General features: G+C 48.3%; 1 protein-coding gene across 5 annotated transcripts; it reads right to left on the reverse strand.

The window, feature by feature from the left end:
• Positions 1-4,402: 4,402 nt before the first annotated feature.
• LOC139416976 (ubiquitin-like modifier-activating enzyme 1) lies at positions 4,403-55,662 on the reverse strand. Of its 5 annotated transcripts, none has more exons than XR_011635150.1 (25): positions 52,151-52,358; positions 46,824-46,940; positions 46,666-46,724; positions 45,139-45,307; positions 43,570-43,704; positions 40,257-40,454; positions 39,853-39,985; positions 37,022-37,119; positions 36,516-36,662; positions 34,258-34,434; positions 32,080-32,190; positions 31,592-31,809; positions 31,128-31,309; positions 27,116-27,312; positions 23,754-23,818; positions 23,217-23,412; positions 22,458-22,532; positions 20,962-21,151; positions 17,465-17,553; positions 16,625-16,717; positions 14,724-14,915; positions 10,811-10,912; positions 9,009-9,109; positions 8,293-8,785; positions 4,403-4,973 (listed from the first exon to the last, which is right to left on the reverse strand). XR_011635150.1 is itself a non-coding variant. In XM_071166203.1 (24 exons), the coding sequence occupies exons 2-24, from the start codon at positions 46,938-46,940 to the stop codon at positions 8,650-8,652; spliced, it is 3,180 nt and encodes a 1,059-aa protein (XP_071022304.1). In that variant the 5' UTR covers positions 55,389-55,662; the 3' UTR covers positions 6,502-8,649. The 5 variants fall into 5 exon arrangements, 2 of the variants coding, with proteins under 2 accessions (XP_071022304.1, XP_071022303.1); XR_011635151.1 differs by lacking the exons at positions 4,403-4,973; positions 52,151-52,358 and adding exons at positions 5,493-7,509; positions 55,389-55,662 and having other exon boundaries at positions 7,688-8,785; XR_011635149.1 differs by lacking the exon at positions 4,403-4,973 and adding an exon at positions 5,493-7,509 and having other exon boundaries at positions 7,688-8,785; positions 52,151-52,357.
• Positions 55,663-72,089: the final 16,427 nt, after the last annotated feature.

A 72,089-nucleotide genomic window follows, 5' to 3' on the forward strand; every position in this document is an offset into this window, starting at 1 on the left:
ACCCTACATCACTAGCCCTGTGTGAACCATTAATACCCTACATCACAAGCCCTGGGTGGACCATTAATACAAATAACTAGCCATTGGGTGGACCATGAATACCCGCCATCACTAGCCCTGGGTGGACCATGAATACCCTACATCACTAGCCCTGGGTGGACCATTAAAACCCTACATCACTAGCCCTGGGTGGACCATTAAAATCCTACATCACTAGCCCTTCGTGGACAATTAATACCCATTACTAGCCCTGGGTGAACCATGAAAACCCTACATCACGAGCCCTGGGTGAACCATTAATACCCTACATCACTAGCCCTGGGTGGACCAATAATACAAATAACTAGCCATTGGGTGGACCATGAATACCCGCCATCACTAGCCCTGGGTGGACCATGAATACCCTACATCACTAGCCCTGGGTGGACCAATAAAACTCTACATCACTAGCCCTGGGTGAACCATTAAAACCCTACATCACTAGCCCTGGGTGAACCATTAAAACCCCACATCACGAGCCCTGGGTGGACCATTAATACAGATCACTAGCCCTGGGTGAACCATTAAAACCCTACATCACTAGCCCGGGGTGGACCATTAAAACCGTACATCACTAGCCCTGGGTGAACCATAAATACCCTACATCACTAGCCCTGGGTGTACCATGAAAACCCTACATCACAAGCCCTGGGTGGACCATTAATACAGATCACTAGCCCTGGGTGAACCATTAAAACCCTACATCACTAGCCCTGGGTGAACCATTAAAACCCTACATCACTAGCCCTGGGTGGACCATTAATACCCTACATCACTAGCCCTGGGTGGACCAATAATACTCTACATGACTAGTCCTTGGTGAACCATTAATACCCTACATAACTAGCCCTGGGTGGACCATTAATACAGATCACTAGCCCTGGGTGAACCATTATTACCCTACATAACTAGCCCTGGGTGGAAAAATAATACAGATCACTAGCCCTGGGTGAACCATTAATACCCTACATCACTAGCCCTGGGTGGACCATTAATACCCTACATCACTAGCCATGGTTGGACCATTAATACAGATCACTAGCCCTGGGTGAACCATTATTACCCTACATAACTAGCCCTGGGTGGACCAATAATACAGATCACTAGCCCTGGGAGAACCATTAAAACCCTACATCACTAGCCCTGGGTGGACCATTAATACCCTACATCACTAGCCCTGGGTGAACCATGAAACCCCTACATCACGAGCCCTGGGTGGACCATTAAGAAAGATCACTAGCCCTGGGTGAACCATTACTACCCTACATCACTAGCCCTGGGTGAACCATTAATACCCTACATCACAAGCCCTGGGTGGACCATTAATACAAATAACTAGCCATTGGGTGGACCATGAATACCCGCCATCACTAGCCCTGGGTGGACCATGAATACCCTACATCACTAGCCCTGGGTGGACCAATAATACTCTACATCACTAGCCCTGGGTGAACCAATAATACCCTACATCACTAGCCCTGGGTGAACCATGAAAACCCCACATCACGAGCCCTGGGTGGACCATTATTACAGATCACTAGCCCTGGGTGAACCATTAAAACCGTACATCACTAGCCCTGGGTGAACCATAAATACCCTACATCACTAGCCCTGGGTGTACCATGAAAACCCTACATCACAAGCCCTGGGTGGACCATTAATACAGATCACTAGCCCTGGGTGAACCATTAAAACCCTACATCACTAGCCCTGGGTGAACCATTAAAACCCTACATCACTAGCCCTGTGTGAACCATTAATACCCTACATCACAAGCCCTGGGTGGACCATTAATACAAATAACTAGCCATTGGGTGGACCATGAATACCCGCCATCACTAGCCCTGGGTGGACCATGAATACCCTACATCACTAGCCCTGGGTGGACCATTAAAACCCTACATCACTAGCCCTGGGTGGACCATTAAAATCCTACATCACTAGCCCTTCGTGGACAATTAATACCCATTACTAGCCCTGGGTGAACCATGAAAACCCTACATCACGAGCCCTGGGTGAACCATTAATACCCTACATCACTAGCCCTGGGTGGACCAATAATACAAATAACTAGCCATTGGGTGGACCATGAATACCCGCCATCACTAGCCCTGGGTGGACCATGAATACCCTACATCACTAGCCCTGGGTGGACCAATAATACTCTACATCACTAGCCCTGGGTGAACCAATAATACCCTACATCACTAGCCCTGGGTGAACCATGAAAACCCCACATCACGAGCCCTGGGTGGACCATTAATACAGATCACTAGCCCTGGGTGAACCATTAAAACCCTACATCACTAGCCCGGGGTGGACCATTAAAACCGTACATCACTAGCCCTGGGTGAACCATAAATACCCTACATCACTAGCCCTGGGTGTACCATGAAAACCCTACATCACAAGCCCTGGGTGGACCATTAATACAGATCACTAGCCCTGGGTGAACCATTAAAACCCTACATCACTAGCCCTGGGTGAACCATTAAAACCCTACATCACTAGCCCTGGGTGGACCATTAATACCCTACATCACTAGCCCTGGGTGGACCAATAATACTCTACATGACTAGTCCTTGGTGAACCATTAATACCCTACATAACTAGCCCTGGGTGGACCATTAATACAGATCACTAGCCCTGGGTGAACCATTATTACCCTACATAACTAGCCCTGGGTGGAAAAATAATACAGATCACTAGCCCTGGGTGAACCATTAATACCCTACATCACTAGCCCTGGGTGGACCATTAATACCCTACATCACTAGCCATGGTTGGACCATTAATACAGATCACTAGCCCTGGGTGAACCATTATTACCCTACATAACTAGCCCTGGGTGGACCAATAATACAGATCACTAGCCCTGGGAGAACCATTAAAACCCTACATCACTAGCCCTGGGTGGACCATTAATACCCTACATCACTAGCCCTGGGTGAACCATGAAACCCCTACATCACGAGCCCTGGGTGGACCATTAAGAAAGATCACTAGCCCTGGGTGAACCATTACTACCCTACATCACTAGCCCTGGGTGAACCATTAATACCCTACATCACAAGCCCTGGGTGGACCATTAATACAAATAACTAGCCATTGGGTGGACCATGAATACCCGCCATCACTAGCCCTGGGTGGACCATGAATACCCTACATCACTAGCCCTGGGTGGACCAATAATACTCTACATAACTAGCCCTGGGTGAACCATTAATACCCTACATCACTAGCCCTGGGTGGACCATTAATACCCTACATCACTAGCCCTGGGTGGACCATTAATACCCTACATCACTAGTCCTGGGTGGACCACTAATACCCTACATCACTAGCCCTGGGTGGACCATTAATACCCTACATCACTAGTCCTGGGTGGACCACTAATACCCTACATTACTAGCACTGGGTGGACCACTAAAACCCTACATCACTAGCCCTGGGTGGACCATTAATACCCCAAACCCCTAGCACTAGGTGGACCATTAAAACCCTACATCACTAGCACTGGGGGGACCACTAAAACCCTACATCACTAACCCTGGGTGGACCGTTAATACACATCACTAGCCCTGGGTGGACCGTTAATACAGATCACTAGCCCTGGGTGGACCATTAATACCCTTCATCACTAGCACTGGGTGGACCACTAAAACCCTACATCACTAGCCCTGGGTGGACCATTAATACCCTACATCACAAGCACTGGGTGGACCACTAATACCCTACATCACTAGCCCTGGGTGGACCATTAATACCCTACATCACTAGCCCTGGATGAACCATTAATGCCCTACATCACTAGCCCTGGGTGGACCATTAATACCCTACATCACTAGCCCTGGGTGGACCATTAATACCCTACATCACTAGCCCTGGGTCGACCATTAATACAGATCACTAGCCCTGGGTGAACCATTAATACCCTACATCACTAGCCCTGGGTGGACCATTAATACCCTACATCACTAGCCCTGGGTGGACCATTAATACCCTACATCACTAGCCGTGGGTGAACAATTAATACCCTACATCACTACAAGACAAACAGATCTGGGAACAGGCTAGAGGATGAAGACAGGACAGACAGATCTGGGAACAGGCTAGAGGATGAAGACAGGACAAACAGATCTGGGAACAGGCTAGAGGATGAAGACAGGACAGACAGATCTGGGACCAGGCTAGAGGATGAAGACAGGACAGACAGATCTGGGACCAGGCTAGAGGATGAAGACAGGACAAACAGATCTGGGAACAGGCTAGCGCTGCAATAGAAACCCAGGGCAGGAAGTCCCATATTTGTAGAAGTTGTGTGTGTGTCTGTGTGTTAACGAACAGAACAGAGGAGACACACCATGTTTTACATCTTTATTCATCACTACTCATCACACAAAGTGCTCCCATGACAACTATACCAGAACTACTACACCTCCCACTCTGCCACCACTCTAATGGGTCACTGGAGTTCACAAACAAATCAGGAAACAGCGCTGATGATCCTAAAAGGTGCAGACTAGTCCGTCCCGAAAGGAAACAGGAAACAAATGGGAAAAGAAGCTCAAGTGATGTGACCCCTTTCCCTTAAAGCCCGATAGAAGGCAGTAGAGTCACATAGACCTGTTACAGGACCAACCCTGGGGGAGGGGGGGGGGTCCATCTCAGGGGTCAGAGGCTAGGACTGGCAGGGGTTCATTCACCACAGATCTGTATTTACAGTCAAACTACAATGCAAGGCAGTGATTTTGATTTGGGAGAAAAATGGTGGTCTTTCTTGTTATACAAATTTGATCATGAAGACCCTGAAATACTTTTTTTTTGGCGTTACTGGGTCATGTCATGACTTGTGTTTTAAAATGCAAAAAGCAACCGGGGAGAAGAGAGAGAGCGGTAGGGTACAGGGAACAAGAGCGGTAGTGTACAGGGAACTAGAGTGGTAGGGTACAGGAAACAAGAGTGGTAGGGTACAGGGAACAAGAGCGGTAGGGTACAGGGAACAAGAGAGGTAGGGTACAGGGAACCAGAGCGGTAGGGTACAGGGAACCAGAGCGGTAGGGTACAGGGAACCAGAGCGGTAGGGTACAGGGAACCAGAGCAGTAGGGTACAGGGAACAAGAGTGGTAGTGTACAGGGAACAAGAGTGGTAGTGTACAGGGAACCAGAGCGGTAGGGTACAGGGAACAAGAGCGGTAGGGTACAGGGAACCAGAGCGGTAGGGTACAGGGAACAAGAGCGGTAGGGTATAGGGAACCAGAGCGGTAGGGTACAGGGAACTAGAGCGGTAGGGTACAGGGAACTAGAGCGGTAGTGTACAGGGAACAAGAGCGGTAGGGTAAAGGGAACAAGAGCGGTAGGGTACAGGGAACCAGAGCGGTAGGGTACAGGTGGAGGGAACTAGAGCGGTAGGGTACAGGTGGAGGGAACTAGAGCGGTAGGGTACAGGGAACCAGAGCGGTAGGGTACAGGGAAATAGAGCGGTAGGGTACAGGTGGAGGGAACTAGAGCGGTAGGGTACAGGTGGAGGGAACTAGAGCGGTAGGGTACAGGTTGAGGGAACAAGAGCGGTAGGGTACAGGGAACTAGAGCGGTAGGGTACAGGGAACTAGAGCGGTAGTGTACAGGGAACTAGAGCGGTAGGGTAAAGGGAACAAGAGCGGTAGGGTACAGGGAACCAGAGCGGTAGGGTACAGGGAACTAGAGCGGTAGGGTACAGGGAACTAGAGCGGTAGTGTACAGGGAACAAGAGCGGTAGGGTAAAGGGAACAAGAGCGGTAGGGTACAGGGAACCAGAGCGGTAGGGTACAGGTGGAGGGAACTAGAGCGGTAGGGTACAGGTGGAGGGAACTAGAGCGGTAGGGTACAGGGAACCAGAGCGGTAGGGTACAGGGAAATAGAGCGGTAGGGTACAGGGAAATAGAGCGGTAGGGTACAGGTGGAGGGAACTAGAGCGGTAGGGTACAGGTTGAGGGAACAAGAGCGGTAGGGTACAGGGAACTAGAGCGGTAGGGTACAGGGAACTAGAGCGGTAGGGTACAGGGAACAAGAGCGGTAGGGTACAGGGAACAAGAGCGGTAGGGTATAGGGAACCAGAGCGGTAGGGTACAGGGAACCAGAGCGGTAGGGTACAGGTGGAGGGAACTAGAGCGGTAGGGTACAGGTGGAGGGAACTAGAGCGGTAGGGTACAGGGAAATAGAGCGGTAGGGTACAGGTGGAGGGAACTAGAGCGGTAGGGTACAGGTGGAGGGAACTAGAGCGGTAGGGTACAGGGAACAAGAGCGGTAGGGTACAGGGAACAAGAGCGGTAGGGTACAGGGAACAAGAGCGGTAGGGTACAGGGAACAAGAGCAGTAGGGTACAGGGAGAGGGAACTAGAGCGGTAGGGTACAGGGAGAGGGAACTAGAACGGTAGGGTACGGGTACAGGGAACCAGAGCGGTAGGGTACGGGTACAGGAATCCAGAGCGGTAGGGTACAGGGAACCAGAGCGGTAGGGTACAGGGAACCAGAGCGGTAGGGTACAGGGAACCAAAGCGGTAGGGTACAGGGAACCAGAGCGGTAGGGTAGAGGGAACCAGAGCGGTAGGGTAGAGGGAACCAGAGCGGTAGGGTACAAGGAACTAGAGCGGTAGGGTACAGGGAACCAGAGCGGTAGGGTACAGGGAACCAGAGTGGTAGGGTACAGGGAACCAGAGTGGTAGGGTACAGGGAACCAGAGTGGTAGGGTACAGGGAACCAGAGTGGTAGGGTACAGGGAACCAGAGTGGTAGGGTACAGGGAACCAGAGTGGTAGGGTACAGGGAACCAGAGTGGTAGGGTACAGGGAACCAGAGCGGTAGGGTACAGGGAACCAGAGCGGTAGGGTACAGGGAACCAGAGCGGTAGGGTACAGGGAACTAGAGCGGTAGGGTACAGGGAACTAGAGCGGTAGGGTACAGGGAACTAGAGCGGTAGGGTACAGGGAACCAGAGTGCTGGGTACAGGGAGAGGGAACTAGAGCGGTAGGGTACAGGGAACTAGAGCGGTAGGGTACAGGAAACCAGAGCGGTAGGGTACAGGGAACCAGAGCGACAGGGAACCAGAGTGGTAGGGTACAGGGAACCAGAGTGGTAGGGTACAGGGAACCAGAGCGGTAGGGTACAGGGAACCAGAGCGGTAGGGTACAGGGAACTAGAGCGGTAGGGTACAGGGAACTAGAGCGGTAGGGTACAGGGAACTAGAGCGGTAGGGTACAGGGAACCAGAGTGCTGGGTACAGGGAGAGGGAACTAGAGCGGTAGGGTACAGGGAACTAGAGCGGTAGGGTACAGGAAACCAGAGCGGTAGGGTACAGGGAACCAGAGCGACAGGGAACCAGAGTGGTAGGGTACAGGGAACCAGAGTGGTAGGGTACAGGGAACCAGAGTGGTAGGGTACAGGGAACTAGAGCGGTAGGGTACAGGGAACTAGAGCGGTAGGGTACAGGGAACTAGAGCGGTAGGGTACAGGAAACCAGAGCGGTAGGGTACAGGAAACCAGAGTGGTAGGGTACAGGGAACCAGAGCGGTAGGGTAAAGGGAACCAGAGTGGTAGGGTACAGGAAACCAGAGTGGTAGGGTACAGGAAACCAGAGTGGTAGGGTACAGGGAACCAGAGCGGTAGGGTACAGGGAACCAGAGTGGTAGGGTACAGGGAACCAGAGCGGTAGGGTACAGGGAACCAGAGTGGTAGGGTACAGGAAACCAGAGTGGTAGGGTACAGGAAACCAGAGTGGTAGGGTACAGGGAACCAGAGCGGTAGGGTACAGGGAACCAGAGCGGTAGGGTACAGGGAACCAGAGCGGTAGGGTACAGGGAACTAGAGCGGTAGGGTACAGGGAACCAGAGTGGTAGGGTACAGGAAACCAGAGTGGTAGGGTACAGGAAACCAGAGTGGTAGGGTACAGGAAACCAGAGTGGTAGGGTACAGGAAACCAGAGCGGTAGGGTACAGGGAACCAGAGCGGTAGGGTACAGGGAACCAGAGCGGTAGGGTACAGGGAAGCAGAGCGGTAGGGTACAGGGAACCAGAGCGGTAGGGTACAGGGAACCAGAGCGGTAGGGTACAGGGAACCAGAGCGGTAGGGTACAGGGAACCAGAGCGGTAGGGTACAGGGAACCAGAGCGGTAGGGTACAGGGAACTAGAGTGGTAGGGTACAGGGAACCAGAGTGGTAGGGTACAGGGAACCAGAGCGGTAGGGTACAGGGAACCAGAGCGGTAGGGTACAGGGAACCAGAGCGGTAGGGTACAGGGAACTAGAGTGGTAGGGTACAGGGAGAGGGTAGAGACACTAAACCCTTAATAGCATTAAAATAAGCAGATACACAGAAAGTCTAAAAAGTCCAATATACAAACTCCTTCATCCCTCAACACAACACATCACAGCGCCTGGTAACACCAGCCCCAATGACACGCTATACAATACAACACTTTGAGTGGTCAAAAGTCATGTACTATATAGGGAATAGGGTGCCATTTTGGACTCATCCTCTCAACCAATCAGTGCTCCAATAACCATTTAAACCAAGTGACTTATCCAAAGCCTTCTCTCCTCGGTGATTCCCCGGTGTGTGTGTGTGTGTGTGTTGGTTCAGCGGATGGTGTATCTGACGTAGGGAACCTCCACATCTTCGTCAGTCAGGTCGTTGCAGCACAGCTCGAAAACCAGGGCTTTAACATGCTTCCCCAGCTTCTTCTTAGAAACCTTGGTCACAATCTCTGTCATCCTGGAGAGGAGAGAGGAGAGGAGGTGGGAGCAAGGGAGAGAACAGACTCAACATTTTAAACAAGCCATCTCCAGTAAATGGAGAAACTTCAGATTCTCATGTTTTAAGTTCTGCTCCTTCCTGTTGTCAACCGTCAATAAAACATTTGATTCTTCCATTTCAGACATTCATCTCAATCAGGGCAGGAAGTCCCATATTTCTGAACACAAACCACGGAACTCACGGTAACAGCAGCCTCTCCTTGAGTTTAGCTGCAGGCATGAAGAAGGAGTAGAGCATGGAGACTCCCTGAGACAGCATGGTGATCTCCAACTGATGCTCATTCTACAGGGGAGACAGAGAGGAGGAAGAGCACCGAGACAGCAGGGTGAGAGGAGGAAGGGCACCGAGACAGCAGGGTGAGAGGAGGAAGAGCACCGAGACAGCAGGGTGAGAGGAGGAAGGGCACCGAGACAGCAGGGTGAGAGGAGGAAGGGCACCGAGACAGCAGGGTGAGAGGAGGAAGGGCATCGAGACAGCAGGGTGAGAGGAGGAAGAGCATCGAGACAGCAGGGTGAGAGGAGGAAGGGCATCGAGACAGCAGGGTGACAGGAGGAAGAGCATCGAGACAGCAGGGTGACAGGAGGAAGGGCACCGAGACAGCAGGGTGAGAGGAGGAAGGGCACCGAGACAGCAGGGTGAGAGGAGGAAGGGCACCGAGACAGCAGGTTGAGAGGAGGAAGGGCACCGAGACAGCAGGGTGAGAGGAGGAAGAGCATCGAGACAACAGGGTGACAGGAGGAAGGGCATCGAGACAGCAGGGTGAGAGGAGGAAGAGCATCGAGACAGCAGGGTGACAGGAGGAAGGGCACCGAGACAGCAGGGTGAGAGGAGGAAGAGCATCGAGACAGCAGGGTGACAGGAGGAAGGGCACCGAGACAGCAGGGTGAGAGGAGGAAGAGCACCGAGACAGCAGGGTGACAGGAGGAAGGGCACCGAGACAGCAGGGTGAGAGGAGGAATAGCATCGAGACAGCAGGGTGACAGGAGGAAGGGCACCGAGACAGCAGGGTGAGAGGAGGAAGAGCATCGAGACAGCAGGGTGAGAGGAGGAAGGGCACAGAGACAGCAGGGTGACAGGAGGAAGGGCACCGAGACAGCAGGGTGAGAGGAGGAAGGGCACCGAGACAGCAGGGTGAGAGGAGGAAGGGCACCGAGACAGCAGGGTGAGAGGAGGAAGAGCATCGAGACAGCAGGTTAACAGGAGGAAGAGCACCGAGACAGCAGGGTGAGAGGAGGAAGGGCACCGAGACAGCAGGGTGAGAGGAGGAAGAGCATCGAGACAGCAGGTTAACAGGAGGAAGAGCACCGAGACAGCAGGTTAACAGGAGGAAGAGCCCCGAGACAGCAGGGTGAGAGGAGGAAGAGCACCGAGACAGCAGGGTGAGAGGAGGAAGGGCACCGAGACAGCAGGGTGAGAGGAGGAAGGGCACCGAGACAGCAGGGTGAGAGGAGGAAGGGCACCGAGACAGCAGGGTGAGAGGAGGAAGAGCACCGAGACAGCAGGGTGAGAGGAGGAAGAGCATCGAGACAGCAGGGTGAGAGGAAGAGCACCGAGACAGCAGGGTGAGAGGAGGAAGAGCACCGAGACAGCAGGGTGAGAGGAGGAAGAGCACCGAGACAGCAGGGTGAGAGGAGGAAGAGCACCGAGACAGCAGGGTGAGAGGAGGAAGAGCACCGAGACAGCAGGGTGAGAGGAGGAAGGGCACCGAGACAGCAGGGTGAGAGGAGGAAGGGCATCGAGACAGCAGGGTGAGAGGAGGAAGAGCATCGAGACAGCAGGGTGAGAGGAGGAAGAGCATCGAGACAGCAGGGTGAGAGGAGGAAGAGCACCGAGACAGCAGGGTGAGAGGAGGAAGAGCACCGAGACAGCAGGGTGAGAGGAGGAAGAGCACCGAGACAGCAGGGTGAGAGGAGGAAGAGCATCGAGACAGCAGGGTAACAGGAGGAAGAGAAAGTCCACCTAAGCACAGAAAGTCAGGGGTACCTTGAAGTAGTCAAGGAACTGTCGGAGGGTCATCTCCTCTCCATTGGCCTGCAGACCCTTCACCTCAAAACGATCCCACAGAGACCAGTCAATCTCATAGTACTATGGAGGGAGAGGAGAGATGGAGAGGGGAGAGATGGGGGGAGAGATGGAGAGGGGAGAGATGGGGGGAGAGGTGGAGGGAGGGGAGAGATGGGGGGAGACATGGAGAGGGGAGAGATGGAGAGGGGAGAGATGGAGAGGGGAGAGATGGAGGGGGGAGAGATGGAGGGGGGAGAGATGGAGGGGGGAGAGATGGAGAGGGGAGAGATGGAGAGGGGAGAGATGGAGAGGGGAGAGATGGAGGGGGGAGAGATGGAGGGGGGAGAGATGGAGGGGGGAGAGATGGAGGGGGGAGAGATGGAGGGGGGAGAGATGGAGAGGGGAGAGATGGGGGGAGAGAGATGGAGAGGGGAGAGATGGGGGGAGAGATGGAGAGGGGAGAGATGGGGGGAGAGGTGGAGGGAGGGGAGAGATGGGGGGAGACATGGAGAGGGGAGAGATGGAGAGGGGAGAGATGGAGGGGGGAGAGATGGAGAGGGGAGAGGTGGAGGGAGGGGAGAGATGGAGAGGGGAGAGGTGGAGGGAGGGGAGAGGTGGAGGGAGGGGAGAGATGGGGGGAGAGGTGGAGGGAGGGGAGAGATGGAGGGGGGAGAGATGGAGGGGGGAGAGATGGAGGGAGAGATGGAGAGGGGAGAGATGGAGAGGGGAGAGATGGAGAGGGGAGAGATGGAGAGGGGAGAGATGGAGAGGGGAGAGATGGAGAGGGGAGAGATGGAGTGGGGAGAGATGGAGAGGGGAGAGATGGAGAGGGGAGAGATGGAGAGGGGAGAGATGGAGAGGGGAGAGATGGAGGGGGGAGAGATGGAGGGGGGAGAGATGGAGAGGGGAGAGATGGAGAGGGGAGAGATGGAGAGGGGAGAGATGGAGAGGGGAGAGATGGAGGGAGAGATGGAGAGGGGAGAGATGGAGAGGGGAGAGATGGGGGGAGAGGTGGAGGGAGGGGAGAGATGGAGAGGGGAGAGGTGGAGGGAGGGGAGAGATGGGGGGAGAGGTGGAGGGAGGGGAGAGATGGGGGGAGACATGGAGAGGGGAGAGATGGAGAGGGGAGAGATGGAGAGGGGAGAGATGGAGAGGGGAGAGATGGAGAGGGGAGAGATGGGGAGAGGGAGAGAGAGAGATGGGGGAGGGAGAGAGAGGGGAGAATATCTGTTAGTGCTTCAACACTAAATGATTGGCCTGTCTACTACAGCACTACACAGAGAACCATCTACTACAGCGCTACACAGAGAACCATCTACTACAGCGCTACACAGAGAACCATCTACTACAGCACTACACAGAGAACCATCTACTACAGCACTACACAGAGAACCATCTACTACAGCACTACACAGAGAACCATCTACTACAGCACTACACAGAGAACCATCTACTACAGCACTACACAGAGAACCGTCTACTACAGCACTACACAGAGAACCATCTACTACAGCACTACACAGAGAACCGTCTACTACAGCACTACACAGAGAACCGTCTACTACAGCACTACACAGAGAACCATCTACTACAGCACTACACAGAGAACCATCTACTACAGCACTACACAGAGAACCGTCTACTACAGCACTACACAGAGAACCGTCTACTACAGCACTACACAGAGAACCATCTACTACAGCACTACACAGAGAACCATCTACTACAGCGCTACACAGAGAACCATCTACTACAGCGCTACACAGAGAACCATCTACTACAGCGCTACACAGAGAACCATCTACTACAGCGCTACACAGAGAACCATCTACTACAGCGCTACACAGAGAACCATCTACTACAGCGCTACACAGAGAACCATCTACTACAGCGCTACACAGAGAACCATCTACTACAGCACTACACAGAGAACCATCTACTACAGCACTACACAGAGAACCATCTACTACAGCACTACACAGAGAACCATCTACTACAGCACTACACAGAGAACCATCTACTACAGCACCACACAGAGAACCATCTACTACAGCACCACACAGAGAACCATCTACTACAGCACCACACAGAGAACCATCTACTACAGCACTACACAGAGAACCATCTACTACAGCACTACACAGAGAACCATCTACTACAGCACTACACAGAGAACCATCTACTACAGCACTACACAGAGAACCATCTACTACAGCACTACACAGAGAACCATCTACTACAGCACTACACAGAGAACCATCTACTACAGCACTACACAGAGAACCGTCTACTACAGCACTACACAGAGAACCATCTACTACAGCACTACACAGAGAACCATCTACTACAGCACTACACAGAGAACCATCTAGATATTGATGAAACAGTAGATACCGTCTAGGTATTGATGACACTGTGGATCCTGTCTAGGTATTGATGAAACAGTAGATACTGTCTAGGTATTGATGATACTGTCTAGGTATTGATGATACTGTCTAGGTATTGATGATCCTGTCTAGGTATTGATGAAACAGTGGATCCTGTCTAGGTATTGATGATCCTGTCTAGGTATTGATGATCCTGTCTAGGTATTGATGAAACAGTGGATCCTGTCTAGGTATTGATGATCCTGTCTAGGTATTGATGATCCTGTCTAGGTATTGATGAAACAGTGGATCCTGTCTAGGTATTGATGAAACAGTGGATCCTGTCTAGGTATTGATGATCCTGTCTAGGTATTGATGATCCTGTTTAGGTATTGAAACAGTAGATACCGTCTAGGTATTGATACTGTCTAGGTATTGATGAAACGGTAGATACCGTCTAGGTATTGATGATCCTGTCTAGGTATTGATGAAACGGTAGATCCTGTCTAGGTATTGATGAAACAGTGGATCCTGTCTAGGTATTGATGACACAGTGGATCCTGTTTAGGAATTGATGACACAGTGGATCCTGTCTAGGTATTGATGACACTGTGGATCCTGTCTAGGAATTGATGACACAGTGGATCCTGTTTAGGAATTGATGACACAGTGGATCCTGTCTAGGTATTGATGACACAGTGGATCCTGTCTAGGTATTGATGAAACGGTAGATTCTGTCTAGGTATTGATGATCCTGTCTAGGTATTGATGAAACGGTAGATTCTGTCTAGGTATTGATGAAACAGTAGATCCTGTCTAGGAATTGATGAAACAGTGGATCCTGTCTAGGAATTGATAAAACAAGAGATCCTGTCTAGGTATTGATGATACTGTCTAGGTATTGATGAAACAGTGGATCCTGTCTAGGAATTGATAAAACAAGAGATCCTGTCTAGGTATTGATGATACTGTCTAGGTATTGATGAAGTGGTGGATCCTGTCTAGGAATTGATGAAGTGGTGGAACCTGTCTAGGAATTGACGAAGTGGTGGATCCTGTCTAGGAATTGATGAAACAGTGGATCCTGTCTAGGAATTGATGATCCTGTCTAGGTATTGATGAAACGGTAGATCCTGTCTAGGTATTGATGAAACAGTACATCCTGTCTAGGTATTGATACTGTCTAGCTATTGATGAAACAGTAGATCCTGTCTAGGTATTGATACTGTCTAGGTATTGATGAAACAGTGGATCCTGTCTAGATATTGATGATCCTGTCTAGGTATTGATTAACACTCATCCAACAGTAACCCATGGACTAGAAGGTTCTAGACCATGCCGAGTTTCCACTTTGCAGCACAGGAAAGGTTTTAATTCCCCCTCCCTCCCTAAAGCCCCAGTCTGGAGGATTGTACAGGTCTTATGCCACCGTGTTGCAGTCCAAGACCAAACGTTCACACAGAGGGAAAATGATTGGGTCGTCTGGTCTTGTTCAGGGGGGTGGGAAGGCCTCGCCGGTCCTGTACCTTGTGGCTGGGAGCAGAGATGGGTTCTGAGAAGGTGAAGAACGGCAGCGCCAGATTCATGAAGCCGTTCTTAAAAGACTCCACCTTCTTGTGTCCCTGAACGATCTTGATGAGCTCCAGACAGACCAGACCTACGACCGCCGACGTGGTGGTCGCTATCGCAGGAATGATCTTCCCAGCTATCAGCTTACTCTGGAGAGAGGGGGAGAGAAGAGAGAGAGATGAGAGAGAGAGGGAGGAGAGGGATAGGGAGAGAGAGAGATAGAGGGAGGAGAGAGATAGAGGAGAGAAGAGATAAGAGAGAGGGAGGAGAGAGAAGAGAGAGGGAGGAGAGAGAAGAGAGAAGGAGGAGAGAGAAGAGAGAAGGAGGAGAGAGAAGGAGGAGAGAGAAGAGAGAGGGAGGAGAGAGGGAGGAGAGAGAAGAGAGAAGAGAGAGGGAGGAGAAGAGAGAGGGAGGAGAGAGAGAAGAGAGAGGGAGGAGAGAGAGAAGAGAGAGGGAGGAGAGAGAGAAGAGAGAGGGAGGAGAGAGAGAAGAGAGAGGGAGGAGAGAGAAGAGAGGGGGAGGAGAGAGAAGAGAGGGAGGAGAGAGAGAGGAGAGGGAGAAGAGAGAGAGAGGAGAGGGAGAAGAGAGAGAGAGGAGAGAGAGAAGAGAGAGAGAAGAGAGGGAGGAGAGAGAGAGAGAAGGAGGAGAGATAAGAGAGAAGGAGGAGAGAGAAGGAGGAGAGAGAAGGAGGAGAGAGAAGAGAGAGGGAGGAGAGAGGGAGGAGAGAGAAGAGAGAAGAGAGAGGGAGGAGAAGAGAGAGGGAGGAGAAGAGAGAGGGAGGAGAGAGAGAAGAGAGAGGGAGGAGAGAGAGAAGAGAGAGGGAGGAGAGAGAGAAGAGAGAGGGAGGAGAGAGAGAAGAGAGAGGGAGGAGAGAGAAGAGAGGGGAGGAGAGAGAAGAGAGGGAGGAGAGAGAGAGGAGAGGGAGAAGAGAGAGAGAGGAGAGGGAGAAGAGAGAGAGAGGAGAGGGAGGAGAGAGAGAAGAGAGAGAGAAGAGAGGGAGGAGAGAGAGAGAAGAGAGGGAGGAGAGAGAGAGAGAAGAGAGAAGAGAGGGAAGAGAGAGAGAAGAGAGATAGAGGGAGGAGAGAGAGAGAAGAGAGATAGAGGGAGGAGAGAGGGAGGAGAGAGGGAGGAGAGAGGGAGGAGAGAGGGAGGAGAGAGGGAGGAGAGAGAGAAGAGAGAGGGAGGAGAGAGAGAAGAGAGAGGGAGGAGAGAGAGAAGAGAGGGGGAGGAGAGAGAAAGGAGAGGGAGAAGAGAGAGAGAGGAGAGGGAGAAGAGAGAGAGAGGAGAGGGAGGAGAGAGAGAGAGAAGAGAGGGAGGAGAGAGAGAGAGAAGAGAGGGAGGAGAGAGAGAGAGAAGAGAGAAGAGGGAGGAGAGAGAGAGAAGAGAGAGGAGAGAGGGAGGAGAGAGGGAGGAGAGAGGGAGGAGAGAGGGAGGAGAGAGGGAGGAGAGAGGGAGGAGAGAGGGAGGAGAGAGGGAGGAGAGAGAGAAGAGAGGGAGGAGAGAGAGAAGAGAGGGAGGAGAGAGAGAAGAGAGGGAGGAGAGAGAGAAGAGAGGGAGGAGAGAGAGAAGAGAGGGAGGAGAGAGAGAAGAGGAGAGAGAGAAGAGGAGAGAGAGAAGAGGAGAGAGAGGAGAGGAGAGAGAGGAGAGAGAAGAGACAGACAGTATATGGTGGTTGCCATGGCAGAATTATCTTTCTGGAGAGGAGTCAGATAGACATCTGAACAGCCTTCTTGGGGCTTGTTTTGCTCCAGGCCTTCGGAGGAAACAGAAAAGCCTGCATCTGAAGTCAAAAGTCTGGTGGAAATGTGACATCAATGGCTGTGTGGAGGGACTTGTCAGTGTGTGAGTGTTCACCCACCTTGTGTCTGTCGGCAGGGGGAATGTGATAGTTCTCTGCTCGTAGGTTGGACGCCGCCACGATGAAGTCCATGTGGAAATTAGAGTCATCATCCTGGAACACAGTCACACAGTTAATCAAACACACAAATGGAAAGGGTTGAGGATGTAAGTATGACAGGACTCGAAAGGTGTTGTAGGTGAGAGTAGAGAGAGTAGAGTAAAGGAGAGAGATTAGAGTAGAGAGTTGAGTAAAGGGAGAGAGATTAGAGTAGAGAGGGTAGAGTAAAGGAGAGAGATTAGAGTAAAGGGAGAGAGATGAGAGTAGAGAGGGTAGAGTAAAGAGAGAGAGAAGAGTAAAGAGAGAGAGTTGAGAGTAGAGAGGGTAGAGTAAAGGAGAGAGAGTTGAGTAAAGAGAGAGAGTTGAGTAAAGAGAGAGAGTTGAGTAAAGAGAGAGAGTTGAGTAAAGAGAGAGAGTTGAGTAAAGAGAGAGAGTTGAGTAAAGAGAGAGAGTTGAGTAAAGAGAGAGAGTTGAGTAAAGAGAGAGAGTTGAGTAAAGAGAGAGAGTTGAGTAAAGAGAGAGAGTTGAGTAAAGAGAGAGAGTTGAGTAAAGAGAGAGAGTTGAGTAAAGAGAGAGAGTTGAGTAAAGAGAGAGAGTTGAGTAAAGAGAGAGAGTTGAGTAAAGAGAGAGAGTTGAGTAAAGAGAGAGAGTTGAGTAAAGAGAGAGAGTTGAGTAAAGAGAGAGAGTTGAGTAAAGAGAGAGAGTTGAGTAAAGAGAGAGAGTTGAGTAAAGAGAGAGAGTTGAGTAGAGGGAGAGAGATGAGGGTAGAGTAAAGGGAGGGGGGTAGAGAGAGATCTGTACCTTCTCAAAGTCGATGGCAGTGAGTTTAAAGTGAGAAGAAGCTTCAGGTCCAGGCAGCAGAGTCTTCAGTTCCTCCAGCCTGTTGTCATCTACACACACACCACGCAGACAGACAGACACACCACGCAGGCAGACACACACACCACGCAGACAGACACACACACCACGCAGACAGACACACACACACACACCACGCAGACACCCCCCCCCCAGACCCAGACACACACCACACACCACGCAGACAGACACACACACCACGCAGACAGACACACACACACACACCACGCAGACAGACACACACACACACACCACGCAGACAGACACACACCACGCAGACAGACACACACACACACCACGCAGACAGACACACACACACACCACGCAGACAGACAGACACACACCACGCAGACAGACAGACACACACCACGCAGACAGACACACACACACCACGCAGACAGACACACACACACACACACACACACACCACGCAGACAGACACACACACACACCACGCAGACAGACACACACACACACCACGCAGACAGACACACACACACCACGCAGACAGACACACACACCACGCAGACAGACACACACACACACCACGCAGACAGACACACACACACCACGCAGACAGACACACACACACCACGCAGACAGACACACCACGCAGACAGACACAAACATAGGAAGGTTAGGCCTACACAGACCGTGTCGATTGGTTTACAGACGAGGAAAGTGACCAATGAGATATGTAGTAGGGTCATCTCAGATGGGAGCTGTCTTCCTAACACATAACAGTCAGTGGTTATTATTCCCTCTTAGGAAGACACTTTAAACAACCGTCTTCAGTCAGAAAGTAACCTGGACGTTTCTCATTCAAGCGTTGGGACACAACTTAATTCAGCAGCAAACACATCGACACCTCACGCCTGCGCTCCAACGGGCTCCTACCGGTTCCTACCGGCTCCTACCGGTCCCCTTTCAACTACTGTTTATACATCCCTACAGGGAGAAGGTTGACTGTCACTAGACCCTATTGTGTTTATACATCACTAGACCTCATTGTGTTTATGCATCCCTACAGGGAGAAGGTTGACTATCACTAGACCCCATTGTGTTTATACATCACTAGACCTCATTGTGTTTATGCATCCCTACAGGGAGAAGGTTGACTGTCACTAGACCCCATTGTGTTTATACATCCCTACAGGGAGAAGGTTGACCGTCACTAGACCCCATTGTGTTTATACATCCCTACAGGGAGAAGGTTGACTATCACTAGACCTCATTGTGTTTATACATCCCTACAGGGAGAAGGTTGACTGTCACTAGACCTCATTGTGTTTATACATCCCTACAGGGAGAAGGTTGACTGTCACTAGACCCCATTGTGTTTATACATCCCTACAGGGAGAAGGTTGACTGTCACTAGACCCCATTGTGTTTATACATCCCTAGACCTCATTGTGTTTATACATCCCTACAGGGAGAAGGTTGACTGTCACTAGACCCCATTGTGTTTATACATCACTAGACCCCATTGTGTTTATACATCACTAGACCCCATTGTGTTTATACATCCCTACAGGGAGAAGGTTGACTGTCACTAGACCCCATTGTGTTTATACATCACTAGACCCCATTGTGTTTATACATCCCTACAGGGAGAAGGTTGACTGTCACTAGACCCCATTGTGTTTATACATCCCTACAGGGAGAAGGTTGACTGTCACTAGACCCTATTGTGTTTATACATCACTAGACCTCATGAGTTTATACATAACTAGACCCCATTGTGTTTATACATCACTAGACCTCATTGTGTTTATACATCCCTACAGGGAGAAGGTTGACCGTCACTAGACCCCATTGTGTTTATACATCACTAGACCTCATTGTGTTTATGCATCCCTACAGGGAGAAGGTTGACTGTCACTAGACCCCATTGTGTTTATACATCACTAGACCCCATTGTGTTTATACATCACTAGACCCCATTGTGTTTATACATCACTAGACCTCATTGTGTTTATACATCCCTACAGGGAGAAGGTTGACTGTCACTAGACCCCATTGTGTTTATACATCACTAGACCCTATTGTGTTTATACATCACTAGACCTCATTGTGTTTATACATCACTAGACCTCATTGAGGTTATACATCCCTACAGGGAGAAGGTTGACTATCACTAGACCCTATTGTGTTTATACATCCCTACAGGGAGAAGGTTGACCGTCACTAGACCCCATTGTGTTTATACATCACTAGACCTCATTGTGTTTATACATCCCTACAGGGAGAAGGTTGACTATCACTAGACCCTATTGTGTTTATACATCCCTACACGGAGAAGGTTGACTGTCACTAGACCCTATTGTGTTTATACATCCCTACAGGGAGAAGGTTGACCGTCACTAGACCCCATTGTGTTTATACATCCCTACAGGGAGAAGGTTGACCGTCACTAGACCCCATTGTGTTTATACATCACTAGACCTCATTGTGTTTATACATCCCTACAGGGAGAAGGTTGACTGTCACTAGACCCCATTGTGTTTATACATCCCTACAGGGAGAAGGTTGACTGTCACTAGACCCCATTGTGTTTATACATCACTAGACCCTATTGTGTTTATACATCACTAGACCTCATTGTGTTTATACATCACTAGACCTCATTGTGTTTATACATCACTAGACCTCATTGAGGTTATACATCCCTACAGGGAGAAGGTTGACTGTCACTAGACCCTATTGTGTTTATACATCACTAGACCCCATTGTGTTTATACATCCCTACAGGGAGAAGGTTGACCGTCACTAGACCCCATTGTGTTTATACATCCCTACAGGGAGAAGGTTGACCGTCACTAGACCCCATTGTGTTTATACATCACTAGACCCCATTGTGTTTATACATCACTAGACCTCATGAGTTTATACATCACTACAGGGAGAAGGTTGACTGTCACTAGACCCCATTGTGTTTATACATCACTAGACCCCATTGTGTTTATACATCACTAGACCTCATGAGTTTATACATCACTACAGGGAGAAGGTTGACTGTCACTAGACCCCATTGTGTTTATACATCACTAGACCCCATTGTGTTTATGCATCCCTACAGGGAGAAGGTTCACTATAACTAGACCCCATTGTGTTTATACATCACTAGACCCCATTGTGTTTATACATCCCTACAGGGAGAAGGTTGACTGTCACTAGACCCCATTGTGTTTATACATCCCTACAGGGAGAAGGTTCACTATAACTAGACCCCATTGTGTTTATACATCACTAGACCCCATTGTGTTTATACATCCCTACACGGAGAAGGTTCACTATAACTAGACCCCATTGTGTTTATACATCACTAGACCCCATTGTGTTTATACATCACTACAGGTAGAAGGTTGACTATCACTAGACCCCATTGTCTGGAGCAGCCTAGACGTTTCCTTTTCAAATAAAATCAATCCCATCCTCACCGACGTTGGCGTTAGCGCTCTGCAGCTCCTGGTCAGAGACGTGGATCTTGACCCCTGACCTGGGGACGAAGGTGGGCACCGATAGGCTGTCCAGGATCTTAGCCACGCCGACACGGTCGGTAGAGCCCTGCATGCCGTACGACTGGGCAAACAAGTTGGCTCCTGACATCACATAGTCCATATGGAGGTGCTAGAGAGAGAGAGAGAGAGGAGACGGTCTCCAACCAGGGACAGGGCGGACGACGGGGACGGGGGGAGACGGGGACGGGGACAGGGGGGGGGGGGGGAGACGGGGACAGGGGGGGAGACGGGGACAGGGGGGGAGACGGGGACAGGGGGGGAGACGGGGACAGGGGGGGAGACGGGGACAGGGGGGAGACTGGGACAGGGGGGAGACTGGGACTGGGGGGGGGACACTGGGACAGGGGGGGAGACGGGGACAGGGGGGGGGGGGGGGGACGGGGACAGGGCGGACGACGGGGACAGGGAGGAGACGGGGACAGGGACGGGGGGGAGACGGGGACAGGGACGGGGGGGAGACGGGGACGGGGACGAGACGGGGACGGGGGGGAGACGGGGACGGGGGGACGGAGACGGGGGGACGGAGACGGGGACGGGGGGGGGAGACGGGGACGGGGGGACGGAGACGGGGACAGAGACAGGGGACGGGGGGACGGAGACAGGGGACGGGGACAGGGGACGGAGACGGGGGACAGAGACGGGGACGGGGACAGGGGACGGGGACAGGGGACGGGGACAGGGGGACGGGGACAGGGGGACGGGGACAGGGGGACGGAGACGGGGACGGAGACAGGGGACGGAGACGGGGACAGGGGACGGAGACGGAGACGGGGACAGGGGACGGGGACAGGGGACGGAGACGGGGACAGGAGACGGGGACAGGGGACGGAGACGGGGACAGGGACAGGGGGGAGACGGGGACAGGGGGGGGGAGACGGGGACAGGGGGGGGGAGACGGGGACAGGGGGGGGGAGACGGGGACAGGGGGGGGGAGACGGGGACAGGGGGGGGGAGACGGGGACAGGGGGGGGGAGACGGGGACAGGGGGGGGGAGACGGGGACAGGGGGGGGGAGACGGGGACAGGGGGGGGGAGACGGGGACAGGGGGGGGGAGACGGGGACAGGGGGGGGGAGACGGGGACAGGGGGGGGGAGACGGGGACAGGGGGGGGGAGACGGGGACAGGGGGGGGGAGACGGGGACAGGGGGGGGAGACGGGGACAGGGGGGGGAGACGGGGACAGGGGGGGGAGACGGGGACAGGGGGGGGAGACGGGGACAGGGGGGGGAGACGGGGACAGGGGGGGGAGACGGGGACAGGGGGGGAGACGGGGACAGGGGGGGGAGACGGGGACAGGGGGGGGGAGACGGGGACAGGGGGGGGAGACGGGGACAGGGGGGGGAGACGGGGACAGGGGGGGAGACGGGGACAGGGGGGGGAGACGGGGACAGGGCGGAGACGGGGTAAAGGACTCACGTTGCTGGTACTGAACTCTAGAGGGTGAGGACATCTCTTTGGACCGGACCAGAAGGGGGCGCCAGAGCTGGTCAGCTGAGAGAAGAGCATTGATATCCGTACAACAAAACCACATTCAAACAGTGTGTGTGTGTGTAACAGTGTGTGTGTGTGTAACAGTGTGTGTGTAACAGTGTGTGTGTAACAGTGTGTGTGTAACAGTGTGTGTGTGTGTGTGTGTGTAACAGTGTGTGTGTGTAACAGTGTGTGTGTGTAACAGTGTGTGTGTGTAACAGTGTGTGTGTGTGTGTGTAACAGTGTGTGTAACAGTGTGTGTGTGTAACAGTGTGTGTGTGTAACAGTGTGTGTGTGTGTGTGTGTAACAGTGTGTGTGTGTGTGTGTGTAACAGTGTGTGTGTGTGTGTGTGTGTGTGTGTAACAGTGTGTGTGTGTGTAACAGTGTGTGTGTGTGTAACAGTGTGTGTGTAACAGTGTGTGTGTAACAGTGTGTGTGTAACAGTGTGTGTGTAACAGTGTGTGTGTGTGTGTGTGTGTAACAGTGTGTGTGTGTAACAGTGTGTGTGTGTAACAGTGTGTGTGTGTAACAGTGTGTGTGTGTGTGTGTGTAACAGTGTGTGTAACAGTGTGTGTGTGTAACAGTGTGTGTGTGTGTGTGTGTGTAACAGTGTGTGTGTGTGTGTGTGTGTAACAGTGTGTGTGTGTATGTGTGTAACAGTGTGTGTGTGTGTGTGTGTGTGTGTGTAACAGTGCTCCATGTACCTGTTCTGGGGGGAAGTTGTGCAGTAGTTGACAGATGTTGTTGCTGTACTGACACTGCCAGTGGTGGCGAGCCCAGATGACACAGTCGGCCCAGCTGTGAGGGCAGTCCGTCACCAAGCTCTTATAGACGGCCTCCAACACCTCTAGCGGCTGGGCTCCAGGCAGCTTCAGGGTCCTCTCCAGGAACTTAGCATCACTAGGTCAGGAAACATCAACACAGCCGATACTAAACTGGTCCAGACGACCTCCAACACCTCATATCTGGGTCGAGTATCAGAACCACGAGACTACGACAACAGAAATAGTTTCAGACGCCACAGAGAGAAGGAGTTCATTGAAAAACCGTATTTGTAACTGATGCATTTCTCTTTGCGGTGGCTCCACACAGAAGACCGGAATAATTATCACCGTGAGCAACTACTGTTCATGTCTCAATCGATCCCCAAAAGGCAATGGGGTTGTCAACTAGTGATTTGACATGAAGATAACATCAGAGATAACACAAACACACGACACAACCACAGCAGGTGGACTTACGTGAGGTACTGCATGGCATTCTCCGAAGGCTGTTTAAACAGACCCTCAAACTCATCACGGGCCCACTGTAGACGAGAGAGAGACGAGAGAGTTACCACACACACTGCATATAGAGGACGTTAGTCCCCCAGGGCCCACTGGAGACGAGGGAGAGAGAGAGACGAGAGAGTTACCACACACACTGCATATAGAGGACGTCAGTCCCCCAGGGCCCACTGGAGACGAGGGAGAGAGAGAGAGACGAGAGTTACCACACACACTGCATATAGAGGACGTCAGTCCCCCAGGGCCCACTGGAGACGAGGGAGAGAGAGAGACGAGAGAGTTACCACACACACTGCATATAGAGGACGTCAGTCCCCCAGGGCCCACTGGAGACGAGGGAGAGAGAGAGACGAGAGTTACCACACACACTGCATATAGAGGACGTCAGTCCCCCAGGGCCCACTGGAGACGAGGGAGAGAGAGAGAGACGAGAGAGTTACCACACACACTGCATATAGAGGACGTCAGTCCCCCAGGGCCCACTGGAGACGAGGGAGAGAGAGACGAGAGAGTTACCACACACACTGCATATAGAGGACGTCAGTCCCCCAGGGCCCACTGGAGACGAGGGAGAGAGAGAGACGAGAGAGTTACCACACACACTGCATATAGAGGACGTCAGTCCCCCAGGGCCCACTGGAGACGAGGGAGAGAGAGAGACGAGAGTTACCACACACACTGCATATAGAGGACGTCAGTCCCCCAGGGCCCACTGGAGACGAGGGAGAGAGAGAGACGAGAGTTACCACACACACTGCATATAGAGGACGTCAGTCCCCCAGGGCCCACTGGAGACGAGGGAGAGAGAGAGACGAGAGAGATACCACACACACTGCATATAGAGGACGTCAGTCCCCCAGGGCCCACTGGAGACGAGGGAGAGAGAGAGACGAGAGAGTTACCACACACACTGCATATAGAGGACGTCAGTCCCCCAGGGCCCACTGGAGACGAGGGAGAGAGAGAGAGACGAGAGTTACCACACACACTGCATATAGAGGACGTCAGTCCCCCAGGGCCCACTGGAGACGAGGGAGAGAGAGAGACGAGAGAGTTACCACACACACTGCATATAGAGGACGTCAGTCCCCCAGGGCCCACTGGAGACGAGGGAGAGAGAGAGACGAGAGTTACCACACACACTGCATATAGAGGACGTCAGTCCCCCAGGGCCCACTGGAGACGAGGGAGAGAGAGAGACGAGAGTTACCACACACACTGCATATAGAGGACGTCAGTCCCCCAGGGCCCACTGGAGACGAGGGAGAGAGAGAGACGAGAGAGTTACCACACACACTGCATATAGAGGACGTCAGTCCCCCAGGGCCCACTGGAGACGAGGGAGAGAGAGACGAGAGAGTTACCACACACACTGCATATAGAGGACGTCAGTCCCCCAGGGCCCACTGGAGACGAGGGAGAGAGAGAGAGACGAGAGTTACCACACACACTGCATATAGAGGACGTCAGTCCCCCAGGGCCCACTGGAGACGAGGGAGAGAGAGAGACGAGAGAGTTACCACACACACTGCATATAGAGGACGTCAGTCCCCCAGGGCCCACTGGAGACGAGGGAGAGAGAGAGACGAGAGAGTTACCACACACACTGCATATAGAGGACGTCAGTCCCCCAGGGCCCACTGGAGACGAGGGAGAGAGAGAGACGAGAGAGTTACCACACACACTGCATATAGAGGACGTCAGTCCCCCAGGGCCCACTGGAGACGAGGGAGAGAGAGAGACGAGAGAGTTACCACACACACTGCATATAGAGGACGTCAGTCCCCCAGGGCCCACTGGAGACGAGGGAGAGAGAGAGACGAGAGTTACCACACACACTGCATATAGAGGACGTCAGTCCCCCAGGGCCCACTGGAGACGAGGGAGAGAGAGAGACGAGAGTTACCACACACACTGCATATAGAGGACGTCAGTCCCCCAGGGCCCACTGGAGACGAGGGAGAGAGAGAGACGAGAGAGTTACCACACACACTGCATATAGAGGACGTCAGTCCCCCAGGGCCCACTGGAGACGAGGGAGAGAGAGAGAGACGAGAGAGTTACCACACACACTGCATATAGAGGACGTCAGTCCCCCAGGGCCCACTGGAGACGAGGGAGAGAGAGAGAGACGAGAGTTACCACACACACTGCATATAGAGGACGTCAGTCCCCCAGGGCCCACTGGAGACGAGGGAGAGAGAGAGACGAGAGAGTTACCACACACACTGCATATAGAGGACGTCAGTCCCCCAGGGCCCACTGGAGACGAGGGAGAGAGAGAGACGAGAGAGTTACCACACACACTGCATATAGAGGACGTCAGTCCCCCAGGGCCCACTGGAGACGAGGGAGAGAGAGAGACGAGAGAGTTACCACACACACTGCATATAGAGGACGTCAGTCCCCCAGGGCCCACTGGAGACGAGGGAGAGAGAGAGACGAGAGTTACCACACACACTGCATATAGAGGACGTCAGTCCCCCAGGGCCCACTGGAGACGAGGGAGAGAGAGAGACGAGAGAGTTACCACACACACTGCATATAGAGGACGTCAGTCCCCCAGGGCCCACTGGAGACGAGGGAGAGACGAGAGAGTTACCACACACACTGCATATAGAGGACGTCAGTCCCCCAGGGCCCACTGGAGACGAGGGAGAGAGAGAGACGAGAGAGTTACCACACACACTGCATATAGAGGACGTCAGTCCCCCAGGGCCCACTGGAGACGAGGGAGAGACGAGAGAGTTACCACACACACTGCATATAGAGGACGTCAGTCCCCCAGGGCCCACTGGAGACGAGGGAGAGAGAGAGAGACGAGAGAGTTACCACACACACTGCATATAGAGGACGTCAGTCCCCCAGGGCCCACTGGAGACGAGGGAGAGAGAGAGACGAGAGAGTTACCACACACACTGCATATAGAGGACGTCAGTCCCCCAGGGCCCACTGGAGACGAGGGAGAGAGAGAGACGAGAGAGTTACCACACACACTGCATATAGAGGACGTCAGTCCTGCTTTGCTCTTGAGTCACTCAAACCCAAACTGCTATGGGACAATGGACAAGTACTCGTCTCCTGTATTGTGTTACCTGCAGGGAGTGTGTGTTACCTGCGCAGGGAGTGTGTGCTACCTGCAGGGAGTGTGTGTTACCTGCGCAGGGAGTGTGTGCTACCTGCAGGGAGTGTGTGTGTGTGTGTGTGTTACCTGCAGTGTGTGTGTGTTACCTGCAGGGTGTGTGTGTGTGTGTGTGTGTTACCTGCAGTGTGTGTGCGTTACCTGCAGGGTGTGTGTGTGTGTGTGTGTGTGTTACCTGCAGGGTGTGTTCGATGGCGTTGGGGAAGTTCTTCAGTGTGCAGATGGGGATGGACTTCTCCGGAGGGTCCTGGGAGGAGCTGTATGACTCTGTCAGGAAGGGGATGACCACCTGGACGTTTCCCTTGGTACCCAGAGTCCCGGACTCTAACAGGGGCTTCCTGTAGTAGACACACCTCCGGTCCATATACATACCTACAGCACAGACAATATGACAAACTAAAAGTATGGCCCTGTACAATCAGTCAACTCAAAAATTAGACATTTTGGCACATAATCTCCGTAACGCAGAAGGAAGTGAAGTGTCCTATTCATGATATATATATATATATATATCTCTATCTATCTATCTATATATATAAATAAATATCTATATATATCTATATATATATAAATAAATATCTATATATATAAATAAATATCTATATCTATATATATAAATAAATATCTATATATATCTATATATAAATAAATATATATATATATATATCTATATATAAATAAATATATATATATATATATCTATATATAAATAAATATCTATATCTATATATCTATATATAAATAAATATATATATATATATATATCTATATATAAATAAATATCTATATCTATATATCTATATATAAATAAATATCTATATCTATATATCTATATATAAATAAATATATATATATATATATCTATATATAAATAAATATCTATATCTATATATCTATATATAAATAAATATATATATATATATAGATACATATTTTTCTCTAAAAAAAGGTTTGTTGTACAATAAAAAAATAAACTCTGCATTTAAAACAGTCAGCGATAATTGAATAAATTCAGGGCTTGTGAAGCTCAAGACAAATATAAGCTTTCCACAACCAGAAAACACACTGATCATTGAATTATTTTATCAAAAATAGTTGAACCTGATTTATTTGAAATAAATCACTGATCTGGCTTTTAATTCTGTTTATAAAAATTCCCCTTTTTGTTGTTGTTGTTATAAATGTCCCCAGAACCTAACGCATAATGTACATTCACTAATAACGTAGCAGGCATTAGGCTATAGAACATCAACACGGGTCTCATTAATATGGAACGCCGTGTGGGTCTTTACGTGTCAAAAAGAGATAAAACATCAAAATAACACTTTGAGTGTCAAAATAAGCTTGTTGACCAATCAGGACCTGAATATGACGTCACATAATACATTTAACGCGTTCATACATGTTTTAGTTATTACACATTGATTACAGCGTCACTCGTATTTCAGGGATTCATCGATACGTCTGCTATACTGATAACAAGTTCAAACAGGTGCCATTAATACAGGTAACGAGTGGAGGACAGAGGAGCCTCTTAAAGAAGAAGTTACAGGTTATTTTCTTACGTAGTTATTACACATTGATTACAGCATCACTCGTATTTCATATGTCACAGGGATTCATCGATACGTCTGCTATGACGCTGGTAAAGTTGTCTCGCTCACCTTCAGTGCTGGTCATTTTAAAAAAGCTAGCTAGCTCATGGAGACAAACAATGTGCTTCCCCAAAAACACAACAAAACAACATCTGTTTCAGTAGCTATAGTTAGCTAGCTATATAGCTAGGTGTCATCATCTAAAATAACCCTAGTTCTTATTTGATTAATGGTGGTCAGACCCATCTATGTGAAGCTAGCCACAATAAGGATTAGCCACAATAGTGGACTTTGCGGTTAGCCTTCAAAATAAAAGTATGTAAATTGACAGTGATACAAATGACAACAAATATAATATTCCCATAATGAAATAGATTGTGCTAAACGAGCTTGGAATGTTATAGAAGAGACAATAATTTGTTAATTTGACGAATATCTGTTGAAATCACACTGGATGTATTAGACTTTAGAAACAACTGAATTGAATTGAGCCACATTTATTGTCAACCGATGTGTATTGAAAACTATCCCAGAGGAAAAACAATACTGCGTGGATGTTTTGGAGTCAAATACCTGATGAGGACGTTGGGAAAGCATATCTTGGGTAGACTGATACCCCATTTCAATGCTTCACATTCCAACCTTGTTTGACATTATCTAGTCTAAATATGGCACGATTCTTCCACCAATTGTAACCTTCTGCGTCACTTTCAAAGAGGTATTTTATTTGGATGGCAAACCACAAATTCCACTATTGTGCCTAATTCTTATTGTGGCTAGCTTCACAACACATAACCCGGTCAGGTCGAGTCTCACTAGCCAGATGAAGCTAGCTGGCTGCTTATAATGTTAGCTTTGGGCAACAGGGTTAAGTAGCTAGCTGTTTATAACATTAGCTTTGAGCAACAGGGTTAAGTAGCTGGCTAGCTATTTATTTTCATGAATTGAAGTTCAATTTCAATAGGTGAACAACAAGTGGCAACCTAGCTAATACTTACTCACAAGGTTTCCTAAATCATTGCTAAGAATAATGAAAATGACTGCAGTTTCTACTGGTCATTGTTTTCAGGCTGGTTGTATTGGTGCTATCTAGCTACCAAGCTAAAGCTAGCAACCAAGCTAAAGCTAGCAACCAAGCTAAAGCTAGCAACCAAGCTAAAGCTAGCAACCAAGCTAAAGCTAGCAACCAAGCTAAAGCTAGCAACCAAGCTAAAGCTAGCAACCAAGCTAAAGCCAGCTACCCCAGAAGTTGCGGTCAAACAAATAATGCCTTATTACCATTGCGGTATTGTAAACACATCGTTCGTGGCCGGTGTGTGCTTGTTTGCAGACTTTTTTGTACAGCTTTGACAGTGCTGCTGATAGTAGTAGCGGCGCTTGTCTTGCACGTGTTAATTCATCACACACACACACACAACATTCTATAATATAATTGTGTTATTTGACGTGTCGAATTAAAACGCTTATTAAAAAAGACCCAAACGGCGTTCCATACATGAACACTCTCTCAAGCCCACGTCCCGGTGAGTAGCTAAAACACGGACTAGACAGCTAGTATAACGGCCTTTGGATAAAATGCTGCTAGCAGTATGTGGTACTGTAACGATGCGCGTAACAGACTGAACATTCATTTCCCAGAACCTATGTTCACACACACACACACACACACACACACACACACACACACACACGTTTTAGTATGGTCTGTTCAGCACGCAATTTGAGTAGTTAAGACAAACAGGATGCATTTATCCTCTGTTACAGCACATAGGGAGTTGAAACTGCTTGTTTTCAGAGAGGAAGTGAGCTCTCATCTTTGCTGTTGTGAGTGGTAGGGGGAGGGGCTTGGGAGAAAGAGGCAAAGCGAGAGGTTTCACTGTCGCCAACATGTGTCAACAATAAGTCCAATGAGTTTCTCTGGGTTTATTTTGGACCTCAGCTTGTCGCCTGCCCCAGCAATCATGTAAACCCCAGAAATATATTAACGCTGTTTTATCATGTAAACCCCAGAAATATCTCACCCTGTTTTACCATGTAAACCCCAGAAATATATATATATATATATATCACCCTGTTTAATCATGTAAACCCCAGAAATATATCACCCTGTTTTATCATGTAAACCCCAGGAATATATATCTCACCATGTTTTATCATGTAAACCCTAGAAATATCTCACCCTGTTTTACCATGTAAACCCCAGAAATATATATATATATATATCACCCTGTTTAATCATGTAAACCCCAGGAATATATCACCCTGTTTTATCATGTAAACCCCAGGAATATATATCTCACCCTGTTTAATCATGTAAACCCCAGAAATATATCACCCTGTTTAATCATGTAAACCCCAGAAATATATCACCCTGTTTTGCCATGTAAACCCCAGAAATATCTCACCCTGTTTTGCCATGTAAACCCCAGAAATATATCACCCTGTTTTATCATGTAAACCCCAGAAATATATCACCCTGTTTTATCATGTGTGGCAGCAACTGGTCCTGAAGAAACAGGAAGTCTATGTTCTACCTCCGTACGTTACACACAGCAACAAATGGGAACAGGAAGTCTTTAGGGCGCGTCTTACGTGCGTCAACGTTGTCCAGAGCGTTGGCGACTCCGTGGAGGCTCTCGAAGAAGTCGTCATCGTAGACTCGCTCGGTGTCGGGCCCGACGCGGTTCTGGTGTCCCGTGATCCGGATGGACGGGTTCATCTGCTTCACCGCCGCCGCCGCCGTCTCGCTCTTCATCTTCGTCACGTCCCACGGCCTGAATACAAACCAAAACACAACCATTTAAACACGCAACACTTTACAAAATAAGTGACTAAAGATGAATAATTACATGGTATCGTCCTCCCTGTATAGGGCACTATGAAATGACCCCAGATCAGTAGTAGGGCACTATAAAGTAAACAGGGTGTCATTAGGAACACATACAATGTCCATAACAGTCAAAACACTGACTGAAGGCCAAGATAAAAGAGATGGGCTTTTCACACATTATATAAAACCTCCTCATGGTACTAGTCTCCTCCTCCTCCTCTCTCACCTGAAGAGGAACTGTCTGTTGAGGTTGGATTTCTCTATGGTGTCCATGTCCGTCACGATGACCTCACCCTCCCCGCTGGCCAATCCAATCATGGCAAAGTTCTTCAGCAGCTCACAGCCAATAGCGCCAGCCCCAACCAGGAAGTAACGTTGTTTAGCCAACTCCTCTTGCAGCTGGGAGCCAAACACAGCGATCTGGCCGTCATAACGGCTGTTTCTCTGGAGAGAGGGAGGGGTTTTATACTTCATAAACAACATGTGTTCTGTATCTGCAGGGTCTGGATGTGTGCGTGTGTGTGAGTGAGTGAGTGGGTTGGTGTGATAAATGAATCATATCGATAATAAAAATAAAAAATATGTGTCATACCCCTACAAGACACAACAGAACTAAATATTTACGCATATGATAATCACGACCCAACCAGCTAGTGTGTGGGGTAGGTGTGTATGTGGGTATGTGGGGTAGGTGTGTGTGTGGGGTATACTCACAGGGGCACAGTCCTCCTCAGTGAGCATGGCTCCTCCCTCTTCCTCAGACAGACACTCCAGAGCATCAAAATACAGCCACTGCATTATGGGCATGAACTTCCCTGTACACGCCTAGGACACACACACACACACACACACACACACACAGTTATAATACTGTACAGCCACTGCATTATGGGCATGAACTTCCCTGTAGGGAGTTGTAGTTCTCATTAAGCAAATATTCAGCGCACAAACATGGTAATGAACTACAATGGACTTTTTCCAGCTCTGAGACTGATCAGAATCTGTCCAAAATAAGATCAATGAGTTTCTTTGGGATTATTTTGGATCTCAGCTTGTCGCCTAACGTCCTGGCTTTGGGACAACGACTTCCATTGTTAGAGACATGAGTATCTCGTCATTATATACAGACAATCTGGACATACACACGTTTACACCTGCTACGGTCGGTTAGATACACACAGACCACATGAGGAATATCTCTGGACGGATACACGTTTACACCTGCTACAGAGAACAGAGATAACGTGAGATGGTAGAGATAATACATAGTTTAGTCAAACAGCTCTGCAGCATCCTTAGTCAGGCTAGTTAGATAGGATGACTAGAGACAGTACAGTACGGGGAGAACAGAGATAACGTGAGATGGTAGAGATAATACATAGTTTAGTCAGACATCTCTGCAGCATCCTTAGTCAGGCTAGCTAAATAGGATGACTCCAGACAGTACAGTACGGCTGCCCAGTGACACGAGCCTACCAGACGAGCTAAACTACTTTCATGCTAGTTTTGAGGCAAATAACACAAAATGAACACCTATGCAAGAATGCTATTCATTGACTACAGCTCAGCGTTCAACACCATAGTGCCCTCAAAGCTCATCTATAAGCTAAGGACCCTGGGACTAAACACCTCCCTCTGCAACTGGATCCTGGGACTAAACACCTCCCTCTGCAACTGGATCCCGGAACTAAACACCTCCCTCTGCAACTGGATCCCGGAACTAAACACCTCCCTCTGCAACTGGATCCCGGGACTAAACACCTCCCTCTGCAACTGGATCCTGGACTTCCTGACGGGCCGCCCCCAGGTGGTGAGGGTAGGTAACACCACATGCGCCACGCTGATCCTCAACACAGGGGCCCCTCAGGGGTGCGTGCTCAGACCCCTCCTGTACTCCCTGTTCACCCATGATTGAGTGGCCAGGCATGACTCCAACACCATCATTAAGTTTGCTGATGACACAACAGTGGTAGGCCTGATCACCGACAACGATGAGACAGCCAATAGGAAGGAGGTCAAAGACCTGACAGTGTGGTGCCAGGACAACAACCTCTCCCTCAATGTGATCAAGACAAAGGAGATGATTGTGGACTACAGGAAAAGGAGGACCGAGAACGCCCCCATTCTCATCGACAGGGCTGCAGTGGAAGCAGGTTGAGAGCTTCAAGTTCCTTGGTGTCCACATCACCAACAAACTATCATGGTCCAAACACACCAAGACAGTTATTCACCTATTCCCCTTCAGGAGACTGAAAAGATTTGGCATGGGTCCTCAGATCCTCAAAAGGTTCTACAGCTGCACCATCGAGAGCATCCTGACTGGTTGCATCACTGCCTGGTTTGGCAACTACTCAGCCTCTGACCGCAAGACACTACAGAAGGTAGTGCGAACAGCCCAGTACATCACTGGGGCCAAGCTTCCTGCCATCCAGGACCTCTATACCAGGTGGTGCCCTAAAAATGATCAAAGACTCCAGCCAACAGTGAGACTGTTCTCTCTGCTACCGCACGGCAAGCGGTACCGGAGCGCTAAGTCTAGGTCCAGGAGGCTTCTAAAACAGCTTCTACTCCCAAGCCATAAGACTCCTGAACAGCTGATCAAATGGCTACCCAGACTACACCCCCCTCTTCTACGCTGCTGCTACTCTGTTATTATCTATGCATAGTCACTTTAATAACGCTACCTACATGTACATATAACTTGTTCTCAACTGGCCTACCTGGTTAAGTAAACGAGAACTTGTTCTCAACTGGCCTACCTGGTTAAATAAAGGTGAAAATAAACCAAAACATGATTCTCTCCCCCACAGTAACAAGGTGTCTGACAACATAAAGAACAGTAGGAACACAGAGAGCAGAAACAGTTCTGACCGGAAACGAGCGGCTCCTTACCTTCAGAACTTCCTGTGCGGCCAGTCCACCAATGAAAGCGTTGAGTGGTGCCAGGTCGCCGGCGGAGACGAAGGCCAGTTTCTTAATGAGCTTGTCATCCAGCTCGTCCACTTTGGCTGACCCCGTCTGGCCGGAGTTAACCTCTTTAGCCAGGGACACCAACTCCTCTCCATCAGCCTGGAACACACAGAAAAGCAGTACATTAAAAGCACTCAAACTTTTTGAATGGCAGCTAAAAAACACTAGGGAAATAGAAAATAAGCTCAACATATTTACTCAGTCACAAGATCCTGCATGAGTTTTCCACAAATAACCAGTCCAATGGAAATGAATGGGATTACCAGTGTGTGTCAGGTAGGGTTGAGCGCTAACCAGATTTACATATCGCCATTCCTTCTATCATCCTTGGATTTACAGTATTACCGGCTTCGTACACAAGGGGGTGCCAGAAAACACACAAAAAGCCCATTGGGTGTCTATTACCAGAAAGATAACATTTGCATAATTAACAGCAAATGTACATGGAGGCTGCTAGCTAAATACGCTAACGTGCACAAACAGAAAAAATATACAAATTGGCAAGACAGGCAGTTCAACTCAGTCATACATAAATAGGTAGGAGCGACCGAAAAATCTAACAGCCATCACAGTGAGGGGCTGCTGCCAACACACAGACTCAAATCTAACAGCCATCACAGTGAGGGGCTGCTGCCAACACACAGACTCAAATCTAACAGTCATCACAGTGAGGGGCTGCTGCCAACACACAGACTAAAATCTAACAGCCATCACACAGACTCAAATCTAACAGCCATCACAGTGAGGGGCTGCTGCCAACAGACTCAAACCTAACAGCCATCACAGTGAGGGGCTGCTGCCAACACAGACTCAAACCTAACAGCCATCACAGTGAGGGGCTGCTGCCAACACACAGACTCAAACCTAACAGCCATCACAGTGAGGGGCTGCTGCCAACACACAGACTCAAATCTAACAGCCATCACAGTGAGGGGCTGCTGCCAACACACAGACTCAAATCTAACAGCCATCACAGTGAGGGGCTGCTGCCAACACACAGACTCAAATCTAACAGCCATCACAGTGAGGGGCTGCTGCCAACACACAGACTCAAATCTAACAGCCATCACAGTGAGGGGCTGCTGCCAACACACAGACTCAAATCTAACAGCCATCACAGTGAGGGGCTGCTGCCAACACACAGACTCAAATCTAACAGCCATCACAGTGAGGGGCTGCTGCCAACACACAGACTCAAATCTAACAGCCATCACAGTGAGGGGCTGCTGCCAACACAGACTCAAATCTAACAGCCATCACAGTGAGGGGCCGCTGCCAACACAGACTCAAATCTAACAGCCATCACAGTGAGGGGCTGCTACCAACACACAGACTCAAATCTCTAGCCACTTTAATAATTAGATGTAATACATGTATCACTAGTCATTTTAAACTATGCCACTTTATGTTTACATACCCTACATTACTCATCTCATTTGTACATACTGTACTCGATACCATCTACTGCATCTTGCCTATGCTGCTCTGTACCATCACTCATTCATATATCCTTATGTACATATTCTTTCATTCCTTTACACTTGTGTGTATAAGACAGTAGTTGTGAAATTGTTAGGTTAGATTACTTGTTAGATATTACTGCATTGTCAGAACTAGAAGCACAAGCATTTCGCTACACTCACATTAACATCTGCTAACCATGTGTATGTGACAAATAAAATATGAAATGAACAGTACTGTCTCTGGAGCAGCATGTGTACACGCTGTGTGTGTGTGCAAAGAAATCAAGATATTGGCATCTGTACAGGGAACTCATCCAAAGGGCTTTGACTTCCCAAACGCGGCAGACAGCCAACCTTCCCAAACGCGGCAGACAGCCAACCTTCCCAAACGCGGCAGACAGCCAACCTTCTCAAACGCGGCAGACAGCCAACACACTAGGATGCCCAGTCACCTTGTTAATTCAGACACTTAGATAACTAGCAAGTTAAACTTACGGGCCGCATTAATGCAGAAGTCTGCGTTTTTTCACACAAGGGAAAAAAATAAAGCATAAGAAGTTACTAAGCTTGACGCACCGGTGTTTGGGAAGCCTGCTGTTTCCTCTGGTAGCTGTGTAGAGCCTGGAAGCCCAGGTACAAAGGTGTGTATGTATACAGGTGTGTGTGTGTGTGTGTGTTTGTGTGTGTGTGTATACAGGTGTGTGTGTGTGTGTGTACCTGGCACCAGGGCTTGGGCAGCCTGCTGTGTTTCCTCTGGTAGCTGTGTAGAGCCTGGAAGCCCAGGTGAAGCTGTCCTGGTCGCTCAAACTTAGCAAAGTCTGTCAGCACAAACTCTGGCTCTGCCATGGACGCAGTCAGGGGTTTCTACAGAGAGGGGGGAGGAGAGAACGACAGGGATAAGAGCCAGAGGAAGAGCAGCGTCCGGCTAGTAGTTGACAGGATAACTACTTGTGGAAAAGCCATATGCATTCAGATGGGAAATTACAAGAGTCCCAGTAACAGAGGCTGTGTTGCCCCACCCTGTTTATTTGTTGAACACTAACACTTGGTCTTTTGACCAATCAGATCAACTCTTGTACATAATAAGGGCCAATGATCAGAATTGGACTGCTTGTGTAAACGCAGACAAAAAAAAATGTTCTAATGAGAACCACCACATGTTCAAAAATGATCCACCAAGTACCTGGCCATCGACACCATGACGACAATGTGGAGGTACTTACGAAGACCACCTTCTGGGGCATCTTGACCTGAGAGACGATGCCGCCCCTGACGTAGTCGGCGAAACCTGTGGTGTCACAGATACTGAAGGTGTAGGGGCCTGGACGGAGAGAGGGACGGAGAGATGGATGAATGGAAGAGAATGCCTTTAGAAGATGCAGCCCGGTTCCCGGTGACCGCGGCAGCAGCCCGGTTCCCGGTGACCGCGGCAGCAGCCCGGTTCCCGGTGACCGCGGCAGCAGCCCGGTTCCCAGTGACCGCGGCAGCAGCCCGGCTCCCGGTGACCGCGGCAGCAGCCCGGCTCCCGGTGACCGCGGCAGCAGCCCGGCTCCCGGTGACCGCGGCAGCAGCCTGGTTCCAGTACTGTTTGAGCAGACTAGCCACCTCCTATGTCATTGCCACGCCAGTACTAAGTCATGTTAATGGCGCTATTTCCCAACCCACGACGACACAAACTGACGGGTATCCTGGGAAGCAGGTTTGAGTAGTTTGCGAGGTAACTTTGGCCATCCGAGTTCAACTCGGGTTAAACGGTCATACGAAAGTGGTTCACCTTTCAGCCGGGAAAGATTCAATGGCAACGCATGCTTCAGATTTAAATCGCTCTGGTGCAGCAGGCAAACTCACAGCTAACTCCACTATACTGAATAAAAGGACAGCCGCGGGTTGAGGACCAACTAAAGAACAGCCGCGTGTTGGGGACCAACTAAAGAACAGCCGCGTGTTGGGGACCAACTAAAGAACAGCCGCGTGTTGGGGACCAACTAAAGAACAGCCGCGTGTTGGGGACCAACTTAAGGACAGCCGCGTGTTGAGGACCAACTTAAGGACAGCCGCGTGTTGAGGACCAACTTAAGGACAGCCGCGTGTTGAGGACCAACTTAAGGACAGCCGCGTGTTGGGGACCAACTTAAGGACAGCCGCGTGTTGAGGACCAACTTAAGGACAGCCGCGTGTTGAGGACCAACTTAAGGACAGCCGCGTGTTGAGGACCAACTTAAGGACAGCCGCGTGTTGGGGACCAACTTAAGGACAGCCGCGTGTTGAGGACCAACTTAAGGACAGCCGCGTGTTGAGGACCAACTTAAGGACAGCCGCGTGTTGAGGACCAACTTAAGGACAGCCGCGTGTTGGGGACCAACTTAAGGACAGCCGCGTGTTGAGGACCAACTTAAGGACAGCCGCGTGTTGAGGACCAACTTAAGGACAGCCGCGTGTTGGGGACCAACTTAAGGACAGCCGCGTGTTGAGGACCAACTTAAGGACAGCCGCGTGTTGGGGACCAACTTAAGGACAGCCGCGTGTTGAGGACCAACTTAAGGACAGCCGCGTGTTGAGGACCAACTTAAGGACAGCCGCGTGTTGAGGACCAACTTAAGGACAGCCGCGTGTTGAGGACCAACTTAAGGACAGCCGCGTGTTGAGGACCAACTTAAGGACAGCCGCGTGTTGGGGACCAACTTAAGGACAGCCGCGTGTTGAGGACCAACTTAAGGACAGCCGCGTGTTGAGGACCAACTTAAGGACAGCCGCGTGTTGAGGACCAACTTAAGGACAGCCGCGTGTTGAGGACCAACTTAAGGACAGCCGCGTGTTGAGGACCAACTTAAGGACAGCCGCGTGTTGAGGACCAACTTAAGGACAGCCGCGTGTTGAGGACCAACTTAAGGACAGCCGCGTGTTGAGGACCAACTTAAGGACAGCCGCGTGTTGAGGACCAACTTAAGGACAGCCGCGTGTTGAGGACCAACTTAAGGACAGCCGCGTGTTGAGGACCAACTTAAGGACAGCCGCGTGTTGAGGACCAACTTAAGGACAGCCGCGTGTTGAGGACCAACTTAAGGACAGCCGCGTGTTGAGGACCAACTTAAGGACAGCCGCGTGTTGAGGACCAACTTAAGGACAGCCGCGTGTTGAGGACCAACTTAAGGACAGCCGCGTGTTGAGGACCAACTTAAGGACAGCCGCGTGTTGAGGACCAACTTAAGGACAGCCGCGTGTTGAGGACCAACTTAAGGACAGCCGCGTGTTGAGGACCAACTTAAGGACAGCCGCGTGTTGAGGACCAACTTAAGGACAGCCGCGTGTTGAGGACCAACTTAAGGACAGCCGCGTGTTGAGGACCAACTTAAGGACAGCCGCGTGTTGAGGACCAACTTAAGGACAGCCGCGTGTTGAGGACCAACTTAAGGACAGCCGCGTGTTGAGGACCAACTTAAGGACAGCCGCGTGTTGAGGACCAACTTAAGGACAGCCGCGTGTTGAGGACCAACTTAAGGACAGCCGCGTGTTGAGGACCAACTTAAGGACAGCCGCGTGTTGAGGACCAACTTAAGGACAGCCGCGTGTTGAGGACCAACTTAAGGACAGCCGCGTGTTGAGGACCAACTTAAGGACAGCCGCGTGTTGAGGACCAACTTAAGGACAGCCGCGTGTTGAGGACCAACTTAAGGACAGCCGCGTGTTGAGGACCAACTTAAGGACAGCCGCGTGTTGAGGACCAACTTAAGGACAGCCGCGTGTTGAGGACCAACTTAAGGACAGCCGCGTGTTGAGGACCAACTTAAGGACAGCCGCGTGTTGAGGACCAACTTAAGGACAGCCGCGTGTTGAGGACCAACTTAAGGACAGCCGCGTGTTGAGGACCAACTTAAGGACAGCCGCGTGTTGAGGACCAACTTAAGGACAGCCGCGTGTTGAGGACCAACTTAAGGACAGCCGCGTGTTGGGGACCAATGAAATCAGATTTCCTTCCTTGCAATGATTGCATCATCATCCCTTCATTAGAGGAAGAGGACTGACTTACATATTGTAATGTTAAAATAGGACTCACCCAGGGTCTTGATTTCTACTGGCTGGCAGCCGTTGAGCTCCGTCATGCCCTGGACCTCGGTGAAGGTCACGAAGTCTCCGCTTTCAAACCCGTGGCGAGCCTCGTCTAGACACGTCACCACGCCTGAAGCGTCCTACACACACACACACACACACACACACACACACGAGAGATTGAGATGACTAGGGGCGTCTTACACCGACAAGAGAAGAGAGGGGGATTTGATAGGCACAAAATGTCCCCTACAAAGACAGAGAAACTACTCTGAAGCAGGTATGAGTCAGCACAACATAGAAAACCTAGATGAGTGGTAATCAGATATGATCTATCTAGTAGGATACCAGCTTGGGTGATGACAGCACTCAGGGTGTAGGATCTAGGGCGTAGGGATCTAGGGCACTAACCTTGGTGATCATGGAGATCATAGCAGAGAGAGGCTGCTCTCCGTTGGTATCGATCACCAGCATCTCCTCTCCGAAGTCGCAGAAGAGCTGTCCGAAGAGTCCCCGTGTGTCAGCGATCACCAGCTTGATGCCGTTACTGTGACAGAAGTCTCCAACACGCTGCTGCTCTTCTAGAGGGGAGTTGGTCAGGACCACAACCTACAACACAGAGACACGTTATCACACGCGCTATAGTACACGACATTAAAGGAACTAATGATTGTGCCCCTGCTCTTCCCTAATGATGACGGTGTGTTCAGTCTGTCGCGTGTAGAATATCTTAAGCCTATTCATTGGTGATGGGCCCTGCTTTTCCAAAGTTGCAAGATATTGAAGGCCAAGAAATTGCTAGATGCAGCATTTGATTGCCGATTGATAGGCCTAGTGCACGGTTCTTGACTGTCAGCCTGGTGGCCGACCTGCCAATACCGTTCCCCTCGCCTCGCTCTAAGTCCCTCGCGATGAAGGATGCGTTTGTGTGTTCTTGGAAGTAACTAAATCACTGTTCTCCCATTCCCCAAAAAATCCTTAATCTTAGGAGTTGATTCTTAGCGGAATCTAATCTTGACACTCAGAAATTTGCTCTTCACCGTTAACAGTTGGACAAACAGCAGAGGAAGGCAAGCAACGGCAGCGAAGTCCTGTACAGCAACACTTTGGTTAAAGTGAGAGGTTAAATGAGAAGGAAATAGCCTTATAGTTGGAGTTGAGGTACAGTAGAGGTCGTGCAGGTCAGTAACGGGCGTTGTGAATTCACATGGAATTGTACTTCATTTTATTTTATCACACAACACCAGTCAATGATTTAAAAAAAAAATCTTTATTTTTTAAAAGTATTTTCTACATTGTAGAATAATAGTGAAGACATCAAAACTATGAAATAACACATATGGAATCATGTAGTAACCAAAAAAAGTGTTAAACCAATCAAAATATGAGTTTCTTCAAAGTATCCACCCTTTTGCCTTGATGAAAGCTTTGCACACTCTAGGCATTCTCTCAACCAGAATCACCTGGAATGCTTATTCAACAGTCTTGGAGATCCCACATATGCTGAGTACTTGTTGGCTGCTTTTCCTTCACTCTGCGGTCCAACTCATCCCAAACCATCTCAATTGGGTTGAGGTCGGGTGATTGTGGAGGCCAGGTCATCTGATGCAGCACTCCATCACTCTCCTTCTTGGTCGAATAGACCTTACACAGCCTGGTAGTGTGTTGTGTCATTGTCCCGTTGAAAAACAAATGATAGTGGGACTAAGCGTAAAGCAGATGGGATGGTGTATCGCTGCAGAATGCTGTGGTAGCCATGCTGGTTAAGTGTGCCTTGAATTCTAAATAAATCCCAGACATGGTCACCAGCAAAGCACCTCCACACCATAACACCTCCTCCTCCATGCTTCACGGTGGGAAATACACATGCAGAGATCATCCGTTCACCCACACCGCGTCTCACAAAGACACGGCGGACGGAACCAAAAATCTCCAATTTGGACTCATCAGACCAAAGGACAAATTTCCACCGGTCTAATGTCCATTGCTCGTGTTTCTTGGCCCAAGCAAGTCTCTTCTGATTGGTGTCCTTTAGTAGTGGTTTCTTTGCAGCAATTCAACCACAAAGGCCTGATTCACAGTCTCCTCTGAACAGTTGATGTTGAGATGTGTCTGTTACTTGAACTCCGTGAAGCATTTAATTGTGCTGCAATTTCTGAGGCTGGTAACTCTAATGAACTTATCCTCTGCAGCAGAGTTAACTCTGGGTCTTCCTTTCCTGTGGCGGTCCTCATGAGAGCCAGTTTCATCATAGCACTTGATGGTTTTTGCGACTGCACTTGAAGAAACTTTCAAAGTTCTTAATTTTCCATATTGACTGACCTTCATGTCTTAAAGTAACGATGGACTGTCGTTTCTCTTTGCTTATTTGAGCTGTTCTTACCATAATATGGACTTGGTCTTTTACCAAATAGGGCTATCCTCTGTATACCACCCCTACCTTGTCACAACACAACTGATTGGCTCATACGCATTAAGAAGGAAAGAAATTCCACAAATTAACTTTTAACAATGCACACCTGTTAATTGAAATGCATTCCATGTGACTACCTCATGAAGCTGGTTGAGAGAATGCTAAGAGTGTGCAAAGCTGTCATCAAGGCAAAGGGTGGCTATTTGAAGAATCTCAAATATAAAATATATTTAGATTTGTTAACCTCTTGAACCTATAGGGGCGCTGTGTCATTATTGGATAAAAAGACGTGCCCGTTTTAAGCACAATATTTTGTCACGACATGATTCCATATGTGTTATTTCCTAGTGTTGATGTCTTCACTATTATTCTACAATGTAGAAAATAGTAAAAATAGAGAAAAACCCTGGAATGAGTCGACGTGTCCAGACTTTTGACTGGTACTGCACCCGTGCACACACGCACTTATTTAGACCGGTTAAATGGTTAAGAAAAATGGACAATTTGCCACATCCCTCCTCTAGACTACAGTATACACAGTTATTATTTTAGTGGTTCCAGCTCCATCTCTTCTACATACTTTATATCTAGCTAGCTAGCTACCATTGAACCCAGTTGGTTGGCTTTAGCTACCCGCAGACTCATACTACAGCATTTCATGCTATGACAATCCGTCTGAACTGTAGCTACTCTATGGGATTATGGTTAATTGTTTGGCTAGGTAGCTACATGTCGAAACAAAAGACACTACTTGGCCAGATGATTACTTGACCAGTTAGCTAACTTGATGGGTGACCAAAAAGCTGGTCACTCACCCACTCTTCCAATGACACGGCGTCCTCCCAGGTAACATTAGGCTCTGTGGCTCTGTGTTTATAGCTTGATAATTAGCTACATAACGATATGCTAGCCTATTAGCCACGTTATGACGGACTCGTGATCTTTGACCTCGCTAGTTTAACTCTATTGACATTCCCAGCCTTAATTTACATTCCTCCGTAACCCAAACGGGTGGAGGCAGCAAACCATGTACCAGACCAGCTGGGATTTACAACCCGACAGCAAACATTTTAGGGTCTAGCAAGAAATGTATTGGTGAATCTATTCTGCCAGCGATGACTTACTGAACATCATGGAATTTTGAGTCAAATAAAACATATTTTTTTAAAACCTCTTATTATGTTGGTTTTGTAGCATGAACTGGGAATTTTATATTTTTGACTGATATGATTATTTCATATGTGAAAGGTAGTTAAAACGCTGTCAGTTCCACTTTAACTAGGTAAGGGGGTTGATGGGTAACAGTTTTACCTGGAACTGAGTCAGGTAATCGTCGATGAGGACTCCAGTGTAGGCTACTACAGGTACATAGCTGTTGAGTTCAGCCAGGCGAATCCGAGACACCTCAGCCCTGTTCTTCCCCAGGTCCTTCTCACGCAGGTAGAACTGGAGACAGGAGAGAGAGAACGTTACTACAGAGATGGGTCCTCCTCACGCAGGTAGAACTGGAGACAGGAGAGAGAGAACGTTACTACAGAGATGGGTCCTCCTCACGCAGGTAGAACTGGAGACAGGAGAGAGAGAACGTTACTACAGAGATGGGTCCTCCTCACGCAGGTAGAACTGGAGACAGGAGAGAGAGAACGTTACTACAGAGATGGGTCCTCCTCACGCAGGTAGAACTGGAGAGAGAACATTACTACAGAGATGGGTCCTCCTCACGCAGGTAGAACTGGAGAGAGAACGTTACTACAGAGATGGGTCCTCCTCACGCAGGTAGAACTGGAGAGAGAACGTTACTACAGAGATGGGTCCTCCTCACGCAGGTAGAACTGGAGACAGGAGAGAGAACATTACTACAGAGATGGGTCCTCCTCACGCAGGTAGAACTGGAGACAGGAGAGAGAGAACGTTACTACAGAGATGGGTAGGAGCACCATTGGCAGTGATTACAGCTGTGAGTGTTTCTGGGTAAGTAGTATAATAATAGTCTCTAAGAGCTTTCCACACCTGGATTGTGCAACATTTGCCCATTATTATTTTCTAAATTCTTCAAGCACTGTCAATTGGCTGTTGATTATTGCGAGACAACCATTTTCAGCTCTTGCGTAGATTTGGCCTTGTGTAGATTTGACCTTGTGTAGATTTGGCCTTGTGTTTTAGGTTATTGTCCTGCTGAAATGTCAATTCATCTCCCAGTGTCTGGTAGAAAGCAGACAACCAGGTTTTCTTCTAGGATTTTGCCTGTACTTAGCACCATTCCATTAAGTTTTTTTTTTTTCCTGAAAACTGCCGCCCTTAATGGTTACAAGCATACCCATAACATGATGCAGTCACCATTATGCTTGAAAATATGGAGAGTGGCAACCAGTATTGTGTTGTATTTTTCACAAACATAACACTTTGTGAATTGCTTTGACACATTGTTTTGCAGAATATCTTTAGTTCCTGGTTGCAAACAGGATGTACATGGAGCTAAATAACAAACAATGTGACTGGACCTGACAACATAGCCAGTGATTAAAACACTCCCATACTGGGACTGAGTGGCCCACGCAGAAGGAGAGGAGAGAGAGAGAGAGAGAGGATGCAGAACGAGAGGAGAGAGAGAGAGAGGATGCAGAACGAGAGGAGAGAGAGAGAGAGGATGCAGAACGAGAGGAGAGAGAGAGAGAGGATGCAGAACGAGAGGAGAGAGAGAGGATGCAGAACGAGAGGAGAGAGAGAGGATGCAGAACGAGAGGAGAGAGAGAGAGAGAGGATGCAGAACGAGAGGAGAGAGAGAGAGGATGCAGAACGAGAGGAGAGAGAGAGAGGATGCAGAACGAGAGGAGAGAGAGAGGATGCAGAACGAGAGGAGAGAGAGGCCCCGTAGTGTACCTGTGAGGAGAGGTCTCTCCACTCGGCCTGTCCCTGGTCGTGCAGGGTAACACTCTTCACTCCTCCCAGGATGACGTTCTTAGCGATCTCCACGCCCAGCCCTCTCAGCCCTGAGACCAGGACGTTGGAGCTTTGCATGCGCTTCATAGCATCATGGCCCAACACGTAGCTATGGAGGAGAGAATACAGGCTTTATAAGACTACATAACACCTCTATAACACTACGTCAGCCCTGAGACCAGGATGTTGGAGCTCTGCATGCGTTTCATAGCATCATGGCCCAACACATAGCTATGGAATAGAGAATACAGGCTTTATAAGACTACATAACACCTCTATAACACTACGTCAGCCCTGAGACCAGGATGTTGGAGCTCTGCATGCGTTTCATAGCATCACGGCCCAACACGTAGCTATGGAATAGAGAATACAGGCTTTATAAGACTACATAACACTATTCTCTATTCCATAGAGAATACAGGCCAGGGTTCTTCCTGGATGACAAAGGGGCTTAGGTGGGTGGGCGTGGCCAGTCTGGCTGATTATGTTTTTTTTAAACAAATTAGAGGAGCCTATCCTGGTGGTGAAGAGAAATGTTTCCATTTGTAAGTACAGTTCCTGGAATTCTACACATTTTCCCATGTCTAATGCTACAGTGGATTCAGAAAGTATGTACACCCCTTGACTGTTTCCACTTCCCGTTGCATTGTGGGATTAAAATGGATTTCTACAAAATCATTTGAAAGCGATCTACAAAAAAATACTCTAATGTCAGTGGGGGGGGGGGGGGGGGGATGTAAACATTTGCAGAAATAATTTAATGGAAAATAATATATATCTCGATTAAGTTAAATATTGAACCCCATGAGTCAATACATTAGAATCATCTTTGGCAGCGATTAAAGCTGTGAGTGTTTCTGAGTACGTCTCTAAGCTTTCTTTTTAAAATTATTTAAGTTCTCAAGCTGGTTGCTGATCATTGCTAGACAGACATTTTCAAGTCTCGCAACAGATTTTCCAGACGATTCAAGTCAAAAACTGTAACTAGGCCACTCAGGAACATTCAATGTCATCTTGGTAAGTAACTCCAGTTTAGATTTGGCCTTGTGTTTTAGGTTACTGTCCTGCTGAAAGGTGGATTTGTCTCCCAGTGTGTGGTGGACAGCAGACTGAATAATGGTGCCTGTCAGTGTGTTCAGACATCCCACAGGTCCTACTAACACCCCCCAGGTCCTACTAACACCCCCCACACACAGGGGGAGTCCCCTGCAGCTGTTTCCTCTTCAGACAGTTGCTATATTTCTGGTCAATTGCACATAAAATCATGATAAAAAATAAATAAATTGCGAACCAAAATAAACTAAAACGCAACCAATCAAAAATGTGTTGTCGCACTGCCAGCTCAAACGGTCAGACTATTTTGGTCTCAGTATCCAACCTCGTCACAAGTTCTACTGGATGCTCTCACGAGTCTTCCCAAGTACCCCCAGGTTGACTGTGTTATTGGGCTATAGATACGGTACTTACAGCTGTCTGGAGTACAGGCCTTCGTCGATCTCAGCATCATTGCCATTCTTAGCCATGCCCTGGGGAAAACAACAGGAGTGAGAACCAGTCCCACACACACGACTGCCAGACAGATCAGTGAAAACAGACAGAGGAGCAGTGTGTGTGTGTGTACGTACGTTGGTGGGTGTGTGAGACAGTTCAGTTCTGACAGAGTTAGAGGAGGAGCAGTGAGATCCCGTCTTCGTCTCGGAGTCTGACACGCGACGCTTCTTGGACAGCGGCGAGCTGGACATCTGAAAACACACACACACATAGCTGAGTATAGAGCACACACAAAATTTAAATCAAATGTATTTATGAAGCCCTTCGTACATCAGCTGATATCTCAAAGTGCTGTACAGAAACCCAGCCTAAAACCCCAAACAGCAAGCAATGCAGGTGTAGAAGCACAACTGAGTATACAGCACACACAGCTGAGCATATGCCACACACACACACACACAGCTGAGTATACAGCACACACAGCTGAGTATACAGCACACACAGCTGAGTATACAGCACACACAGCTGAGTATACAGCTCACACAGCTGAGTATACAGCTCACACAGCTGAGTATACAGCTCACACAGCTGAGTATACAGCTCACACAGCTGAGTATACAGCTCACACAGCCGAGTACACAGCTGAGTACACAGCTCACACAGCTGCGCTGGTAAAACAGCTGACATAAGTGGTCCTAACAGGACTGACACTGACACTGACACGCTGCAACACAGGACAGTTCCACTGACACGCTGCAACACAGGACAGTTCCACTGACACGCTGCAACACAGGACAGTTCCACTGACACGCTGCAACACTGGTCAGTTCCACTGACACGCTGCAACACTGGTCAGTTCCACTGACACGCTGCAACACTGGTCAGTTCCACTGACACGCTGCAACACTGGTCAGTTCCACTGACACGCTGCAACACAGGACAGTTCCACTGACACGCTGCAACACTGGTCAGTTCCACTGACACGCTGCAACACTGGACAGTTCCACTGACACGCTGCAACACTGGTCAGTTCCACTGACACGCTGCAACACTGGCCAGTTCCACTGACACGCTGCAACACTGGTCAGTTCCACTGACACGCTGCAACACTGGCCAGTTCCACTGACACGCTGCAACACTGGTCAGTTCCACTGACACGCTGCAACACTGGTCAGTTCCACTGACACGCTGCAACACTGGTCAGTTCCACTGACACGCTGCAACACTGGTCAGTTCCACTGACACGCTGCAACACAGGACAGTTCCACTGACACGCTGCAACACTGGTCAGTTCCACTGACACGCTGCAACACTGGCCAGTTCCACTGACACGCTGCAACACTGGCCAGTTCCACTGACACGCTGCAACACTGGCCAGTTCCACTGACACGCTGCAACACTGGCCAGTTCCACTGACACGCTGCAACACTGGTCAGTTCCACTGACACGCTGCAACACTGGCCAGTTCCACTGACACGCTGCAACACTGGCCAGTTCCACTGACACGCTGCAACACTGGTCAGTTCCACTGACACGCTGCAACACTGGTCAGTTCCACTGACACGCTGCAACACTGGCCAGTTCCACTGACACGCTGCAACACTGGTCAGTTCCACTGACACGCTGCAACACTGGCCAGTTCCACTGACACGCTGCAACACTGGCCAGTTCCACTGACACGCTGCAACACTGGTCAGTTCCACTGACACGCTGCAACACTGGTCAGTTCCACTGACACGCTGCAACACTGGCCAGTTCCACTGACACGCTGCAACACTGGTCAGTTCCACTGACACGCTGCAACACTGGTCAGTTCCACTGACACGCTGCAACACTGGTCAGTTCCACTGACACGCTGCAACACTGGTCAGTTCCACTGACACGCTGCAACACTGGCCAGTTCCACTGACACGCTGCAACACTGGTCAGTTCCACTGACACGCTGCAACACTGGTCAGTTCCACTGACACGCTGCAACACTGGTCAGTTCCACTGACACGATCTAGCAAATATTTGTTTAAATAACAACACTCAAAAATACTTGACCATGGTGTGTACACCGATTTAGTAGATGACACCTTGTTGTGCAATGAGCCTGTCTGGCTAAGACCTCAACAAGCCCTCGTCTGACCAGGTAATGTCAATGGGTAGGAGTAATGGAGGCCTGTAGGGCTGATGTAAAACCAGAACAAGAAACTCACAACAGTCTGTGCCTACAGAACAAGTAACTGAAAACAGTCTGTGCCTACAGAACAAGAAACTGAAAACAGTCTGTGCCTACAGAACAACTGAAAATAGTCTGTACCAACAGAACAAGTAACTGAAAACAGTCTGTGCCTACAGAACAAGTAACTGAGAACAGTCTGTGCCTACAGAACAACTGAAAACAGTCTGTACCAACAGAACAAGGACTGATGGTGTCTGTCTACACATCTACACTTCTCGAGTACAACACCCTCCAACTACCCCTCCCTCCATCTATCCCTCTTGATCCCTCACTCCCTCCCTCCATCCATCTATCCCTCACTCCCTCCCTCATCCATCTATCACTCACTCATCCATCTATCACTCACTCACTCCCTCCCTCCCTCATCCATCTATCACTCCCTCTATCACTCACTCATCCATCTATCACTCACTCCCTCCCTCATCCATCTATCACTCACTCCCTCCCTCATCCATCTATCACTCACTCCCTCCCTCATCCATCTATCACTCACTCCCTCATCCATCTATCACTCACTCCCTCATCCATCTATCACTCACTCCCTCCCTCATCCATCTATCACTCACTCCCTCCCTCCCTCCCTCATCCATCTATCACTCACTCCCTCATCCATCTATCACTCACTCCCTCTCTCCCTCATCCATCTATCACTCACTCCCTCTCTCCCTCATCCATCTATCACTCACTCCCTCTCTCCCTCATCCATCTATCACTCACTCCCTCCCTCCCTCCCTCATCCATCTATCACTCCCTCCCTCCCTCATCCATCTATCACTCACTCCCTCCCTCATCCATCTATCACTCACTCCCTCATCCATCTATCACTCACTCCCTCCCTCCCTCCCTCATCCATCTATCACTCCCTCCCTCCCTCATCCATCTATCACTCACTCCCTCCCTCCCTCCCTCATCCATCTATCACTCACTCCCTCCCTCATCCATCTATCACTCCCTCCCTCCCTCATCCATCTATCACTCCCTCTATCACTCCCTCCCTCCCTCATCCATCTATCACTCCCTCCCTCCCTCATCCATCTATCACTCCCTCCCTCCCTCATCCATCTATCACTCCCTCCATACATCTATCACTCACTCCCTCCCTCATCCATCACTCACTCCCTCCCTCATCCATCACTCACTCCCTCCCTCATCCATCACTCACTCCCTCCCTCACTCCCTCATCCATCTATCACTCACTCCCTCATCCATCTATCACTCACTCCCTCATCCATCTATCACTCACTCCCTCATCCATCCATCCCTCACTCCCTCATCCATCCATCCCTCACTCCCTCATCCATCCATCCCTCACTCCCTCATCCATCCATCCCTCATCCATCCATCCCTCACTCCCTCATCCATCCATCCCTCACCCATCCATCCCTCACTCCCTCACCCATCCATCCCTCACTCCCTCATCCATCCATCCCTCACTCACTCCCTCATCCATCCATCCCTCACTCACTCCCTCATCCATCCATCCCTCACTCCCTCATCCATCCATCCCTCACTCCCTCATCCATCCATCCCTCACTCCCTCATCCATCCATCCATCCCTCCCTCATCCATCCATCCCTCCCTCATCCATCCATCCCTCACTCCCTCATCCATCCATCCCTCACTCCCTCATCCATCCATCCCTCACTCCCTCATCCATCCCTCACTCCCTCATCCATCCCTCACTCCCTCATCCATCCCTCACTCCCTCTATCCTTCCATCTACTAGAGGTCATTGAATCCTTCTCATCCAGGGCGGTGAGAGTTTTCTAGGCGAGCAGCTACACTGGCCTCTAGCCAATCCCAATGTGATAAAACACGGACAAGCCTGGCCCTGGGAACGGATATGAATAACGGCATTATCAGTTCCTTCCAGACGCAGTGAGAGCGAGTAACAGCAAGGCGTGTTGTTTATGTTACGGTATTGTTTACTATACTATAGGAAATGGCTGCCCTGACTTTTCCAGTATTGTTTATCATCTGTAAGACCACACCCCATCTCTGCCTCAAACACTGTAAAAACGCTGATTCATTAACCTTTTGCTGCAGTGAACTATAGGGGTGCAACACTTCACAATGCCTCGTGGTTGGGGGGGGGGGGCTGTAACCATGGCCGTATAGAGCGACAGGATACAAACATAAAACGCTATTTAACTCTAGCATGTCAGGTTATTGATGACAGTGTAGCCATCACACCAGGAAACGAAACCTAAAGAGAATGGTTAAAGTTTGTTTACAAAGAAAATCACAGTCCATTATTATTTCTAGAAGTAGAGACGTAATAAAAATGTCGTAGCTACACATTCCAAAACAGGTTACCAGCACATACAAAAAACGTCTAAAAACGATGAATGAGTGTACCGGTAAATAGCGATCAAGCAATTAGATACCACTCATTCCGGGACAGCGGCAGTAACTTCTAGAATCATGACAACCAGCCAACAACAGTCGGAAATATTGCCTCCACTGAGGCCGTCTAGCACTGTACTTAGAATTATGATCACACAAACAACGACTGATGTAGAATGACAACTATTCAACTCAACAAATTAGGGCAAGAGAGATTCAATCGTCAAAATGTGGACACATGTAGCTAAATCAATGCCTGTCAATCTAAAGCTAAAACATATCACAATGATACAGCAAAGCCCAAGTCTAAAACTCAAGTCATTATACGTGACTTGTTAACGGTGTTAACTCCAGTGAATATTCACTGTCTTACAACAAAGTAAACACTTGACCAACGAATCTGTCTAGTTGTGAACAAACAGCCCAGACAACAAGGACGTAAAATATTAAGCCAACAGCAACAGGTCAAAGGTAAATCACTTAGACCGTGTGCAGGCTAATAACAAGTGATTTGGCGAGCCGCTCCCGGTGGGACTCGGTCGGAACATAATGAACTAACCATCTAGCACCGGACTGCCTCCCTGTCGGTGACCGGAGAGCAGCGTTTCAGCCGCTGGACTGCGGCCTAGCACACGAAGTGCGGAACTGAACTTATGGCTATGGTGCTAACGTTTTATACATATAGTATTTTTAAAAAGCCTCTCAGAAGCAACGTTAGCTAGAAAATATCACAACCCTCCGAGAGTAACGTATTGGCTATGACTAAGCACCTGACATAAAAAGAATAATAAAATCGACCTGAACCGTCTGCTACATAAACGAGTGGCTACTGTAACGTTAGCTAGGAGAAGTAGCTAACACTAGTGTCCATTGATTTGCCTGCCTTACCAATAATCCTTCTCGGTCCCTTCTCAGTGCAAACCGCTCCTCTAGTACCGGATCGGTCTAAAACGTCAAAAATAACAACGATGATTGTAGTTCTGTGATTGTAGAAAAGGTCTTGTGTGCGGGGTTGAAAAGGCTTCGGGCTATAATGTCGAGTCACTGGATGAGTCCTTGTGTGTGACTGTAACACGGGTGAACAAAACCAAAATGGCAGAGCGGAGGGCTCGACACTAGTTACCACAGACACAAAGTCAGACACCCTGCCTTTCCTTTTTATTAACATTTTTAAAAACCTTAGGTTGAAAAAAATACATATCAGATTTTAATAACAGAAACCACATTGCTAACCTTAAATTAAGACCAAAAAGCTAAATAGTTTTGTTTTCATTCATTTTAACGATATAGACAAATTTGACTGTAGCTGTGGTAACTAGTGGAAACCGGTGCGGAAGGCGGTTGTAAATGTAACAGGAAAGCGAGGCCTCGGTACCCGTTGTTATTATACCCTCCGTGCGCAACACGCTCCGTCTGCCCACTCCGTCCCTCATTGGCTAAGGCAGACTCAACTTTGTCTAGATCTCACCCACCTGTCAGGGAAAGTGCGTGGCTGTGTCGTTCCCTAACATACTGTATATAATGAATAGTCCCCCCCCATTTGACTCGGGAAGAGATTTCATTCATGCATCTTTACTCTGGACATATGGTCGTAGTAAACTCACATCGGTGATGGAGATGTTAAAATACTAGTTGAGAGGATGTAGATCATTTCATAAACTTGGAAAGATTTGAGTGACAACAGAGCAACCATTTACTGGCATCTGCCTCTAAATATTTTGTTGTGGTTTTCATTTAGGAGCAGCGGTGTGCGCTTAGAAACAATTTAAGGATTCTAGCTTTATTTACCTCTCATTTTTCACTGTTACTCCTACATTTATTTGTGTACTGAGGTGCACATGTCCTCCTCGTAAAAATGTTTTAAGAAAAGGTTAGCTTTGAGCCCTGGACAACACTAGTATATGGAGCAAAAAGCTGTGTGGGAAAACAAAGAGTGACAAACAGTTCATCATTGGGTTCGTCATGCCTTAAATATAGTGTGTGCTCCGTCTACCTCATAACAGTAGTTATGAACAACAGATTCACAACTATTCATTGGACTGAGTCAATACACCAAATCATTAATGTTGATGAATCTAATTTTAGACTTGCATAGCTCAACCTTAGAAAAGCACTGACTGAAATGAATCAACTATTACCTCAATTTTTTTTAAAAACGACCATTTACAAATTGCAAACTAAGAAAAAAAAAAATATGACTCTTTTGACTGACTCGTTCAGTAAAAAATAAAAACTCATCTTTTGAATAATTTAGTTCATTCGAGTCATTAATGCACAGTGCGCGCCGGACACTTAGCAATTGAAAAGCAAAGCAGCAACATGTGAACAGAGATCGAAAGACCGTACATTCCCAAAACGCAGACTGCTTGAAAAAAAAAAAACAGTACGTATCTAAACTAGTAGATTGAATGAAACGCATCGAAATATATTGTTTAGGAAGCTGACAAATTAAAACAGGATTCTTACTCCGCTATGAACATTCAAATGGGATATTTAATTCATGCATCAGAGCACTAATGAAGTAGAATTGACCCGGATGAGCCGGAGGAAAGTATCAATCCTGCTGTGGGACTCATTGCGGTCAGCACTAGCAGGTCAAATGAATGACAAAATGAAGGTGTCAACTCAGAAAAAATGAGTCATAACTGGTCAGTAAAAAAAAAAAAAGTTGCTTAAAAAGAACTGCTCGTATACAAACTCCACATCACTAATAGGCAGATATACAAACTCCACATCACTAATAGGCAGATATACAAACTCCACATCACTAATAGGCAGAAGTGGCGGGACTGCACAAAAGAAGAGTGGTTATGTGTGACAGACGAAGGACTGAAAGTCAATCTGATAGGATACAAAAGGAAAGTACCGTTAAGACGGTCACTTGAAAGATTCTACCGGTAGGTTGCAGTGCTTGCTCACTAGTACGGGTGCAGGGATGTGCATGCTTGTGAAAGACCACATCACTGGGTCGAAATGAGTTGATACGGTACTTGATTTTCTGGAATGGTCGAATGTTTTTCTACATTCTATTGCAAACAATAGCAGGCTATGATAGATTTTGCTCACAAGCCAAGTGAATATGGAAGTACTTAGACATATTTTAGGGTTATGGGGGTGAGCATCCTTAGTATAATAGAGGCGAATTAATGTTAGGGGGGGAGGGGGTGGTTGGCAAATGACACAAAGGCCCAAGTGGGCCGCTTCTTCTCGGGTGCAGAGGAGGAGGAGGAGAGGAGGAGGAGAGGGGGGAGGAGGAGGAGAGGGGGGAGGAGGAGGAGGGTGGGGTGAGGAGGGGGAGAGGGGAGTGAGGAGAGGGAGAGGGAGGAGGGGAGGAGAGGGGAGAGGGGGAGGAGGGGGAGAGGGGGAGGAGGGGGAGAGGGGGCGGAGGGGGGAGAGGGGGAGGAGGGGGGAGAGGGGGAGGAGGGGGAGGAGGGGGGAGAGGGGGAGGAGAGAGGCCGTGGCAAAGGGTTCGGATCTCTGTCGCAGTAGAAATTCAAATGGACCCCTTTTATGTTAGTTTAGACTAATCACCCCCAACAACCAAAACAAAATAATTCTACAAGCGTTAAAACACATTCATTACACACACGACTTGTGAATGCTCCTGTAACGTTTACCACACGAGTTGGTCAATAACGTTAAATTAACGACATGGGTATAGCTAACTGCTCCTGGCTTCATGTTCTAACAAAGCCGACGATTGTAACACAAGCTAACCAATTTCAATCTTGCTATCTAGTGAACTGAATCCGTCAATTCCGAGCTGGATAGCTGGCAATGGACTCAAGTTAGCATCGTGCTAGCTAACCAAGCCAACAGTAACGTAGATTACCGTTGGCTAGCCAGTGGTTGGCTAACGACGTTAGCTATACTAAAGTTGGCCCAAGTAGTTGCCGTTGACCTGTTTAATGTATGTAGCGAGCAGGCTGTCAAAGAAAGGACTGTCGCCATGGCTAAATATGTAGTACATTTATAGTGTTTTTTTGTTGTTGGTCTAAGTAACTAACGTTAATTGACCGGTTAACGTTGATACATTGGACTTGTGTCGTTAGCAAGTAGCTACATCTAGCTAACTAAATTAGCACCACTGTTAACTAGCATTATCGACATAGTATGAATAACTCACCACATCCGATATTATTCAGGCCTGATCCGTAGTATCAAAAACAAACAAAACCTTGTCTAGGTAAAAAAAAAAAAACAACAACAAACGTAACAATTAATCTCAACGATTTAAAAAAAAGAAGATCAATGTCTGTCAAAGTTGTGGGATCTGAGTGAGTTTTTCACACTGCTGGACGGTTGCCTGGCCGGCTATTCCCATAGACATTAGGGCTTTTTCCAGCACCGCTTAGTTCTTCAGATGAAAAGCAAAGCAGCAACATGTGCACGGTAGAATGAACGACCGCTCATGTCCAAAACGTGGTAGTGCATGAACAAAATAAAAATGTAGGTATCTTAGCTAGTAAATTTAATTAAACGAATTGAAATATATTGATTAGAACACTGACAAAATCAACTTTTTTTGTACATGTTTTATTCCGCTATGAACATTCAAAATGGTCTTTTTTGTGTGAAAATGTATTAGAAAATATTTTACCACCCCCCCGTACTTTTGGCATACATTAGTCTGGCCCAGAAGTGTCATGACGCAATGACTGCCTGATGGGACATGTAGGCACAAGAAAGACTGGAATTTAGTTGAGACATCGGGCTTGTTTGAGTGGTAAGGTAGAGGAGGCACATCTGCGACAGCCGAAAGTCGGACACTGATGTGGTTTTCCAAAAGCAATGCTCAATGCAACATAAGTGTGTTTTATAATGTCGCAATAAACACCTCTCCAACCAACATATCACTCACTCAAACTGAAAATATGTGTACAATCAAATTGGTGATAGAGACTCGTCACATTCATTCGTAAGTTTCCACTGTATAGACCTACATAAATTGTTGCTAAATTCGTTTCTGTTTCGGTCACATTTGCATGGGTCAAACAAAAACACTTTACTGATTGGTTGACAATAGAGGCGAAGGATGAAGTTGGTGAAGCAACTTCAGAAACTTGCAGTCAAATCTTCATGACCTTTGATCACTAAAGTTCACGCAGTGAACATGCAAAGTCTGACAATTTTTATCCCCATAATGTAACACACTCTGAAAGGACTTGACAAAAGTGATCTGGTCTTGACTAATGATGGTCACCGTCTTGACAAAAGTGATCTGGTCTTGACCAATGATGGTCACCGTCTTGACAAAAGTGATCTGGTCTTGACCTATGATGGTCACCGTCTTGACAAAAGTGATCTGGTCTTGACCTATGATGGTCACCGACTTGACAAAAGTGATCTGGTCTTGACCTATGATAGTCACCGTCTTGACAAAAGTGATCTGGTCTTGACCTATGATGGTCACCGTCTTGACAAAAGTGATCTGGTCTTGACCTATGATGGTCACCGTCTTGACAAAAGCGATTTAGTCTCCTCTGCTCCACTGCAAAGTCATAAACCCTACCCATTCCAGCAATTTATCTTCTTAACGGGTAACGCTCAACCCCAATTTCTGCTTTTTCCTTAAAAAGAAAGAAATGCGTTCAGGTGAGAAGTTGTGGGTGGGGATAATTCCTCGTAAATATACATTTTGGGGGTGGATAAATGTAGATGTACCTGATCCCAACACTTTCTCACTACATATCTTTAAAAACATCTTATAATAAATAACATTTATAAAAAGTTATTTAATATATTTTTGACCTCCCAATTTTGCGATATCCAATCGCTGCAACTCCCATACGGACTCGGGACAGGCGAAGGTCGAGGGCAATGTGTCCTCCAAAACACAACCATGCCAAGCCGCACTGCTCCTTGACACACTGCTTGCTTAACCCGGAAGCCAGCCGCACCAATGTGTTGCAGGAAACACCATCCAACTGGCGCCTGGCCCGCCACAGGAATCGCTAGAGCGCGATGGGACAAGGCCAACCCGGCCGGCCAAATCCGGACGACGCTGGGCTAATTGTGTGCTGCCTCATGGGTCTCGCGGCCAGCTGCGACACAGCCTGGGATCGAGCATGGATCTGTAGTGGCGCCTCTAGCGCTGCAATGCAGTGCCGTAGACCACTGCGCCACTCGGGAGGCCCCCCCCCCCACTAAAGCATACTTACCAGAAGTCCACTGGCGCGCTCTAATACACTTATGTACATCGCAAGCAAATACACAAGTGTCCAACTGCAGCCCACAATTCAGGGTTCCTGCATGACCCCCCCCTCGAGCATCCCATTGGTTCCTTTATGACCCACCCCCATTGGTTCCTGCATGAACGTCCCCCCTCAAGCACGACCCACGACTGTGGGTCAAAAGTGAAATAAAAGTATTGAATTTTCACCCCGTTTGCTGTTTACCGGAGTCCTCTTTTCTAGCTAGCAGAAGACGCAAGACAGTGTCCTTCACGCCCGTCTGCTGAACATCTGCCCTCACAGTCTTTAACAGAACTGTGGGAAAACAGTCCTCGACAGGCGAAGGCCACCGTCTATTGGTGTCGCCCCCGCCTACCTCTAGCTGTTCCGGTACACAGCAGGTGTGAGGCGGGGGCAACACCGTGTGCTAGCTAGCTAGCTAGCAGCACACAGTGTCGCCTCCCTCCTGCTGTGTACCTGAGTGCTCCTAAGGACTAGCTAGCACACAGTGTACTTCACTCACGCTTGCCCTCGCCGTCGTTAACAGAAAAGCGGAAAAACATTGGCTGACGGGTGGGGTGAATGACACTACCCCCACCAATAGGGCGATGCACAATTGGCCCAGCATTGTTCAGGTTATGGGTTTGGCTGGTGTAGGCCGTCATTGTAACTAAGAACTTGTTTTTAACTGACTTGCCTAGTTAAATAAAGGTTAATATTTGGAGCCCTTATTGTATGGATCTTCCTTCCATCTCATATCGCTCAAATAAACAACAAACCTGGTTTCAAAAAACAGATAAAGCAACACCTCACGGCACAACGTCTCTCCCCTATTTGACCTAGATAGTGTGTGCCTTCAATTTTGTTTATGTAGTTCTGTCCTTGTCTAATGATGTTCTGTATTATGTTTGATGTTTTGTGTGGACCCCAGGAAGAGTAGCTACTACTTTTGCAACAGCTAATGGGGATCCTAATAAAATACCAAAACCAAATAAATATCGGCGGGTGGCATCCAACGTTATGGTGCATTACCGCCATCTACTGTACTGGAGCGCCCCTGACTATGTTTTAATTGAACAAGGCAAGTCAGTTAAGAACAGATTCTTATCTACAATGACAGCCTAGGAACAGTGGGTTAACTGCCTTGTTCAGAGTCAGAACGACAGATTTGTTTTACCTTGTCGGGTCGGGGGATTCGATCTAGCAACCTTTCGGTTACTAGTCCAACGCTGTGTGGTGGAGTCGTAGCTTAAAAATGGACCCAAAAAGTATAGAGATTCGTGCAGATGCGGGAACGTCCCTTCTCAAATCACACGGAGACGCCCGTCAAAGGCGTGCCATTATCTTGCGAGAGTCAATTCAGATGAACTGCATAGAGTATGCCAACGTAAATGGTCATACATCCATAATAAACATGTGTATTTGTTAGCTATTTATCCCCCAGGAGTTCTTGTTGCGAGTTCCTTTTGACTCACCTTAAATGTCCTACGGGAGCCACCGTTCCTGTGTTAAAGTGTTGTTACTTTGCTAGCTCAAGAGGATGCTAATAAACCCGAGTCGTTTCTAAAACAACCAAGTCTCGTACTTCTTTCTACATGAACAGTACTGGACTTGCCGTTGCCTGCCTAGGCTTTATGCCCATGATGGAAATCAACATACGTAGGCTGAAAATGTTTTGAAATATGTAACCTATTTGACTGATAAACTTTCGCTTACAGCCCAATACATGTTTGAATACATATTTAAGTCTACTTAGCTCAGGGAAGATCATTACAATTCATTTTCTACAAAAGAGTCACGTCATTTATTCGCTTATTTTACCAGCATTGCTCCGCGCAGGCGCGTGAAAAATAATCTTGCTATGACGCAGTTCATGCTCGCGGCCCGTCTCTTCTTCGAGGAGGTTAAACGGCGGTTGGCATCTAATAAATGCTGCATTACCGCCGCCTACTATTTTTTCTTTATTTAACCTTTATTTAACTAGGGAAGTCAGGTAAGAACAAATTCTGTAACTCTGATGTCAAGTCTAGTACACCCAAATACTTCTCTGCAGCTGCCACCACAACCTCACTTTTCTGCGACTTACCTTCCATCCCTGCAGGACAGTTGATAACATTGCTATAAATCCAATCTTACTGAAACATATATCACTTGTTGGTTTATCTTTTCTGGTACAGATCTACTACACCAGTCCTCTCAGGATCCCTCCCTCTGTTCTGGTACAGATCTACTACTACACCACTCCTCTCAGGATCCCTCCCTCTTTCTGGTACAGATCTACTACACCCCTCCTCTCAGGATCCCTCCCTCTGTTCTGGTACAGATCTACTACACCACTCCTCTCAGGATCCCTCCCTCTTTCTGGTACAGATCTACTACACCCCTCCTCTCAGGATCCCTCCCTCTGTTCTGGTACAGATCTACTACACCCCTCCTCTCAGGATCCATCCCTCTGTTCTGGTACAGATCTACTACACCCCTCCTCTCAGGATCCCTCCCTCTGTTCTGGTACAGATCTACCACACCCCTCCTCTCAGGATCCATCCCTCTGTTCTGGTACAGATCTACCACACCCCTCCTCTCAGGATCCATCCCTCTGTTCTGGTACAGATCTACCACACCCCTCCTCTCAGGATCCATCCCTCTGTTCTGGTACAGATCTACTACTACACCCCTCCTCTCAGGATCCCTCCCTCTGTTCTGGTACAGATCTACTACACCCCTCCTCTCAGGATCCCTCCCTCTTTCTGGTACAGATCTACTACACCCCTCCTCTCAGGATCCCTCCCTCTGTTCTGGTACAGATCTACTACACCCCTCCTCTCAGGATCCCTCCCTCTGTTCTGGTACAGATCTACCACACCCCTCCTCTCAGGATCCCTCCCTCTGTTCTGGTACAGATCTACTACACCCCTCCTCTCAGGATCCCTCCCTCTGTTCTGGTACAGATCTACTACACCCCTCCTCTCAGGATCCATCCCTCTGTTCTGGGTCAGATCTACTACTACACCCCTCCTCTCAGGATCCCTCCCTCTGTTCTGGGTCAGATCTACTACTACACCCCTCCTCTCAGGATCCCTCCCTCTGTTCTGGGTCAGATCTACTACTACACCCCTCCTCTCAGGATCCCTCCCTCTGTTCTGGTACAGATCTACTACACCCCTCCTCTCAGGATCCCTCCCTCTGTTCTGGTACAGATCTACTAGTCACACCCCTCCTCTCAGGATCCCTCCCTCTGTTCTGGGTCAGATCTACTACACCCCTCCTCTCAGGATCCCTCCCTCTGTTCTGGTACAGATCTACCACACCCCTCCTCTCAGGATCCCTCCCTCTGTTCTGGTACAGATCTACTACACCCCTCCTCTCAGGATCCCTCCCTCTGTTCTGGTACAGATCTACTACACCCCTCCTCTCAGGATCCATCCCTCTGTTCTGGGTCAGATCTACTACTACACCCCTCCTCTCAGGATCCCTCCCTCTGTTCTGGGTCAGATCTACTACTACACCCCTCCTCTCAGGATCCCTCCCTCTGTTCTGGTACAGATCTACTAGTCACACCACTCCTCTCAGGATCCCTCCCTCTGTTCTGGTACAGATCTACTACACCCCTCCTCTCAGGATCCCTCCCTCTGTACTGGTACAGATCTACTACACCCCTCCTCTCAGGATCCCTCCCTCTGTTCTGGGTCAGATCTACTACTACACCCCTCCTCTCAGGATCCCTCCCTCTGTTCTGGTACAGATCTACTACACCCCTCCTCTCAGGATCCCTCCCTCTGTTCTGGTACAGATCTACTACACCCCTCCTCTCAGGATCCCTCCCTCTGTTCTGGTACAGATCTACTACACCCCTCCTCTCAGGATCCCTCCCTCTGTTCTGGTACAGATCTACTACACCCCTCCTCTCAGGATCCATCCCTCTGTTCTGGTACAGATCTACTACACCAGTCCTCTCAGGATCCCTCCCTCTGTTCTGGTACAGATCTACTACACCAGTCCTCTCAGGATCCCTCCCTCTGTTCTGGTACAGATCTACTACTACACCCCTCCTCTCAGGATCCCTCCCTCTGTACTGGTACAGATCTACTACTACACCACTCCTCTCAGGATCCCTCCCTCTGTTCTGGGTCAGATCTACTACTACACCCCTCCTCTCAGGATCCCTCCCTCTGTTCTGGTACAGATCTACTACACCAGTCCTCTCAGGATCCATCCCTCTGTACTGGTACAGATCTACTACTACACCCCTCCTCTCAGGATCCCTCCCTCTGTTCTGGTACAGATCTACTACACCCCTCCTCTCAGGATCCCTCCCTCTGTTCTGGTACAGATCTACTACACCCCTCCTCTCAGGATCCCTCCCTCTGTACTGGTACAGATCTACTACACCCCTCCTCTCAGGATCCCTCCCTCTGTTCTGGTACAGATCTACTACACCCCTCCTCTCAGGATCCCTCCCCCTGTTCTGGTACAGATCTACTACACCCCTCCTCTCAGGATCCCTCCCCCTTGACCCATCTTCTACTTTCTTCACTGCCTCATCTTCTGCTCTACTCTAACCCTGGAAACCTCAACCTGCCTCTCTCACACGGGACATTTCTGATCCCCAGCCCCATGAGCACCCCTACAATTAACACATACCGTTTCTTTCCACAATGCTACACATTCCTTTGTCTCATGCCCTTCTGCACACTTCTCACACCTAGGAACCGTCCTCCTGCACACTGCTGCCACATGCCCACAAACTTGACACCTGTAACAACATAATATATTCCGCACAAAAGCTCATACGGGATAACTAAAATATCCAAATTTTGTCGGGCAAAGACTCAACATCAAAGCTCAAAAGAACAGACAACAACTCTTCTGTTTCATCACTCACAATGACTCTTCTGAACAGACAATGACTCTTCTGAACAGACAATGACTCTTCTGTTTCATCACTCACAATGACTCTTCTGAACAGACAATGACTCTTCTGAACAGACAATGACTCTTCTGAACAGACAATGACTCTTCTGTTTCATCACTCACAATGACTCTTCTGAACAGACAATGACTCTTCTGAACAGACAATGACTCTTCTGTTTCATCACTCACAATGACTCTTCTGAACAGACAATGACTCTTCTGAACAGACAATGACTCTTCTGAACAGACAATGACTCTTCTGTTTCATCACTCACAATGACTCTTCTGAACAGACAATGACTCTTCTGAACAGACAATGACTCTTCTGTTTCATCACTCACAATGACTCTTCTGAACAGACAATGACTCTTCTGAACAGACAATGACTCTTCTGTTTCATCACTCACAATGACTCTTCTGAACAGACAATGACTCTTCTGTTTCATCACTCACAATGACTCTTCTGAACAGACAATGACTCTTCTGTTTCATCACTCACAATGAGTCTTCTGAACAGACAATGACTCCACTCTCGCCAACCTGTCTGCGTCGCACCAAACGACGAGTATCACAAACACAGGGAATATTCTCCTTCAGTTGGTCAACTTTCACATTTACAGCTACCCCAGTAATCACTCCTTTCAATGGTGCCCTTTTCTTGAGATCAAAACATTTGATATCCAATTGGTATTTAGTCTTGTCCCATCGCTGCAACTGCCATACGGACTCGGGAGAGGCGAAGGTCAAGAGCCATGTGTCCTCCGAAACACGACCCTGCCAAGATGCACTGCTTCTTGACACATTGCTCACTTAACCCGGAAGCCAGCCGCACCAATATATCGGAGGAAACACGGAAAATGGCGACCAACGTAAGCTTGCAGGCGCCCGGCCCACCACAAGGAGTCGCTAGGAAATCCCGGCCAGCCAAACCCTCCCCTAAACTGGATGACGCTTGGCCAATTGTGCACCGCCTCATGGGTCTCACGGTCCCGGCATGGGTCTCCCGGTCACGACACAGCCTGGGATCAAACCCGGGTCTGTAGTGACGACTCAATCACTGCGATGCAGTGCCTTAGACCACTGCGGCACTCGAGAGGCCTAAAAATATATTTTGAATTACCCTACCCACTACCCTGACCCTATCTGCTCCTGCACCATGTCAACGGCCTGAGAGGATGGGACGCCACCACTCAACACACCCTGTACATCTCCTGAAGTCTCCCAAATACTTCTCTGCAGCTGCCTCTACAACATCAATTTAATGTGATTCATGTTCCATTTCTGTGGTACAGTTGATAACCATTGCTATGGACGCTAAGAAGCCAACCTTACTGAAGCACAGTGTGACATCACAGCAGCAAGATTTGTGACCTGATGCCACAAGAAAAGGTCAACCAGTGAAGAACAAACAGTATTGTAAATACAACCCATATTTATGTTTATTTATTTTCCCTTTTGTACTTTAACCATTTTCACATCATTACAACACTGTAAATATACAGTTGAAGTCGGAAGTTTACATACACCTTAACCAAATACATTTAAACTCAGTTTTTCACAATTCCTGACATTTAATCCTAGTAAAAATTCTTATGAAATGTGAAATGTCAGAATAATAGTAGAAAGAATTATTTATTTCAGCTTTTATTTCATTCATCACATTCCCAGTGGGTCAGAAGTTTACATACACTGAATTAGTATTTGGTAGCATTGCCTTTAAATTGTTTAACTTGGGTCAAACGTTTCAGGTAGCCTTCCACAAGCTTCCCACAATAAGTTGGGTGAATTTTGGCCCATTCCTCCTGACAGAGCTGGTGTAACTGAGTCAGGTTTGAGTCAGGTTTGTAGGCCTCCTTGCTCGCACACGCTTTTTCAGTTCTGCCCACAAAGTTTCTATAGGTTTGAGGTCAGGGCTTTGTGATGGCCACTCCAATACCTTGACTTTGTTGTCCTTAAGCCATTTTGACACAACTTTGGAAGTATGCTTGGGGTCATCGTCCATTTGGAAGACCCATTTGGCTAGCTGCTACACCAAGCAGCCCCTCAGACCCGGGCTTGGTCGGCAGGATCACGGGATAGATAGTAGTGGTCCCAGACCGTCTCACGGTATCCAAACTCAAAAGGTAGCTAGCTAGCAACCAAACCTTTTCAAGAGACTTTATAAACTTCCCAAAACAACAAACCGAGCTCTCCCTCGTTTTACATTCAACAGGCGTATCAATACATCCAGTCACTACAAAGATACCGGGGTCCTTCTTAACTCAGTTGCTGGAGAAGAAGGAAACCACTCAGGGATTTCACTAATGGTAACTTTAAAATAGTTGCGGAGTTTAATGACTGAGAAAACGAGGGATTTGATCAACAACATTTTACACTGAACAAAAATAGAAAATGCAACAATTTCTAATATTTTACTGTTACAGTTTTATATGAGGAAATCATTCATTAGGCCCTACCTAATCTATGGATTTCACGTGCCTGGGAATGCTAATATGCAAATCGCATAAGATCTCCTAAGCCTGTGTTTACCTCAGAAGTTATTTTAAATGTTTATCCCAAAACCCTCACATTTTTTTTGGGGGGGGGGGGTTTGACCTCGGGTTACTGTGACCTTTTCTCGGGTTACTGTGACCTTTTCTCGGGTTACTGTGACCTTTTCTCGGGTTACTGTGACCTTTTCTCGGGTTACTGTGACCTTTTCTCGGGTTACTGTGACCTTTTCTCGGTTTACTGTGACCTTTTCTCGGGTTACTGTGACCTTTTCTCGGTTACTGTGACCTTTTCTCGGTTACTGTGACGTTTGCTCGGGTTACTGTGACCTTTTCTCGGTTACTGTGACCTTTTCTCGGTTACTGTGACCTTTTCTCGGTTACTGTGACCTTTTCCCGGTTACTGTGACCTTTTCTCGGTTTACTGTGACCTTTTCTCGGGTTACTGTGACCTTTTCTCGGGTTTACTGTGACCTTTTCTCGGGTTACTGTGACCTTTTCCCGGTTACTGTGACCTTTTCTCGGTTACTGCAGTCTTGCAATGATCCATAAGTACTATAGCTGTCAAATGATCTATTGTTTAGCGTGTGTGTGTGTGTGTGTGTGTGTGTGTGTGTGTGTACATACAGTCGTGTTAAGGGTAAATATTGGCTATCTCTGACACATCTCACGAGATGCAGAGAGCACCGGCATGCATATCAGAATCAGAGAGCACCATGCATATCAGAATCAGAGAGCACCATGCATATCAGAATCAGAGAGCACCGGCATGCATATCAGAATCAGAGAGCACCGGCATGCATATCAGAATCAGAGAGCACCGGCATGCATATCAGAATCAGAGAGCCACAGCACCTAAAAAAAGAGAAGTGTTTTAGACTTTTTATTGAAAGACTTGCATCCAGACATCTGAAAATAGTAACAGGGCAATATCTGATCTAGAGGAGAGAAACACAAAACCCAGTCTTACTCGGTCACACGGATACACAACTCAGAGACTACGTTTGAAATGGTACTCTATTCCCTAATTAGTGCACTACTTTGTGACCAAAAGGTCCTGGTAGTGCACTGAACAGGCAATAGGGTGCCAGACAGGGAGGGAGGGACCACACACAGTCTCCAGAAAGAAAACAAAGAGAGTATTCACATCAGAAAGAGAGGATCAATAGACAGTAGAATCAACACCAATTCAACAAATCAAGAGAAAAGGAACAAAGTGTGTAAAAGAAGAATTTGGGACCGTACCCGTCTTACAGACGGACAGAGTATACAGTACATACCTAAAAAGGTCAGTCAGTGAATTTAAACACCAGTACTTTCAAATATTTTTTACTTAAGTCGTTTTTTTAGGGGGGGGGGGGGGGGGGGGGGGGGATTGGTGTATCTAAATATCGACACTCCCAACATGCTTTTCTCAAGATCAATCCCCACTCTGCCAGATAACATGTAAAACTATTCTGTACCCGTGTACATGCTATAGATGTCCCAACTGGTCATGACACAGGGAACACCGTTTAAATAGTAGTTAAATATACTGTGCGTATACTGAGTTTACAAAACATTAAGAACACCGTCTCTTTCCATGATATAGACTACAGACCATGTGAATCCAGGTGAAAGCTATGAGCTGTTGGTATTAACCTTCCTGTGGACCCCCCTTCCCGGGAAGAGTAGCTTTTGCAACAGCTAACGGGGATCCTAAGAAAGAACTAAGATACCAAAACTTCAGTCAGAGTAGATGAAGAGGAGACGGGTTCATTAAAGAAGGATTTCGTTCAGAGGGTGAATGAGCAAAAAGACAAAATATTTAAGTGTCTTTGAACGGGTGCCAGGCACACCGGTTTGTGTAAAGAACTGCAACACTGCTGTTTTTTCCCACGCTCAACAGTTTCCCCATATGTATCAAGAATGGTCCACCACCCAAAGGACATCCAGCCAACTTGACACAACTGTGGGCAGCGTTGGCGCACCCCTGTGGAACACTTGACACCTTGTAGAGTCCATGACCCAATTTTTTTAATTAGGCAAGTCAGTTAAGAACAAATTCTTATTTACAATGACAGCCTAGGAACGGTGGGTTAACTGCCTTGTTCAGGTGCAGAACAACAGATTTTTATCTTGTCAGGGGATTCGATCTAGCAACCTTTCGGTTACTGGCCCAACGCTCTAACCACTAGTCTACCTGCCGCCTCACATTGAGGCTGTTATGAGGGTAAAGGGAGGGGGGGGGGGAGGGGGGGGGGACTCAATATTATAAAAGTGTTCTTTATGTTTTGTCCACTCGGTGTAGCCTTTCTATCGGGGACAGGTGTTGGTTGAAAACCCTTTCAGGAGGACAAGGAGGAGTAGAGCAGGAATCCAGTCCGTTTCTTTTATTGACACTTTGTAAAAGGGACAAGACCACACGTGTTCTGTTCAAGTTCTCCCACTTAAAAATATGAGAGAGGCCTGTAATTTTCATTATAGGTACACTTTGGAAAAGGGACAAGACCACAAATGTGTTCTGTATGTGTGGAGGGAATCATCTTATAATCATCCGGTCACTTTGAATCTCTCCTGGACAGACTACAGATGTTGGATCTTAATTTGACCCATTTTGTCAAAAGGAGGAAAATAATCCTGCTGCTGGAGGATTTTAATGAATATTTAATATTTAGAATCGCTACCAGGGTGAAGCTGGAAGGGGTGGTTGCAGGCTATACATAGCAGTACCGTACCCAGGGGGAAGCTGGAAGAGGTGGTTGCAGGCTATACAAAGCAGTACCGTACCCAGGGGGAAGCTGGAAGAGGTGGTTGCAGGCTATACAAAGCAGTACCGTACCCAGGGGGAAGCTGGAAGAGGTGGTTGCAGGCTATACAAAGCAGTACCGTACCCAGGGGGAAGCTGGAAGAGGTGGTTGCAGGCTATACAATGCAGTACCGTACCTAGGGGGCTATGGTTGGGGGAAGACTCTGCAAACCAACCGACCTCAGACCATCAAGTATAATCAAGTATTCTAAGGGCTTGCTAGAGCATTGTGAACTGCCATAGCGCAGTGGTCTGAGCAGTTCGCTTCGGCTTCGAGCATCACAAGTTCGTGTTCAGTGCTGGGAAATCGTTTTGACACTTTCTATGAACGGAAACTAACGTTGGTGTGGCCTACTGTTATTATTGAACAATCCCAAAGACTGCCGTCTCCCTGTCTACCTCCAAAGACTGCCGTCTCCCTGTCTACCTCCACAGGCTGCCGTCTCCCTGTCTCCAAAGGCTGCCGTCTCCCTGTCTACCTCCACAGGCTGCCGTCTCCATGTCTACCTCCACAGGCTGCCGTCTCCATGTCTACCTCCACAGGCTGCCGTCTCCATGTCTACCTCCAAAGGCTGCCGTCTCCCTGTCTACCTCCAAAGGCTGCCGTCTCCCTGTCTACCTCCAAAGGCTGCCGTCTCCCTGTCTACCTCCAAAGACTGCCGTCTCCCTGCCTCAGGGGTTTGAACTTGCAACCTTCCGGTTACTGCAGACCCCAGATGACCCCGCCTTTCAATGCCAGCCTAGGAACAGTGGGTTAACTGCCTCAGAACCAGAAACACGTGAAGACATCAACACTTGGCATTTTCAATAAAAACTTGTTTTATTGGTTTTCCTGTATGTGTGCAGGAGTCCTTTAAACACAGTCCATTGTATAAAATAATTCCCAAGTGAGGGACATCTCAAGGAAATGAACTTCCAACATTCATAAACTTGTTCAGTACATGAGTGCAAATGTAGTTATGACAGCCATTTTTTTTTTTTGACGGGACAGGAGTTTCACAGGTTTTTGTACCAGCTCTTCACTAACACCTAACTCAACTAATTGTGGTCTAAATTGAAGACTTGAACACAGTACAAATCCCCTGGGACAGAAATCACATCTATGTGATATATATATATATATACATATACATCTGTATTTTAGAATGAGCTTCAGAAGTTACTATGTCCTGACAAATCTGCACGATAAACAATAACATGGGTGCATCTATTTCTCTCTAACATTGTGATGTTACACGCTCCTGAATGATACCCTGGTGATTAACCTTGTGGCCGGGTGGTTCACAACAAGTTGTTTACATCTACAGAGTGACAGGGCGGGATATTCTTCAACCTGGAACAAGCAGAGACGAGGGGAGAAATTAACCTCACATTTTAGTGCTGGTTCAAGTTGCTGAAGCCACAACTGCATTTATTAGTGTGCAATCATCATGTTAACTGTTTTGCATATTTTAGACTTGGTCAAGTTGTTTACAGTAAGAGTAGAACAACTTAGTCTATAATTTTGTTAACTAGTAGCACGAACCCCAATGGTCCAACACAATAAGGGAAGAGACATTTAGCTAGGTAAACAGATACTGCATGCAGCTCCCTAGCAAAACAGACTCCTCAACAGAAAACATAACTTGGCTGGCTAGCAGGTCTAGATTGAACACAGCTGGCTGCATTTTCTACGTTGAGTTTTTTCTCCATCAGATGTTAAAATGTCTTACCTCCAAATGAGTCGGGCAGGACTGTTTTCTCCTTCCAAACCAATGCAATGAAGTGAAATGCAATCAGGTCCCCACTTTAGTCCCTGAAAACAAATGGGGGGGAAAAACCGATTTGCTACATGTCTTTAGCTGGGTAGCAAGTTACCAATTCATCATTTAAAAACTGTCCGGGTTTTCACAATTGACACATCGCTGAATCTACGATTAGATAGTTTAGTTGTTCATCTCTAAACAGCCGACAAGCAGGTATGAGATCGGCCTGCTAGCGAATAGCTATCGCATCCCACATTTTAACATCATTTTGTAAATAAAATAAACTTTATATTTACATTTCGGGAAGTTATTCGTCTGGAAAATGTTATCCCAAGCGGGGACTTCTGTCTGCCAATGAATCAGATTAAAACACCGTTAAGGTGTAACGGGATAGCCTCCCCGGTGAAGGACACGTGGGAAAGAAACATCCCGATGTAGACGCTGTATCGCATTAGTGGAAAACAAGACTGCTCTCAGAAGTGTCTTCTTGTATTTTGTCCCCCTTCACCAAACGCGATCACGACACGCAGGTTAAAATATCAAAACAAACTCTGAACCAATTACATTAATTTGGGGACAGGTCGAAAAGCATTAAACCTTTGTGGCAATTTAGCTAGCTAGCTTGCACTTGCTAACTAATTTGTCCTATTTAGCTAGCTTGCTGTTGCTAGCTAATTTGTCCTGGAATATAAACATTGAGTTGTTATTTTACCTGAAATGCACAAGGTCCTCTACTCCGACAATTAATCCACACATAAAACACACATCAAATTCCAGGCTTTTTCTTCTCTGGACTTTATATTGCGATTGGCAACTTTCATAAATTAGCTGCATTACCGCCACCGACCTCGTTTGTCTTTCAGTCACCCACGTGGGTATAACCAATGAGGAGATGGCACGTGGGTACCTGCTTCTATAAACCAATGAGGAGATGGGAGAGGCAGGACTTACAGCGCGAACCGCGTCAGAAATAGAACTGACTTCTATTTTAGCCCTTGGCAACACAGCAGTGTGGGTGCAATAATTGAATAATATAGATTTCTAAATATATTTTGCAACGCTCGCACACGCGACCGGTGTAGTCAGCCTGTTATAAGGCAGGATTCTTATTATCGTCATGTGATGTCTTGTTAAACCATCAATACGGCGCTAAATTCACCCACACTTGCAACCAGTTTTGGTTTACAGCTCCCTAAAAGGTGATATCTGTGTCTGGACTACTTTCATAGGGAGGTTCCCACGACGACGAGCAGTTCTCATTTGGTTTAGTGTCAAAGACTCCAGGCAGAGGTTTATGGAGACCGGACGGGTTGGGAGTCGAGGTCACCAGAACTCGGAGGAAGGAAGGATGTGGAATATGAATCGGATGGTGGTGGAAGTAAGGAAGAATGGACCTCTGTCCAAAATAATGGGGAAATAAGCAAAGTTGGGATGGGAAGGAAGACTCCTACCTAGTGTGGAGAATACCTGGTGTGTGGCTGGAGTCCAGTTTCTGGGACAATTGGATTGCCATATCTGTTGGAAGTATCCAAGATAGTGGAGAGAGATGTGGGTAAAGTGGAGTCGATGAGGGTCACGAGGAGTGAGTTGATCTTGATTTCTTTGTGTTTCCACTGAACAGAGGAGGAGTCTGTTGGGTGTCAGGCGAATTGATGACCATGCTGTATCATGCTTTAAGCTAAGGAGAAGAGCACCTGTCAAGGGAGTAATTGCTGGTGTCTCAGAGAAAGTGGATATTGAGGAGCGGAGGAGTATTCTTGGAGTGGAGCTTGTGTCTATTCTTGTGTTTCTTGATGTGGAGTCCCTCCGTACCCGAGTGAAGCTGGCGAGGAAGGCACCGGAAGAAATGGCAGCAGTGTTACGGGGCATTCAACCAATTGTGCTATTATGTGTTTGTTTTTTTTGTAACTTATTTTGTACATGATGTTTCTGCAAAAATATTTTAAGGCAAAAAAAGAGCTTCTGGATATCAGGACAGCGATCACTCACCTCGGATTAAACAAAGATTTTTTTGGTCAACAAGCAAGACTCACAGGACATTCTCTTAACACCCGACAGGGCCAACATCCCCTTTATTTGCAAGAGGATGAAACGCAGGTACAGAGGACACAGAGCGGGCTGCCTCGTGAGGACCCGCCAACGGCGAGTGGGAAAGCTGCCGTTAACCTCAATACTACTCACCAACGTGCATTCATTGGACAATAAACTAGACGAGGTACGATCACGAATATCCTACCAACGGGACATCAACAACTGTGATATCTTATGTTTCACTGAATCGTGGCTGAGTGATGACATGGATATTCAGCCAGTGGGATACACGCTGCACCGGCAGGACAGGACAGCACACACAGGACAGTAAGACGACAGGGGGTGGTCTGTGCATATTTGTAAACAACAGCTGGTGCACGAAATCTGAGGAAGTCTCTAGATTTTGCTCACCTGAAGTAGAGTATATTGTGATAAATTGCAGGCCACACTACTTGCCCAGAGAGTTTTCAGCTATACCTCTCTACTGTATATAACCTCTCTACTGTTTATAGCCTCCCTACTGTTATAGCCTGTCAACTGTTTATAGCCTCTACTGTATATAGCCTCTCTACTGTATATAACCTCTCTACTGTATATAGCCTCTCTACTGTATATAGCCTCTCTACTGTATATAGCCTGTCTACTGTATATAGCCTGTCTACTGTATATAGCCTCTCTACTCTATATAGC

The sequence above is a fragment of the Oncorhynchus clarkii genome, chromosome 9 (assembly GCF_045791955.1).
Source record: "Oncorhynchus clarkii lewisi isolate Uvic-CL-2024 chromosome 9, UVic_Ocla_1.0, whole genome shotgun sequence".
NCBI lineage: Eukaryota > Metazoa > Chordata > Actinopteri > Salmoniformes > Salmonidae > Oncorhynchus > Oncorhynchus clarkii.

Bases quoted from the DNA above. Each gene is read 5' to 3' on its own strand.
- LOC139416976 (XM_071166203.1), bottom strand. From the start codon at position 46,940: ATGTCCAGCTCGCCGCTGTCCAAGAAGCGTCGCGTGTCAGACTCCGAG. The intron at 43,705-45,138 runs GTACACTACGGG...TCCTGTCTCCAG, and splicing joins GGAGAGACCTCTCCTCACAG to TTCTACCTGCGTGAGAAGGA. The intron at 31,810-32,079 runs GTGAGTATACCC...CCCTCTCTCCAG, and splicing joins CTGAGGAGGACTGTGCCCCT to AGAAACAGCCGTTATGACGG.